Source organism: Ptychodera flava, chromosome 11, assembly GCF_041260155.1.
Source record: "Ptychodera flava strain L36383 chromosome 11, AS_Pfla_20210202, whole genome shotgun sequence".
Taxonomy (NCBI): Eukaryota; Metazoa; Hemichordata; class Enteropneusta; family Ptychoderidae; genus Ptychodera; species Ptychodera flava.
In genome coordinates, this window is record NC_091938.1 from 26,715,430 (window position 1) to 26,787,412 (window position 71,983).

General features: G+C 36.5%; 1 protein-coding gene across 1 annotated transcript; it reads left to right on the forward strand.

Annotated features, from left to right (window-relative positions):
* The first annotated feature begins 504 nt into the window (after positions 1-504).
* Positions 505-30,432, forward strand: LOC139143089 (polycystin-1-like protein 2). Its single transcript, XM_070713253.1, has 20 exons — positions 505-749; positions 8,738-8,961; positions 9,823-10,018; positions 10,338-10,586; positions 11,377-11,625; positions 13,486-13,539; positions 14,171-14,475; positions 14,990-15,151; positions 15,624-15,659; positions 16,035-16,175; positions 16,585-16,678; positions 16,791-16,873; positions 17,463-17,705; positions 21,412-21,826; positions 22,593-22,705; positions 25,362-25,592; positions 27,147-27,320; positions 27,850-28,010; positions 28,321-28,990; positions 29,357-30,432. Exons 1-20 carry the CDS (start codon positions 683-685, stop codon positions 29,480-29,482), a joined length of 3,993 nt encoding a protein of 1,330 aa, XP_070569354.1. The 5' UTR covers positions 505-682; the 3' UTR covers positions 29,483-30,432.
* The last annotated feature ends 41,551 nt before the right edge of the window (positions 30,433-71,983 follow it).

Here is a 71,983-nt window from a genome sequence, read left to right on the forward strand (position 1 = left end):
TCAAACGTTTTATCATAAAAGCATTTATTTTCACAGAAATTCAATATTCTCAATTTGTGTATGCCTTTCGTTTGATCGTTAGTTTTGACGTATATGGGCTTGGGAGGAAGTTGATGGCATTGAACTCCCGAAGAAAAACGAATTAAGCCTGTGATGTTGTCCTGGTAGTTCAAGGCCGAGAGTTTACTTGATTCCCAAACAATTTTTTAGCTCCTAAAATATAATGAACACTGACAAAGTGATCAAACAGCCAAATGGCTGATTTTGTTGAGCACCATGCGTGTAAAAGGTTAATAAAAATCATGAAGAGCAATTCTCTTCTTACCGAAATGGTACTTATGTTTGTAGAATCATTTTTGGACAAAAAATGTGATTACTTATTATTGTATTCTGCATTCCGATCAAATTGTGGAGTTCTAGGGAGTTAAAAAGATAACAAAGTACGTCATGAAAAGCATTTGTTTTCTCCTGGATACCAAAATGATTTGCTGTCTAATTGAGGACATCTTCAGTGTTTGAAGAATTGACGTTGATGAACGGATATTAATAGGCAGCATTGAAAAGAGCGATTTGTTTGGCAAGCATGGGCATTTTGACTTTGTAGGCTCTGAGCACGCTGGACAGTTTAGAGAGAGCTATCTTTTACTATGGTCCGTTGATAATATTGTAAGAGGTGTCCGCGATGGACGTAAATGTTGCAAGTGTGCTTTGCTGGATGATTGCGTGTTATTCTACATTTGTTATCTCAGGTAAGATTCTTGTTTTATAAACAAAAATCCCTTTTTTCGAATACTTTTACAGATGACATAAATTACCCCTTTTGGCCAGTTGTTATTTTCTTATCTGTTACTTTTTTTGTGAACACTAAATATTATCCTTTTATCCAATGTTCATTGAAAGAACCAATGCCTTGAAAGTTTACTGAAATTTTACAATGTTTGACAGGACGCTTGCAATGAAATATATCCATTTCCAATGTATCAATGTACTGTCACGCACGTTTATGTAATGCAGCCACATATTAAATGTTTTTCGCTTCTCGCACAGCAAATTTTAAAGACTACATAAAAGTTCTTCAGCTCCACAAGATAGATGTTTTCTATATTCCATTTTAGCTGTGTATAAAAGTTTTATCGGCAACATAAGGTGGCTATGTAGATTACCTCCTACTGAAATATCGTGGAGTGCAGGCTTTTTAGCGATGCAAATTTTCTGAATAATTTATTTAGATTGTTTATACTTTAATAAATACCCAAAAATGTCTGGGTTAGACCCATTAAGTCGCAGTTTGTGGGTAAATATGAAACGGAGAAGTTTGAACTAAGAGTCTAACATTTATTCTGTTTTACTTCTTAAGATCCATTTCCCTCTTTTTATAGTCTTTTGGGCTTGATATTTCGCGTTTTTTAGTGTTAAATACTGGTCAAATCCGTTTGAGAAGAAACTGCTTTTTACAGTTGCCTATCGCTGATCTGTAAAAATTCAAAGCTAAAGTCAGAGTTAACTTTACTGATTGTAATTACAACTGATAAATTGTCCACTCACGCGTTTGAAAACCAACGAACACGACCTCACATTACCGTAAGTAGGTAGAACTGGGATATGTCCTATCACAGCAATCTATCTTGCCATTTGAACGTTGTATATGACCATATCTTTCTTACTTGGAAAACAAACTGTACGCTAGTGGTCCTGTGAAACTCTGACTTACGTCGCTGTGAATGCTCGTTTATTCGACTGATGGAGTTTGGAGAATTAACTCTTTAGTTACATGTACATTATGTTTCAGGGTTTCTTTTATCACCTCTGCACTGGAGCAGTAATGGCCTCCCCATGTTTGAACTATTGCAGGAGGGTTTATGCATCTACTTACCAATTTATGGCTTAATTAATTGATCGAAGTATTCGGTTTACCAATGCGGCGTGTTGTTGCCGTCATCATGAGATAAATTTACATGTGTAACCTGTGTGTTTGGGCCATGGACTTGATTAGTTTCAATGAACTATTTCCATGGTCCTCACCAGGGTCGCTTATACATTGTAATCATTAGCACTGCTGTATCATTGTACAAACTTCACTGTGTTGTGTAATCTTTCCCCTGTTGAAATAAAATGAAATAATTTACTACCCGCAACTATCGAACTATATGATATTAGGGCATCGCAGGTTTGTTTTCACAGTGACTGCCGCTATAAGCACACATATAGTAACTAATCCACTTTTTTTGATGATTTGACTGAAAAACTTGATCATTGCTGTCATTTTGATCTTCATAAGTACTCTTTCGGGTAGTAGGAAGATACATAGCTATATCCACACGATAGATTTCTGCACACCTGAAGATAATGTGGTATTACTTTCACCAAGTGTTTTTACCAACCCGTTTTCAAGTTTATCGCCTAAGTTTGGACTATCTTGTCACGATTTCTTTACATCATCTCTCGCTGGTCAAGCAAATTAACAATCCAAGGTAAGAACAAAACGGGATAAGGTAAAATGCGCATCGGGGCAGTATATACTGACCGATATTCAATTCGTCCGAAGTTCATGTGAAAAGTCACAAAATGCTCATTTGCCAATGCACACCATAATGATTGTAAAGATGCAACGGTGACAGAGATAAAGTTTTTACGCAAAAAGAGAGAGAGAAAAAAAATTGAGTCGTACAACTGTATAAACCATTTAATCAGTACCTATTTCAAACATTTCAATATGTTAAGTACCTTTTTCAGCCAACTTAAATATTTTTGCTGTCAACTTACAACTTTCAAGCATAGCAATTAATAAAGAACGAGAAATGATTGTGTTCTTTTTCAGTAAATTGAATCACCACTTTAATTTACCATCTAATTGTCGATAAAAAATGAAACAACAATTGCTGAAACCAATTACCCCTTTTAATCAACATAATCAACTGTACGCTTTTCATGATTTTCTTCCTACAACAATGACATGACAAAACTGTTCAAATTAAATTTATTTTTATAATACGGTACCAATGGGTGTGGGGCAATTATTTATAGAGACATATATATTTTCCTAGATTTTTCTGACAAAGCGATAGAAAGGAGGGCGGATGTTTTTTCCCTAGGGAATCATACACCAATAATTTTCTGTCAGTGAATGCTTATAAAATGTATATATAGCGGAGGGAAACAAATAACTGAACATTTTAATGATGTATTTTATTGACTTCGTGATGTCACAAAAATGCAGTTGCTGATGAGGTATAAGTAGCTGTAACTTTTGATATTTTCAGTTATTGTTACAGTATGTTTTGTTCTGTATCAAGTTTCCATCCAGCTTCAATTTTATCTGTGGTAGTGGTCAGACAAGGACAGTTGAAAATGGATAAAATGTTTAACAGTTTGAAATGTGACCGGTACTCACTTAATAAACATACTCTTTGGATATACTCTAATCGACATTGATGATCTTAAAGCCCCAATAGCTGCGAATTTTATGTATTATTTTCATGATTTTATTTTCAAACCAAAGTTAATTCTTGTAAATGTTCTAACTGAATGACGTGAATAGAAATATAACTGCTCGCTGATTTGGATCATACCTACACGTTTTAAAAGGCTGAATAATAAACGGGTGCCGCACTCATAAAATGGTGCCCTCACAGAAACGTACAAAAACAGTATTTCCTGCATATACACGTCGTGATCAAATCAGAAACATGCATGATGCCATTTATTTGAATGCACAACACACGATGGCCAATATTCTCTTTTTGTTTTCTTTGTCACATGATTAGATTTTTAAATTGGCGGGAAATCCAAAATGATGTTAAAACGTTTTAATTTGCATGCCACTTTCGACACTTATGACAGTGTTGTATACTTTTTCAGTCTTTAATGGATCTTATTCAAAGAAACTCTTGGAAAACTGATTATATTAAGAGATCGGTTTATTACACATTTAAAGCTATTGGGGCTTTAATTTAATTGCCACATTACATTAAGAGGTAGAGAAAACAAAGGGATGCGCTCCTGTTAAATTTATTTATATTTGTATAAAACCATAAATTTAAAAACAAACAGTTGATGCAATCTATAAGTATTCTCCAACTTTCATTGATTAAAAGTCTCTTAAAGCCAGACTCAGTGTTTAGGTGTATCATTTTAATTTTGACTTCATATTTGACAGTTTTATAAGTGATTCTAAACGCTTTACAAGAATAACTGAAAACGCTGTTCTCTAATTTTATTTGGTGTTTAATTAGGAGGCTCTTTTACACACTGAATCTGAAACGCATTGATTCAAGTGATACGATTATTGCACTGCAGTAATTCTTCTTCCCTGAGCTCGTGCAAGTTACATTTATGTACACAAACACTATCATAGAATTCGTGTTTGCTTGGAAAGGGGCTGAATATATTTCTGTGAAATCAAAGAACGGAAGATATTCAAAAGTATTTGCCGCAATTTTATCTGCAAAGGTCCCCTTTGTTTTTACTGATAAGTTGAATACTAGATCATAATTGTTCGTCATAGCAACATGGACACACATGCCCAGCATTGGATACAATCAGTGGTTTCGGGTACTATATTAAGCTAGTACACACCTAAAAAATTGAAGGTTTTAATTTTTTACTCATACTTTCCGTGAAGAAACATTCAACAATTCCCTTCCGAGATCAAGAATAAAGATCGGGGGGAGTTGAGCAAAACTTGGTGCTGAAGAAACTCAATATTTACCGAGGTTTGAAATTCAAAATGGTTGTCATTCCTGTGTTAACACTATGGGGGAAATAAATTGTTCGATTTTCAGAAAAGTGAGCCAACTAAAACCTTATTTGCTCGATAATGAGCTTCAGAATGAACCTCTACAAGCGTTATGCAAAAAATGTATAAAGTTTGAGAATGAAATCATCCATATTTTCAAAACAAAGACTAATGAAATTCGGCCGTTGTTTCGTCTGCTACTCAGTGTATGATAGGGCTTTCACAATTTTGGCACCTCGCTTATGGAATTCTCTGCCATCACATATTCGAGCGGTTTAATCATTGGATGTTTATAAAAGTAAACTGTAAATATACCTTTTCAAGTCTTTTTATCCGTAATTTTTTGTAGTGTTTATGATGAGTTTTATAACATTTTGCTTTTTACCTTTAAGTTTTCTTTTTTACTGTGAGTTTAAAACAATTTTATATTTCTTCCTTCTTTTTGTTGATGCTAAGTGTAAAGCGCATTGACATTATTTTTAATGTAATGCGCTATATAAGTAATAAAGATTAAGATTAAGGTTAAGATTAAGGTTACTCCACCCTAACGTAATGAGGCAGCGAACAGAACAAATCTTGCTCATAAATAATGCATCCATCTTTGGACAAGGCTGCAAAGAAATAAAATAAACAAAAACTTGGTGACAAATTTATTCTTAGAACCCCTACAGGACATTACTGCCTATGTGCAGTTTCATGTAGAAAATCTGTCATTATGTGGTCAGTTGAAACACAATAGTTAGCTTAATCGAACCTTCTTTACACGATGTAAATGTAAGCCTTTCTGGGCAATTGATTTAATATTTAAGCAATAATGCACCCCCTCCCGGCCCATAATGGACGAAAGCAAACTTTGCACGACATAATGTACGAGGCGAAGCCGAGTACCTTAAGGAGTGCAAAGTTTGCTTGAGTCCATTATGGGCCGGGAAGGGGGTGCATTATTGCTATTAGTTTATAGTTTTGGCAATGCCAGTGAATTTGTAGTTGTAGAAAACGAATAAAAAAGGAAATTTTAACTGAGTTTGAAGCCAGTGAGCGTCCTGACTCTGTACACACCACATGCACTCCACACTGCACTGCACTGAACACGCACGTTCAGCACAAAAAATGACCAACACTTCCACGGTTCAATTTTGAATTGAAAGACGATGTATTTTCGAAGGAAATGAAAAGGACCTGCATCCCTACCGTCTATATCAAACTTGAAACATCACCTTTAAATATCATGCCATTCAAAAAGCCGACATGGTGAAATGCCAGAGATGAAGAAAACGGAATGTTCATGCATCAACATCAGCATGATCAGCGAGCCTGCATGCCATGGTATCAGCTGATCAATACGATCATTATTATGTCGCTAGTAGTACAGCATTCATTACAAACGATATCAACAGTTCAACATTGTTATTCAAATGTTTATATTTCAATAATAATTGTGTCTATAAATTTAATTTTCGATGGCTTCTTGAGAAGAGCTATTTTATTTCGGCGAACGAGAAAACTTGACGTAAACGGGTGCTTGAAAGGTACACTTGACAAACATGCTGGAGGGTTTCCGTACCGTCGCGATATCGAGAACAAGGCAAGGTAAAACCACAAGACAAGGAGAAAAAAACGATGAATGAAAGATGTCTCTGATTACAGTCAGTGCATCAGAATTAGGTGGCCGAGATGTTAGATCAACGGAGAGTCCACGGTCGTCATGATTGCTGGTAGTAGCTGACCTTGGACAGAGACTTTGAATGGCTCCGTAGTAATTTCCGTAGACACTTCCGGTCAAGGTTGATGACAGCAACTTCAAGCTGCCGTTGTTGGCCCGTTTACGGCTGGTTCGAGTAGCCTTTCACTTGCATAGTTTACATGGCCACTGACATACATAATATGCCATGTGTCAAACCAAGTATCGTCTTGGAGTTTGCAAACGTACTGAGTTCTGTTTCACCTATACGGCAACGAAGCAAACCATGTTAACAAACGTATCGGACGGGGCCGGGGACTGCATGCTGAGCGCCAGCCCGACAGACGACAAGTGCATGCGTGAGGACTAAAAAAATGTGATAAATCGTACAGTAAGACATTATTATCAATATTGTGCACCATTATCAAGACTTGTAGTTTTGTGTATTACATGGTTTATCCGATACTTTCCCTCCTTTGAAATGCGCAGTCCTTTTTACATTTTCAAAAGAAAAACTTGCTCGCTGTGGGGCCGCAATGCTGAATAATGGAATACATTATCAGTAATAATGTATGGATATGACGTCACAAAATTCACTGGTATTGACAAAGCTATAATATAATGGAAGATAATCTTAAAGAGGCACTCCCACTCGGTAACATTTCTAAAACACATTTTTTAAATGCCAACGGTCAATATTTGACGTGGCGACTCCGCGCGGATCGCGAGATATCGATAAAAACATGTCATTTCCCGAGCGTATTTTTCACATCCCGAAGTTTTACGATCGTTTCTGGTTATGACCCGAAATCCCCCGAAAGTGTGTTGTTGTGCTGATTGACGATTTTCTAAGGAGTCCAAAAAAGTTCGAATGACGCAATTAATTTACCTCCTACTGCGATGACTTTATATACATCATTATCAAATGCCTTTACCCCTGGTAATTCTTTTTTAAAACTTCTCCTTAGTTTTGTCGTTTTCATTATTCTCTATCAGTTGTATTAAATTTTTAAACAATACCACATAGATATCAGTTTTTACGTGTAAAATATTAGTTGCCTCTGATGACTACATTTTGTCGTCTGCCACAGTTACGCGTGGTTCGATACATAGCGGCCGCCGCGTGTGGTATGCGCGCATACCACGCGGCGGCCACTATGCACACTGAGTATCAACCGCGCCTATCTGTGCTAGTCACCTATGCGAATTCTGGTGGAATAAGCAAACTTTGTTTTTCGTTTTTTTGCCGAGTCAGTAGGACTCGGCTTTCTCCGACTACATGGGACATGACCGCTCACCGACGCGAGCGGTACTGCTGTGGCGTACAGCAGCGTCAGCGTAGACTCGTCCTCCATAGCTTAGTTGACAATGGCCCCAGTGCCGAACGTTCTATGTTCGGAAGCTGAATTCAGGTGGGCCACCAGAATTCAAACTATAACTTTTTTGAGGACATGTTTTTATCGATATCTCGCGATCCGCGCGCAGCCGCCACGTCAAATATCGACCGTTGGCATTAAAATAATGTGTTATAAAAATGTTACCAAGTGGGAGTGCCTCTTTAAGCAAATACATAGTTTTATACGCTGTATGATGAAGATGTAATAATCACAGCAAAGATGCATTTTCTGACGGATGTTTACGATTTTTATAGTCCAAATCGTAATTCAAGGACGTGATATATCGATTGGACGAAAGGCTATGTATAAATATGTGCTTTAAAAATACATCCTAAACTTCGAATTTATTATCATTTAATTCTGATTGACGAAATACTGAATTTATCAAGTAAACTCATTTCCACGATAAATATATTTTATCTCGCATTAATATTCAAGATATATTAATTATAGGGTTAAACGTGCAGTTTTACCCGATTTAAGGAGTGTAAAACATACTTTGTGAATAGTCATGTATTACAGATGAAATAAAACAGATTAAAACTTCATCAAAATTTACTGACACCGTCATATCATGTATTATATCATACCAGTACATTGATGGCGCAAATGCAGCGATCTGATTGGTCGAGACGTGAAAAGAACCATGGTATATTCACGATATACCATGGTTGGCACACGCGCAAACTCTAGTCAAGTTGACGTTTCAAACTAGAATTTCAATATACTGTTATGATATAATAGCAATAAAACACCCCAAGCGATGTTATACGACTTCATATATTCACGAGCTATCGCTCGTGCATAAATGTCATGAACTGGTCAAAATCTCGTTGTATACCATCGCTGGAGGTGTTTTATTGCTAAAATATAACTCAGTCAAACATTAAAAATTATTTAACATTTGTTTTTTTTGACATGAAGAAGATGTAGAGCCTACCACTCCTTGTCCAGATGGTTGGGTACACGATGGAATTGCTCAAGTGTGCTACTTCTTCCATGATCAGCAAATGACACAACCGGAGGCGAAACAGTTTTGTGCATCTATGAACTCCAATGTCGTCGAATTACCCAACCCAATTAAGGCACTTGGTTTTAATCAATTACGACCAACATTTAATGCAGAGCAATGGATAGGTCTAGAGAGAGTATGTCAAGAAAAAATTAATTTTCTTATCCTATCCTTCCTTCCGACAAAAGCACTTTAGGATGTATGTATGTATGTATGTATGTATGTATGTATGTATGTATGTATGTATGTATGTATGTATGTATGTATGTATGTATGTATGTATGTGTATGTATGTGTGTGTGTGTGTGTGTGTGTGTGTGTGTGTGTGTGTGTGTGTGTGTGTATGTATGTGTGTGTGTATGTATGTATGTATGTATATATGTATGTATGTATGTATGTAGTAGGTAGGTAGGTAGGTAGGTAGGTAAATACACACTAACAGGGGTTTGTGTTGAACCGTTTGCAATAGACGAACTTGACATTTGTCTAAATTGAAGTGTTGTCGACATTGTTAGGCGTAACTATCAACTAAATGATGGTATTAGTCACTTACAAAGAAATCTACCCTGCGAAAGTTGAATCATTGTCTAGCAGAAGGATAGACGTCGTAAAACGACACCACCACAAAGAGCCCGCTAAATGTCGTCGTCCCAGACCTATCACTTGCTTTTAGGTGCAGTTGTTTTGACTATGTCTGACCCCTGCAAGACAATGCTTCAACTTTTGCAGAGTTGATCAATTGGTTTTGCCGCCTAGCTGATGATTACACCTGAAAGTGTTAGTTATACCTCAATTGAGACAATATGTCTAGTTTGCGTAATGCCAACCGTTCCAAGCAAACCACTGTATATATATGCACAGATTTCATATAGGATAATGACAGATGCTGTTACTGTTTTCGGAATGTCTTCAACGTTGTTTTTTGCTGAAAAAAATCTTCAGCATCTTGCAAGCAAGGTCATAGTCAGAATCAAGGTTGATTGTTTTCTTTTAACAGGAAGTTGGCACAGATCAATTTAGATGGATTTCTGGAAATTTGCTTGGGTCCGACATGCATGCTAACTGGGCTACCAATCAGCCACGTTTGAAAACATTTTACTGTGTTTTGGTTGGTTATTTAAATAAATGGGAAAACGTGGACTGTAATACCGATTCATGGAGCCTTCTAAGTGCAGCATGCGAAATATATTTAGGTCAGTATGAGCCTTTTTTTTCTTTTAGTGCACTGTTTCGGAATATAAATCACATATCAACAAGCACTTCAGATTCTTCCACGATAAAGTTATATGCGGTTAATCATGGCTAATACAAGTCATAAAACCTCATTAATGATATAGCACGATGATTTTAACATTAATTGATGAAGAAAGTCTGCACGCATGTAACGTCGCCTCAAACTTTCGACTTGACGATGTGCTTTTTCCCTATATTGCTCTTGCAACATGAAACTTGTGTTGACCGTTGATGAATATGTAAATCAGATGTTGCTAAAGACATTAACGCTATTAACAGATAACTCACCACCAGTGTTGACCAATTGTCCTGCGGACAGAGAGGAGATTGATGACGTTGGAAATAATCTCGTCCGAGTGTCATGGACATTGCCAACTGCAACAGATGACAACACGGACGACGTGGCTGTCAGGTGCCAGCCTTCATCAGGAACGAATTTCACAGTCGGCGAGACTGTAGTGACTTGCAGCGCAATGGACAATAGTGGCAATGAAGGAAGCTGCTCGTTTAAGATAACTGTAACACAAGGTGACTTTTGATAAATTATTGCGTCAGAATTACTTTGAGAGGGTTACCAATTGGAAAACATGTCTGTCCATCATAACATGACCTTTAAACTGTGTAGATCTGAAATATGAAAAGAAAGGTGGCCCATGATGATCGACTTGGACGCAAAACACCATTATAAACAAGATGGACTCAAACTTCTTACAGGTTTAATTAAAAGTAATTTAAAAAAATCAGTATCGATTACCATAAATCGTCAACATGTTCTGTATATAAGGTCCCAGACCGGCATGAATTTTGGAAAAACAGTAAATTTTGTCTTGCAATAACGTACTCTATCTTCGGAAATAAGAATGCCATTAAAATCATGTTTGCCGAGTAAAATAAAATCAAGCAAAAATAAACAAACAAACAAACAGATAGACAGACACGAAATGTTTATGACCATCGTGTGTCAATTTCTTTTTTAATTCTTGTGTATATCAAACTGTTAATGGGAACCAGAATTTTTTCATATAACTTGGTTTCGATTTCGTCATTCATGTAGATGTAAATAAGAAATATTGTGCGGTACTTTCACAATTTGTCGAAAATGTTGCTCGGCCAATCGTGGGATCCGGTTAACATGGACAAAGGGTGAGCGACAGCTCATTTAGTCTGCAATTTTTCCTAATATCATTATTATATTCAATGCATTGACAGAGAGTAAACATCGATGCACTTGGCTTTCTTTTTAGTTACGCTCGTTACATTATAAAACCAAGGACAGACATGAAACACAGGCGCCATTATTAATCCCTATGTTTAACAGATAACACGCCACCACTTCTCAGTAACTGTCCAGAAGACCGTGAGGACATTGGTGAATTTACTGGTGACTACGTCCAGGTGTTCTGGACAATGCCAACGGCATCAGATGACTACTCCGGTGACGTGCCTGTGAAATGCCGACCGTCTCCAGGCTCGTATATTTCAGTGGGCTCAAACCAAATTACGTGTGACGCAGTGGACGATAGCGGTAATCAAGCAAGCTGCTCATTTCGGATCAAAGTCACGCGAGGTACACCTTAAAAAACCCTAGCGTATTACTTACTTGAATTTTGTGATTTGTTCCTTTCAAATAAACACAGAGAGCTTTACAATCTTTAAATAATTCTGGCATTCCAAATCTTGCAGGCCCGTTTAACTCTGCGGATGATTATTTCTATTGTAACATTGTGGATATTCCTGAAAAACACAGTATTTGTTGAAAAGTAAAGCGAAAACTAGAAAGGAGGAAAATGAAACGTAGTTAGGCAACTGAGCGAGTCCATCCCAGACTCACTTAAAGTTTGGCCTGTAAACAGTGCAACCTGTTCCATGTAGTATGGAAAGAAATGAAGAGAAAAGGGAATGATATCGATGACAATATTCTCTTAATGCCAATATTCTCTCTTTCACTTGACAAATTCTATTAATCTGAGGTCTTTTTAGGTTCCGTATGTCATTCATTTCATAAATTTTTCCTCTATTGCTTTAATTTGTTTTTGTTGCGTGATCAATTATCTGGCCGCAAATTTCTTCAATCACATTCTTGAACAAAATCAACAACATATTAATTAACCGTGGATTTGTAGGCCTTATGAATTTGGTTCCGTCCGTTCTTGCCGAGCCACATCTTTACATATACGGACCGATTTATGATTGACTAAAATTTGATTAGAATTTGATAATTTGATTCAAATTTGGCATGAAGACAATACAATAGAATAAAATACAACAGAATATGTATATAACAGATGAAAACGCATATATATATATATATATATATATATATATATATATATATATATATATGCGTTTTAATTTGTTATATACATATTCTGTTGTATTTTATTCTATTGTATCGTCTTCATGCCAAATAAAATACAACAGAATATGTATATAACAAATTAAAACGCTTATATATATATATATATATATATATATATATATATATATATATATATATATATATATATATATATATATATATATATATATATGCGTTTTAATTTGTTTTGCAACACAGTCCCGTATGGGAGATTGCTGGCCACTTATTTTAATTCTCTTCTGTCTTGAGCCAGTATTCTAACATGCCTAGATCTACTTCAATCAAACGTAGAAGGACATATTACCATGACATTCAGGTGCACGTCAAATCTTCATGCAATAAACATTATACATTAGTTGCGGGACAAACACGTGTATCATTCCAGATAAACTAGTATCTTTCCTGGTACGCTTGTCTTTCCGGAGCCATTACCCAGACATGGCAAGATCGATTTCATTCAATCTTGTCACAAGGACACAGTAATGTGACATACAGCCGCATGTCAACATGTTCCGCAAAAAACATATACGTATGCCTCATGGTATTTTTGTTCAAATCTTGTTGAGAGTTAAAAATTAAGATCTTAAATGATTCTCCTTTGGTGAACGTCATGCTGTAAAATATATTAAGGTTCCTTCTCCAAAATATTAAGCACATTAAAAGTGCTTCAATATTGCATGTGCTTTCCTGTGACATCTTAATGAGCCAGTGCAAAGCAAGAATGGTGTATTCTATCAACGACGTTGCTGTACATTTTATAACCGCTCTTCGCAAGCAGACTAATATACGCGACGGTCATTGTTCTAGTCCCCACACATACTCGTTGCCGAACGAGAGACCACTTAAACGTGTACTTTTCAAAATTATAATCACATGACATTAGCTAAGGACTAAAAGAACCTTCTGCAAATTTGCAGTCAATGAATAATAGAGCATCTATTATTGATATTGAGCTACACACATTTTCATTTTGACACAACAATGAAAATCTTTATACCAGTGTTTGTTCCTCACCCTTATTGTACACTAGGCGATTTTTCACTGTTTGTTATTTCTCTACGGCAACAGTATGTCCGAAACAACCTCCAAACGGCGGCTACTGTCACGTGACCACTAGCATCGGTAAGTCATTCATCGAGTTTCATGTTGTTCCTCCGATTTTTTTAATGTGTATTGCGAAATCTATATGACAGATAAAGTAGCGTCCACACAGAGAATTTTGACGCTTCCCTATGTTTAATAGTGACTGGTGAACCATCTGCACTTTGTATGGATACAATATAATGGTACAGTAACTGTGCATTACATCGCACTAATGAACCCATGTTCCATGTCCTAAAGTAACGCCTTCGTCTGCATGCTTTGAAGCAGGCATAATAACTTCACTCTGTCATTTTGAAGTTCATTCGTATTGTTGTGACTGTTACACAAACATAGCTATGAAATGCCAAAGCTAACCAAACATGAGATGATTAGACAAAACATGAATTTTAGAAGAAGAAATATGCGAAAACAAAAATCTGAGTTATGTTAAGAATATTGATTGTCACTGACAAATTTCCCAGTTTGTTTTGCAACAATAACGATCAGAGAAAAGGAATAAAACTATTGCAAAGTCACACTTTATGAGGCTCGTAGAATTAACAACAAGTGTCACAAAACATAGGTCCGAAATCGTGATTGTAAGAAACATATATTCCCTAAAATATCGAAGTGCAAGGCTTGCACACTGAAATCTTGCTCTTGTTCATAGGTTCATCTCTGTTGGAAGAATTTTTAGTCTCCTGCTATGACTGGAAAGACGAAGGTGACGTGACCGCGCAGTGTTTAGAATCGAGAAAAGATGCGAACAACAATGCCGTCGGTCTGACATACGAACTAAGAATACGTGATACCACATCCGACGAGGTCGGTCGGTTAGTTTACACAAGTAACGAATCGTCATTTCCAAAGTTACTTTTACCAGCTGGAAAACAGGAAACAAATTTTACAGTAGAGTTACTTCTGAATGTCGTTGATATTTATGGGCAGAACTCGACATACAGTATCAATCGAAAGGTGAGATAGCGTAATTGAAAAAGAGCACAATTATTGAATGAGAGAGAGAGAGAGAGAGAGAGAGAGAGAGAGAGAGAGAGAGAGAGGAAATGAGGAATTGTTCATTTCAATCGAACTTTGTCGATGCCCTTTTTTGTGTCGTCAATATGATAAATCAAACGATTTTGGTGATTGTACACATTTAATTCCTTCGATTCGATTGCGTAACGTGAAATGGTCAAAATTACGAGAATAGATGTAAGCTAAATCTTAAAGTTAGTATATTAAATCAATATCGAGGGAAATCAGCATACAAAATTAGAGTTGCTGATACCCAAACGACTCCATCATCAGTATGGTGGCCATGTTTGCTAAACGTTATCGTTGAATGTTAAGAACATCCTTTAAAGTAAAAATACCGTGCATGACTTCCGAATCATTCTATCGGACAAGGAACAGTCAAATCGATATAACATAACATATGTCTAAGAGGCGCTGATGTTAATGTGTTTGTCGGTTTGCCTTCCTGGTTAAGATCAATGGGCCAGCAACGGCATCAAAAAGTACTCAAAGTCTAGCGGAATTCCTTATTAGCCTTATGAAGGAAATCAAGACCGTTGATGTTACCTCTGAAGACTACAGAAAAGCATGCAATACTCTGTATGTAATTGCGGATATTTTGAACTCATTAACACAGGCGAGTAAATCATTGTTTACTTAATGTCGAACCCCATTTTTGAAGTTTGAAAAATTCGTGAATGATCCTACATGTTTACCGTTCTTTTTTCCTAACAAATGGTCTACGCATTTGAAAGCTGTTCCGTTTTGTCTATTATGTTCAAGAAACTATAGTCTCATATACTGTATAGTCAATGCATCTAAATGCCGGATAAGTTATGCTTTTAACTGGAAAAAGTGGGTATAGTATAACCACAGTGAAAAGCAAATTTAGTGACAAGATCATGTAAAATTACAAAATGAACATGTGAAGCAGTGTTCAAGGTCATAAAATGCAAGTCTATTTGATTTGCTTTTCGGAACCGAAACTTATACTCCCTGACAATAGACATCTTGATTGTTGTTTTAAACTTGGTTTAAAGTTACGACAACAAGTTTTGCGCATTTCGGAATACAGTATTAACATATACTTCTTTTTTTAAATTGTAAAGGACCAAACTTCTTCAGTATTGGAACTTATACAGGAGGTAGGTTTAAGTGATCAGAAACATTCAATGCGACAAAGTGTCTTCTGCAAAACGAAAAGTGTGCGAACCGTTTTAACCTTAATGTGATAAATCTGAACTTTGAAAATGAAAACATTGTAAACGATCAGATAACTAATAATTTGAACAAACATTTGGATGAAAATGAAGGACACCTGGCCAATGTCTCTCACTCCGAGAGTCTCCAATCTGTTCTTTTTTCTAGTCCATTGTTTCTCATAAAAAATAGGATAATTCCCAGTTTTTTTAAAAAAAACCATTTCAGCACACTTGGAAAAAAGAGAACTGCACTATGTATGTGCAAAGCACATCTCTTGTCATCGAATCTTTCTGAGACCATGGTGTATTTGTTTTCAGGCACGATCGCTTCTGATGGACACACTACGTTTATTATTCGACAACACTGTGTGTGGTTCATCGTGCATTGAGCAAACTGCCCAGACAACGCGTTCTGTATCGTCCTTTAAGTTTCCTGACGAGCTGCTGCCCGAGACCCAGGTATGGTGTTGCTTTAATTACCTTTTAGGAGGAGTACAAGACAAATTTGGTAGCTCTAATAAAGCGCTTTAAACTTTCAATATCAGCGTAGTACTTTCTACAGAATATTTATTCTATAACGTAACCATGTAAATTTGAAGTCTCTTATTTGGCCTAATTACGGTGACATCGAAAATGTATGTCTTTTTGTTCAACGTCGCGTAAGTGCGACAAAATAGTATTAATTACTTGAAAACAACACTACACTTAAATCGTTTTCTTTACACGTGGAAAATGAAAGCATTGCGCTATGCTTTGTCTATGAACTCTATAGCCGCCACAGCTTTTTGCGACGTTTCGATATACAGATGGAGGCAGGGTATTGCCAAATTTGAAAATGAGCTTACAATATCTCATGCACTTAACTTAGGTTACTGGAGCAGTTATTATCGATAACTTGGTTAGAAGTTTCACTTCAGAAAATGGCAACCTCAGTTCAGTTCAGACCATCAAAGTTACAACAGGTACGTGTGTTATCCTTTCTATATATTACGTTTTCGTATTTTTAGAGTCTAGTACCGTAGTGTTTATTTATTGGAATGTTATTCTGATCGTGCCTGCCTATCTGATTTACAGATTTATTTAAATCATCCACCAACATCATCGGAGCAAACCATCTAGCAAGTGAGCAAAGCTATTCTAACGGATGCAGCGAATCTGTAAGTAAAGTGGTCATTGTTGGCATTCAATCATCCGAAGAATAGCCCGAATATACTCGTTCACAACAGCGTTTACCTGATTAAGAGGGGTAGCCACTATCTTCTGTCTGTATTACAAACAACAAATTCAAATTGTTTAAAAATAAATCCCCAATGCCAAAAGATTTCGTGTGTCGATGAATTGGACTGCGCCATATCCTCATTCATCTATGCAAAGATTATTAATATTTATTGTGTAAATATACAAATCTGGTAAAGGTCACCGAGTGCATCAATTAATTACGTTATTTTCACATCGGAGACGTGCACAAAAGATTGCATTTTAAGGATCTTGATCGTGACATAAGCCTATGCATATTCACTTGTATACAGTCACTATGTTTACAGAAGAATTGACTTTCACTAGAATATTTTGGAAGTGACTGTTTTTATCCGTTGGATGGGAGATATTTTATTTGGATTAATGAAGCAGTAAATTTGATTGCATTAGTACTATGGAAACAATATAATTCTAGCACATACACCAAGATAAAAATCATTTGCGTGATATGGACCGCTCCCACAACATCTTATTTACATGTTGTTAAAGGATTCTCGCCTGATGTCACTTCTGACTACTGCCATAAACAAATCACTGGATCAAGGCGTTTCGGCGCTTGAAGCACCGGCTGAAGGAAGTGTAGGGCTAGACTTTACCTCGCAATTGATACAGGCAAACATCGGCAAGTATGGAGAAGGCGCCACTGGAGGATTTGACTTGAGATCCAAAGCTGGAGGGTTTTACATACCACCAAGTAGATCCAATGGAACTTGGCTTAACATCTCAAGCAAGGTAGGGTAAACGCAAATGGAGAAGAATTTCTAAGGGTAATACTTGAGAAATCGCAAGTATGGAATATCCCGAATGATTAAACTGTTGCATGAAAAACCTGACAATGAATTTCATGAGTCTTAATGGCACTGCCCGCAAACACACCATAGCCTAGGTTGTGGCCAGGTTAGTTCACCAAAGACGCAATTACGTGACTTCAGGAAATGTGTTTCTCTCGAGCGTTGCATTTATCACTCAAGTCCAGGTTTGCACACTTTCAATGAATTTAACCAGATACTTGATTGGATCTGTTGATATATGCTCAGCTGTGTTTGTCCACATTTCAGAGAAAGAAAAGCTTAATAATTTCAAGGAAATTGTTAGGTTAGGTTGTAATGCCAGACATTGATGGGTAAATGTGACTTCAGAACTATTGTAACATAGCAGTCTACCCTTCTAAATGTTCTTAATCTGTATAGGTTTAGGTGGTGTGTAACAATGGCTACTATTTTTTATCACTGATTTGTTTATGCTTTGGGGTACATTTTCTTCTCCGCAGGACTGCTCGTGTGGTGCGTTTTATCCCTGACACTGGTATTTTGTAAAATCGCTTATTCTTTTGTGTGTTCTGTACAGCGCACTGTGACGTATGTGTAGTGCGTTTTTTTTCAAGAATTTTTAATAATAATTAATATAAGTATTATATAGAAATAATAACGCGAATAATAATAGGTTCAATTCCCGTGAAAATTTCACAAGTAGGGTATTTTGGGTCGAAAAGACCAAATATGATATCGATTTCACTGCCCAATGTTTCCATGGTAACCATTTTAGGGGTTGAAAATATCAATTTTTCTAATATCCCATGAAAAGTTACTTTGATTGATATGAAAATTATCTAGTAGGGGAATTCGGGTCAGAGAACACAAAAACCAGACTTATTTTAATGTTTCGAGTTGCCATGGTAACTATTTTGGCATTGAAATGTTCCTTTTCCCCTTATTTCTATTTAAAATGTACTCGGACATAAATCCCGGTATTTGGGAATAACCTCATTATTATACACCTTTTTTAATCCAATTTTACCTCGAAAAAATCAAAATTAAAGCTTTTGGGGATGAGCGTCCCACACTGCACTGTGCGATCGCGAGCAAACTGAGAACGCGTTAAGCGCGTCCGCTAGGCGCACAGAACGAAATTTCAACACCGCGCAGCGCAGTGTACGTGTGAGAAATTGTAGGCCGGCAGCATAATTTCACCCGAATTCACAGGCTTTTGATTCACCACTACTAACGTTGTGAAGTATTAATATTTAGAAGTATTTCCCCGCATTGACATAATGGTGTTTTGAGGTCAAAGGTCAAATAGCGTCCAATAACACCAAAAGTTATTATACTCCGCGCAAAGGTATTGGACTCTGCGTCCTCTGATACCGAAATTTACTGTACGAAGAAAACTCCAAAGATTGCAGACGCAGGTGTATATAATGATAAAGATAATGTATATTGGGGCCATTCTGGTCAAAATTATGTTTTCCGTTAATTTTAGTGTGTTAACATTAATTTTATATAGACCAGAAATAATTTTTCAAGCATTTTTAATTTTGTTTCATGCAGTCATCTCAAATAAGTGTTATGTAGTATATTACTAACTTCGCATTCATCGAATTAAGTTTATGCCTTCAAATTAATTTTATGTGATAAAATTAATTCTACTAGTATCTCAAATTAATTTTGTGACCCCAATTCCCCTTAGCACTCAAGATTCACTGGTACTTATTTATTTTATGGATTGACAATTAATAATTTCTTTGTCCCATTCCAGGAAGAGTAATGAAGACAAATTATTTCCGATTGTTTAACTATAGTAAAATTATGACCATGTAGTGGTGCATTATTTAAGTGTGACCTGGCGTGACCCCATAAACTCTATGACTAGCTAGATCCCTTTCCATGGTAGCAACTTCTTAATTTTTAACATGGTGCCTGTATACCTTTAAACACTTTTTAAAAACCCAGCAGGCCAAGATAAGGGGGAAATTTTACAAGATATCACGTTTAATACTGCCCTACTTGACATAGTATAGGGCTCTCACTTGTGCGAACGTCGTAGGAAACACTTATTGCAACAATTTACCCTAAATATAAAGAATCGGCTGTCAATTAAACTGTGGTTGCTAACCAACCGGAGGTAAACAGTGAGACTAAACGTGCCCATACGAGCGCAATAGACTAATCGTTTTGGCGCGTGCCAATATTATAGAAAACCGCAAAGACTAGTCGTTTTGGCGGGTGCCGGCTAATCGGCTAACAAAAAACAGGAAACCGCAAAACCGCAAAAAGTGATAAGAAATGTAAATAGCTATGGAATAGTTTCTATAAAAATCTCTACATATGTATATCAACCTGAGGAATAAGATTTTGACCTGTAGCACGATGCTCAATGGAATAGCCAGTATTATTGTGAAAGGCGTTAGTCATATCAAACTACTGACGTGCTACAAAATAATAAATCTTTCCACCTTTCAGCTTGGTGAAAAACGCATTTATTGATTCGCCAAAGGCCTGTGGATTCGCTTATTTTTGCACAAGTTCTACATGGACATAGGAAAAAGTTCGACTCACCCTCTGGATTGTTGAGCATACAACTGACTGTTTCAGTGAATCCGACATGATGAGAGTTCTCGAATCAAAAACTGTACTGTAGCCGTGCTCGAATACAAATGTCTTCCCATAAAATTACGTCATTGTTATACAAGAGTTAGCCTTCCAAAGTCTGTCACCATGTTTTTTCAAAGTTTTGAGTAGAGGGCGGCATTCCATCTGAATAATTGAAAGACGTGAAACGCAAACATTTCCATCGCATATGTTCCGGCAATATATACAGTAGAAATACTGTTACGCTGCAGTTACGTAAGCTTATAAACTTATACTCCACAAAATGGCCACAGGCGGCGTTAAGTTTCTGAAAGGATTTCCTAAACGTTCTACTTGGTACCTTAGACACTCACATGTGATATCCTGAAAAGTATTCTCTGCAGTAATTCCAGTTTCTGTTGACATTCCATCATTTTTAAGGCTAACGACACGATAGCACGAGATCGGAGACGTTCTAAATGTCACGCCACGCACTCTCAATTGCACATGCTCTGGGAATCGCGTCGTCCCTCTGAAGGGCGCGCGCGTGTTCCAACAGAGAAGAACGCGAAGAACGCCAGACTACACTGGTTAGATTTATATAATGAACTTTTAATGTTATTCCTAATGTATGGAAAATATTCGTTCGGTGGTCGCAGCATAGCAATTTCACTGCAGAGAGAGAGAGAGAGAGAGAGAGAGAGAGAGAGAGAGAGAGAGAGAGAGAGAGAGAGAGAGAGAGTGTGTTAATTTATAGGCCTATTGGAAATCTTTTTCATAGGAGAGAGAGAGAGAGAGAGAGAGAGAGAGAGAGAGAGAGAGAGAGAGAGAGAGAGAGAGAGAGAGAGAGAGAGAGTTAATTTATATTGGAAATCTTTTTCATAGTCGTGACTTTTGATGGAAGAAAACTGCGCTTCACTTACATCAATGGGAAGTCACCCCTATTGACAAAATTAAAATACATAACACCTCTTTATCAGAATTCCCACACAGCCTCAATGAACTATTATTAGATTTCTATATAATACTTATAGCCCCTAAACTTGTAATAATAATAATAATAATAATGATTATAATAATATTTTTTCCAGTTTATTGGTTCATTGGTAAATCAGCGAAAATGCCATTCACCAGAGAAGCTAATGTCATCCCCCGTTGTGAACCTTGAAATTATTGATGAAGATGGCCAACAGGTTCAGGCCAGTAACGTATACACAATCAATATCACCAAAGCGTATAAGGACTCAAATCACATGGCACGCTTACGAGTAGTAACTGGGGACACTATTGAGTTCACCATCAACTTGACAGACACGTTTCAAGTACTTCGAATGTCTATCGACTCAAATGTCAGTGATGTGCGGTATGATGTTTACCAACGCGCCAATATCAAACCCAATAACACTCATTACGACCACAATTGGACCGTCTCGGGTGTTCCTCCGCATACGTTGACAGTCAATGCCAGATCGCACGAGCAATCTCACCACTTTCAAATAGATATTGGTAAGAGGGTATTCTTGAATTTGCATTCTTCATAATCCTTAACAAGCCAAAGAAATTGCTGTTACGCTCGTAGCCAGTCAATATGTGTTTTAAATCACACCTCATTCACAGTCATCCAAAAGAACGTACCATAAACAAAACTTGCAGCATATCATATGTAACAGATGCATTTAATTCTTAATTCAAACTTCAAACCATGTTACATGCAATCTAAACATTCCAATAAAAAAACTTGGAAAAACAAATTTAACAGCAAACAGAGTTGACCATCATACGCAGTAAGGCACACAACTCTTCGCGTTAGAATAGTTCGGCAAAAACAAAGTTTTTCCCCAAGAGGTTCGCAGTACTTCTGCAAAACGTTCAATGCACCTTTGATTATCGGTTTGCTCCGTTCCGAGTCCTTGTTTGAAACCAGAGTATACAGTCCTTGCGCAAATGACGTTTTTGAAGTTAGCGGGCATCAGTTGTCGAACTTATGTTGCCCTTGCAGGCGACAGTTCCGACACCTGATGCCTGATAACGTCGTAGCACAAAGAGAACGCATCCCACGTGACTATCATTTGACGAATCAAAACACAGACTGCGGATGAGGTGTGTTATTCAGTGAATGTTTGGTTGCTCTGCGTACATTAAAGGATATTGAGACAGTAGCATGGAACAGCATAAACAAAATAGTATGTTAAAGAACATATAGTCTAAGTTTCATAAGACGTTTTCAGAGTCCAGTTTCACACTATGTCATTCATGTTTTTTATACTGTCAGGAGGTTACACCGGAAGCAAGGTCAGCTCTCACCATATGACGTTGGCGTTATCATACATATCTTGTCTGTACTGGAATGAAATGAACAAGAAGTGGCAGACTGATGGCTGCTCGGTAAAGTCAAAATTGTATTCAATTCCTTCTCTATCCTCTGAAAATAACGTCTATGAATGTTAATGTAAACGACACTGTGTGAAACCCGAATATTTATGTTCCATGTGCTTATGTTCATTTTTCCTACATATATATATATATATATATATATATATATATATATATGAATATATATATATATATATATATAAATAAATAAACAGATTACTTCAAGTACAAAGTAATGAAATCTATTACTTAAGTTTCATGCATCTTGCAATCCTCAGATAGAGTGAAAGGATTACTAGCTCGACACTCTTACATATATGATCGGGACGAACCATTCTATTTGTAGGTAGTGTTAAAATTCGATAAATAATATTTGTTTGGTGGCGACATTTTGAAACCAACTCAGAGCGTTTGTTTAACAGTGTAGATTTGTCAGCATTGATGATATGCAGCTTTTCTGATATGCAAAGATTACATCGCTTGTTCATGTTAGAGTAGCTCAATGCTTTATCAATGATTGACCATGAAATGTCAAAGTCTTGTCCCTTATTTCTTAAGTTCCATACATATTTTGATAACTCGGTGTCGTTTTTGTATCTCTCGTTGCGGAACGACTTCATGTGATTAGTGTAGCGCGTCTTGAAGGTGTTATCAGTGAGGCCGATGTAAACCCTCTCTCCGTTGCCCTCCGTTGATACGTTGGCCTTGTACACCACGCCTTTGACTTGACAGTTACCCTTCAAGGGGCATGCTGACTTAACCCTGCAATTGCAATCAGTTGGTTGGTCCTTACGCTGTTCTCCGGAGATTACCCTCTTATTGTGCGATTTGATTATACTTGCCATATTCCTCATACAGCTATAACTCACTTTAATTGTGTTTCTGTTGAAGATCTTGTGAAGTTTAGACCCCTTTGGAAAATATTTATCGACAAGTTGGAGAAATTTCCTGCCGATGTTTGTTTCCACGTTCTTGCTGAAAGGGGGGTTGAACCACGTGATATGACGCTTCCTGTTATTGCTTCTCCTCGCTGATTGGTTGGTCCTGGTGAATTCAATTTGCTCGGTGTAGCCGCTTGCCTTTAGCGCTGTATTGTATCGCCCTTTATATTTATCAAAGATGTCCTTATCACTAGATATTGTTGAGATGCGTTTGCTTATTGCGTCAGGTATGTGATTAATAATGGTTGGCGGGTGATTAGACTGCTTATGGACATACATTGTTTGGTCGTTCGGTTTACGTTACGGGTAGAACTTGCCGTCGTTGAGATTAAATGTCACATCCAAGAAGTTTGTAATCTTCTGGTTTGTCTCGATCGTGATTTTCAGGCCAATGTCACGAAATATCTTCGTGATTTCCTTTCTGATCTTATCCGCCTTGCTGGCCGTGATATTTTTGAGTACACCAAGCCCGTCATCCCGGTATAAGCCGATATGATTCTTATCATACTTTTTGGCGAGTGTGTTAAGTATATACAGACCCACCAGCTCGCATATTTCAGCACCATCGAAGCTGCCCATCGCCACATCGAATAAATCCTTATTCTCTCTTTTAATCCAGGGTGTTATGTCGTCAAAAAGGAGGGTCTTTCTCGAGTGCATTATGATTTCCCTTTGGAAAATATTTATCGACAAGTTGGAGAAATTTCCTGCCGATGTTTGTTTCCACGTTCTTGCTGAAAGGGGGGTGAACCACGTGATATGACGCTTCCTGTTATTGCTTCTCCTCCCGCTGATTGGTTGGTCCTGGTGAAGGGGTCTAAACTTCACAAGATCTTCAACAGAAACACAATTAAAGTGAGTTATAGCTGTATGAGGAATATGGCAAGTATAATCAAATCGCACAATAAGAGGGTAATCTCCGGAGAACAGCGTAAGGACCAACCAACTGATTGCAATTGCAGGGTTAAGTCAGCATGCCCCTTGAAGGGTAACTGTCAAGTCAAAGGCGTGGTGTACAAGGCCAACGTATCAACGGAGGGCAACGGAGAGAGGGTTTACATCGGCCTCACTGATAACACCTTCAAGACGCGCTACACTAATCACATGAAGTCGTTCCGCAACGAGAGATACAAAAACGACACCGAGTTATCAAAATATGTATGGAACTTAAGAAATAAGGGACAAGACTTTGACATTTCATGGTCAATCATTTATAAAGCATTGAGCTACTCTAACATGAACAAGCGATGTAATCTTTGTATATCAGAAAAGCTGCATATTATCAATGCTGACAAATCTACACTGTTAAACAAACGCTCTGAGTTGGTTTCAAAATGTCGCCACCAAAACAAATATTATTTATCGAATTTTAACACTACCTACAAATAGAATGGTTCGTCCCGATCATATATGTAAGAGTGTCGAGCTAGTAATCCTTTCACTCTATCTGAGGATTGCAAGATGCATGAAACTTAAGTAATAGATTTCATTACTTTGTACTTGAAGTAATCTGTTTATTTATAACGCTCTGCTTTTTGCATTGAGCACTGTAATTTCCCTCGAGGACATCTGTATACTTCAGTATATATATATATATATATATATATATATATATATATATATATATATATATATATATATATGAATATATATGAATATATGATATATATCTGATCGGACATATTTTTTGTTTGCTAATATCACACAAATCTATTTTTCTCTTTTAGCCTGATCTTCACCTAACAACTGACAATTATGTGATCTGTCAGTGTAACCATTTGACGTCATTCACGGCAGCTGACTTTGTAGTCCCTGTAAATGAGATAGACTTTGGTGGCGTCTTCAGAGCGGATATCAAAGACAATACAGTCGTCTTAGGAACAGTCATAACGCTATTCATACTTTATATTGTCGTAGTTATTTTGATGCGAAAGAAAGACAAACAAGACTTAGAAAAAGTAAGTGGAGAATCACACATGATGATCTGTGCATTGAATTTTTTAATTAATTTGTCGAATATGTTGTTTACGTTTTGCATTTACAGTTATTACAAGTTGACTAAGCTCGACATTGTACATGCATCATAGTTTCGTCGCTTTCAGTTTTGAGGCAAAGGTAATGTCATTTCTATAATTTCGGTAAAGACATGCGATCTGGCGGTTTCCTTGTGCCTTTAAGGTCGCTCGCTATTCCATGATTTTTCATCTGGATTCTATATCCACCGTTATCTCTCACGTGTCATGCTGAATTGCGCTTCAAACAGTGGTGGCGCTCTCAGAAAGGCATGCACGATTAGAAAACCACTTGTAACTTCGCATAGCCAAGAAAATGAAATAATCTTCTCTCTATTCCATCGTCCATCTTCTGAAAGTGATCGTTCCCACCCATTTCACCGTTGTTTCCAGCTGATATAATGTTGACGAGACCTCTACATTGTGCTCTATGATACTTATATGATGATGATAAAATCGGTTTCAGCTGCCTGGAGATAAATGTCGATGAAAACTGATTCTAATAATTGATACATTGTCGCAATTTAGGTGGCGTTACACAGAACAGTTGTCTTTTCTCAAAATCACTTGTCACAAAGATTCATTCAATTTACATTACCTTGTTGGTTTGAGAATGACAAGCAGTCGCTAGTTAGAAAAGAAAGAAGTTCAAATCACCAGATTTCTTGGTTCCTTTTTCTCCCGTTTTCAACATCAATATAACAAATAGTTCATCTCTGGCTTTTCGAAATTTTATGACATCATACATTATATTAATACTATACAGAAGGACGACAATATTCTCCCCGTTTTAAACATTTAGAAAAAGTAGCTGCACTCTGGCTGGGTCTCAAATTTTGGCACTTTTGTACATTATATTATAAATACTGTATAAAACACGACAATTTTCTCCCGTTTTCAATAAGTACGTAAAAATCGCTCCACTTTGACTGGGTTTAATTGAAGTACATTTTTACATTATATTCCTTAAATACCATATAACAAAACGGCAATTTTGTTTGGTAATAACATCCCTACAATTTGAATAACAGTCACTTAAATTTTGATTATCATGACCTTAGTCTTTTTAATTTTTTGAATGTCTGTCTTTCAATTCCTACCATTTGAAGACGTGAAAAGATGATTCAAAAGGAAGATAATTGTTTTACTACTTAATCATAGAGTAGCATTAAGTTTGTCATCTAGTTTATTTTTGTCATTTTGAGGTCTTCTAGCCAAAACACATACCCTTTCAACCTTCAAATAAACTATTACTACCATTCTGCTTTTTCAAAAAATTTAGTATAAGGGGTTTTCATGTTATCTTTTATATGGAATACTACTTTGTAAAAACATACGTTGGTTGTGTGCAAAGCCACCGTTGGTAATAGAGCCTCAAGGCTATTTGATGTGTGCGTAAAGAAAGTGTGAAAGTGATAGAATGTATCGAAGGCAATTGTCCACCGGTGGCGCTGAAACAGTAGGGATCACTACTTTAATAAAATTTTAATATTTTGACAGTGGATTTCGGCTCCTCAGATTTACAACACGTGCAATGAAAAATTCCTGTATCGAATAACGGTATACACTGGACTCAGACCAGGTTCTGGCACTTCCGGCACTGTTGCGGTAGTAATGTTTGGTGAAAATGGAAGGAGTAGGACCATTCAGCTTGTGGATGAGAAGAAACTCTTGGTAATGCATAGCTGCCTGCCCTTATACCTACCTACCTACCTACCTACCTACCACTTACCCCCGCCCACCCACCACCAGCTCGTCTACGTGCCTGCCTGTCTGTCTGCCTGGTTACCTACCTACCTACCTACCAAACGACTGACTGACGAACCAACTAACCAGCCGACAGTCTTAATGATAGACCTATCAAGCAAGCGAGCAACCTTCATATCTACCTACCTGACTATTTATCGACAAAATTACTGTCACAAAAAAGATAGATACAGCCATCCATCCATCCATCCATACATAACGTGTTTGAAGTTATAACATTTGTATTACTTTTGAGCTTATGCGTTGGTTTTGCTGTTAAAGTCGGATCAATCTTCTTACGTCATGAGAAAGTAGATAGAATCGCATGTGTTAGCTTCTTTGATACATGTCTTTATCGCCTGATGCTTTTTGAATTTTCTGATAGATAATTATCACAATATTTTGATTGTTAGTTTATTAGCGTCGAAGTTTTAAAATGATTTTTTCTTTATTTCAGTGCTTAAAATTCGGTAGTGTATGCAGCTTTCTTGTTTCAACCATAGATCATCTCGGCTCTCTTATAAAAATGGAGGTCGAGCTGCGCATGTCTGAAAGAAGAAAGGACGATAGTTGGTTTCTGGATAGAATTGAAGTTGTAGACATTTTGACGAATAAGAGGTAATTTATCTCACCATAATGCGTATTTTGTTTACAGTCATTGAAGTCTTACTGCAAATATATGTTGTAAGTATAATCAGATTTCAATAGGAAATCTAATAGATTATCTTCGATATAAATTGATTAATACAACAATTTTCCAAAATTAGTTGCAGAGTGACATTTTCTTAAGATCTTGCTTATGTATATGATGTCGATAAATACAAATTGCTCAAGAGAGTATGTAATACCATTTTCTAGCGTCCGTCTCGAACTGTATGTATGCCTTGACATGCAGTATGATAGTATTTTACTGATTTCGTTTCACCAGATTCGACTTTGTATATTATGGTTGGATCACTCGAACAATGAACGACGGGAAGATATGTTGTCGGACGCTGAGCGTTTCTGACGAAACCCAGATGACGCGATTTGTTCACCTGCTGTCAAGTAATATTCGAGTTCAGGTATTTGACGAGTACCTGTGGGGGTCGGTTGTGACCCGGCAAACGCCGAGCCATTTCACCAGAGTACAACGCCTGTCCTGCTGTGTAGCCATGCTGTGTCTTGTGATGATATCGAATGCAATGTTCTACGACACGAAGGATAGCGTGCAGGCGACCAAGACAGTGGACTTGGGTTTTCACAGTTTATCATTGGGTAGCATTTACGTCGCTCTCATCAGCAGCTTAATCGTCGTGCCGGTATCTGTCACCATGGTAACACTTTTCAAGAAAGCAAGAGAAGTCGTACAGGTTTCTCCTTCAAATGAATGTTCAGCCGTCAAAAAGAAAACGGAGAAGAAAGTTGACAACTGGAATATCAACAAATTTGGCTGTTTCAGGCTCATCGCTTGGCTATTAGTTTTTGTGTCATCATTCCTGTCAACTTTCTTCGTTGTGTTGTACAGCCTTGAATGGGGACCAGACAGATCAAAGCAATGGCTGATAATAGAGCTGACGTCGTTTTTCTTTTCGGTGTGTGTTGTTGACCCATCAAAAGTAAGTGCATGTGCCATAATAACATATGCGATTTTCATAATGTGTAGTTTTCTTCCACATTATATCTTTTCAAATCTTAACTTAAGATATTGGCAGTTTTATTTTCGTAAAATATCGACCTAAACCCCATTCCCAAATCTCACTCTTAACTCCTTTAGGGTTGGATTTTGTCTTCTTTTAAAATTGAAGGTCCCTAACCAAGCTTATTTTGGGTAAATGGCCCTAAAGGAAATTGCCATTTTGATAACCATATAGATTCTATCCTAAACAGCTCGTAACAGAAACAGAACTTAGAAAATCCTTTGTTGAACTTGAAAGCCATACTTTGCAAATTTATTTTGGCTTTTCTTTTTCTTTTTTACTTAGGCAATTATATTGGCCTTGCTGTTTTCGATCTTCTTCAAGCTCAGAAAGAAACCCTTCAAAGCTGAATCTGACGATGCATACAGACAAGGGTCTTCAAGCTCGACAGGAAAGAAGGGGACATTTTAAAAAATTTGTTTCGATGGAACCATCCTCATGTGGGAGCCCTAAGGAGTGGAAAGACGACAAGTATGCGGAATCAACCGACCTCTTAAAATACTAGTAATGCGTGATGCTGAATTAATTAAATCGTAGACAACCAGTGATCGCACTTTGCATTGAACCGATGTGATTATCTTAAAAATCCATGGAATCTGTTTTGAAATTGTATGTTTACAAGTTAATTTTGTCTTATTCAACATTTTAAGCAGAATGAAAAACACCGACCGTTGATGCTAAGCTTCAATGCTTGAAGTAAAAAATAACATTACAATATAAGGTATTTTTTGTGTAGGATTGTCTCAGGAAGCAAGATAGCTGATTAGTAAAGAACCTAGTTAAGGTGTTAATAGGTCAGCACAATGACATGCAAATGAACCCTCACTTCAAAAATTGTACATGTATGTACCAAGCCGGTAAGAACCTACCAGCCTCGTCTTGCATTTCAAGAACATCAATGAGTAAGTGCTAATGGAGATCAATACAAAGCAACAACCATCAAATTAACGTTCAAGGATAGCTTGTTGAAATTCCTGTACATAAACTGTGTTTCAACGCAGTTGGATATTGATTATTTTCTACATCATGAAGAGCAAAAAAAAATTCTGCCAGACTGTATATGTCATAAGTGTACCTAATAAGCTATCATTTTAAGTCATCATCGAATGTAATAATTCCGTTAGAACATTTTACATTTGTGTTTCTCATTGACCTATGACCGCCATTTCTTTCTTTTATGACTTTTATTTCTGAAAAGTATATCGATTATCAAAACCCGATAATATTATGCTTTGGGAAAATATTGTGTGTACCACTTGGTGGTTGTATTAGTACGAAGTGCGAATACATAATATTCTAAACTATCATAATTGTTTTTATCAATATTTGGTAAAATACACATATCAATAAATTGAGATTGTAAAATAGTGTGTTCCATCGTTTTATTTGTATGGTTCTTTGTATCTATATACTTAATATGTAAACGCTGCTTTATATTGCTATTTTGAGGTAATAAATTCAACGGAGATGTAGAATGTCTTGCGATGTAAACTTTTAAAAGAACTGTCTTTACGATTTATGCCACATCACTTTGGCACGAGCTCTTCAGGTATCCAGCGGAAAATGACATTCCAATATTTCAATATTTAAACTCATGATTACTCCGTGTACCTGGAACATTAAACCGTGATAAGAAACAATCAATGGACATGTTACTCAAGGGGAATACGAAAATTAAACACACCCTCAACCAATAGAATTTGTAATTTTAAATATCAAGTGTTAAAAGGTCAACAAACAACACATTAGTTAATTGCCAAAATGCAATTCTGAAATTAATAAACACATACTGTACCTACCGGTATTATATGTAGGACAAAACATTACTAGGAACATTCTGGTTGCGGAACGAACATGTGCGGAGCAGCTGGAAAGAGGATGTTATGGAATTCTTCATGAATTTTGCTGAGGGCTTAATGATGGATACGCGTTTTTCACAGTTCCTTTGCTTTTGTTAAAAATATTACTAACGCTAAAGGGTTTTATACCGAGAAAGACATTATCAGTATGCTTGATTTCATCATTGACAACATATTTGTTGAATTTGGAGGACACATATACCAACAGTGTATAGGAATTCCCATGGGCACTAACTGTGCTCCCTTACTTGCCGACTTATTTCTGTTCTTATACGAGGCAGAATTTATCCAGAACCTTATCAAGCAGAAAAAGGTACCTGTAGCTCGTACTTTCAACCTTACATTTAGATACATAGACGATGTTATTTCATTGAATAGCTCTGAATTCAGTAAATATCTCGCTATGATTTATCCTCCAGAATTGGAGATTAAAGAAACTACAGAAACGGCCTCTTCTGCTTCATATCTGGACATTTTACTTGAATTTGACTCAAATGGTCACCTTTCTACTAGGCTATATGACAAGAGAGATGATTTCAACTTTAGTATAATCAATTTCCCACACCTCATCAGTAATATTCCACTCTCACCTGCTTATGGGGTATACATTTCCCAGCTTATTCGATATGCAAGAGCATGCAGTTCATATGGTGATTTTGTAGAGAGACATGGCCATCTCTCTTACAAACTGTTAAATCAAGGTTACACCAGAGCAAGACTTGTCTCTACATTCAACCGCTTTTTTGGGCAGGTATCGCAAGCTGGTAGATAAATACAATATCTCTCTTCGACAAATGATCACTGATGGCATCGGTGACATGGGGCCTTAGTTAGTGACCACTACCTATCTGACTTACAGATTGATATATGGAGGGTGCCACACGTGGGGCAGGATGCGCTTACTATTTTCGAAACACCAGACATCACTTCTTGGTCTTTTGGCCAGAGGTCCATATATCTTTCTTTCATGAATTTGACTTTGTTTGTGTACTGTCTATTTACTGTCTGTTCTGTGCTGTTTTGTGTCTATGTTTACAACTATTGTCTTACAAATTTTGACCTAGTGTTATTGGATTATGGATTGGTATGATTGCGATTATTTTCCCATCGCTATATACATGTACTTCTCACGAAATATATTTTCCTTCGAAGTTGAAATCATAGGTACATATAAGAAGTACCCTGTTCACACATATTTGCTGTTCACTGATTTGCCGTTGGACGCGAGAAAAACTGTTCATCGAAATGAGTGAAATGAAAGCACGAAACATATCGATACGAACAAGACTTGCACAATACTTTCGACTCGTGTTTCTTACATTAAACGCTGACCCGAGTGCCCTGTTTGCGTTGTCATGACCAGGAGAAATTACACGATTACGGGCAAGCCAATCGGACTTTCAGTGTTGTGTTCAGGATAATTACTGTGCATCTAATGGTGCCATCTTATGTTAGCTTTCCTACAAAGAATATTCATTCATTCATTCATTTATTCATTCATTCATTCATTCAAAGCTCAAGGTAGAATGCGCCTCGGGGACAGATATCTGGACTCGTAATCATTTACGGTTCTTTCCGGATCTATTACTTGTGGGGGGGGGGGGCTCATTGCAAAGCTCTTGGAGTGAGACAAGTAATCACCGTTTTACGTTTTCGAAAATCGAAAATTTTATTTTATAGAATTAACAAAGGTAATATGTCCATTTTGAATTTCACATATTATAAATGTGAGGCAGTTTGTTTCCGCGTTGCAAAAGTTTGCAAAGTGACCCTTGACTTTGATTAATGATTTGGTAAGAGTATTTTGAAACATTTATATGTTTGAAAATTTCAATGAGGAATCAGAGTATGTTATTTTCGTCACGCTTTCTACCATAAAGGCATTTCTAAGAATGAAAAGCCACTGTATCAGTGGAGAATATATGTATACTAAGTCTATATACACTGGCAACTTTGTCGGAGATGGACAAAATCGTCGCAGATAAAAATCATTGGTTCTACATATTAATCTCACAGAACACAAATCCTGAAACCAATTCCGCATAATGCTTGTGTACGCCTTGCGAAGTATGTATCTTACACCTCCAGACCCTTACGATATAAAACAAACTTGTATCGTACTGCAAACAAAGTGTTTTGTACGTACCTTTAATTAGCATGAACAGAAAACATCCTGTCAGATGATTATTTCATTTCACTTTTCCAAACAATGGTGACTAAATTTAACAGCAAAATGAATTGGCATTATTGATTGCCCCATTTTTTATATGTACATATTTTGTAAAAGTTCCGTTTAATTGTTCGTTTCATTAATGAGGTAGTCGCGTCGTTGTATTGAAACATACATATGGCTAATTAATTAAAGCGAAGATCAAAGATCAAGTTCTAATGGCTTTTCTTTATATCGTGCAAATTGAAAGCAGATTATTGCCTCGATATAATGCTCGATTAATCATACCAATAGTCGCATTCAGAAGATTACAGAACAAAGTCATTGTAAAGTTTGAGTGTTGTTTGTTTTCAGCTATTAATTCTTTCCTTTCTTTTTAACCGCAAATGTGAAAGGGCATTTGTTTTGACCTACCTGTATTCAGTTTAACCTGACTGAGATCACTTAAAGCGTTTGCATAGTTTGGACAACAGGCAATTTCATCAAATTGCTTCTTAGTATATAAGTAATCTATCCATGTTACTTTTGAATACAAAAGTCACGATTGCCATTCACTTAGTAGATATTAAAATGGCTAAAAGCATTTACACAAAGATGGAAGTAAGGTACGGTATAAACTTAAAATTTAATTAACAATCTTTACATTTATCACAATTGTGTAGAATATGTACTTCTAATTGGATAAGAGCTCACTCCGACTTGGTTATATTATAGTTCATGTTCTAAAACGCGCCTCTCGACTAGAACAAAGCCAATTGCTCGACAAAATTGATTAAACACATGGAGATAATGAAACAAACAACTTGAAAATATTGAATATTTGCTTTACAAAACTGCCAATTGGAACATTTGCCTGCCGCTTGCAATCTAAAAATCGTCATTTTTGTTGTTTGGTCCACTTCCACCTCAATGCTCCGTCCCATACACTAACTTACTAGTCATATTTCGATTGAGTTTAACATTTCGAGAAGATAGGAACAACGTCGTTTGGTGTAAATTTAATCTCGATAACATAAACATTGAATTGCGGGGCCAATAAAGCAATTAACTCGGCACTATGTATAAGTGTCTGTAGAAGGGAAGGATCGTTTATTTCACTCCAGGTTCTACTCACGCTAGAAAGGAAGACCATATGCCAAACATCTGTCAGTGAACAAACAAAAGTCAACTCCTGCATAATTTTCAAATATTCAAAAGTCACCCCAAAAAGTTTTCATGTTCTGACTGTTTGAGATATAGCTAGCAAATATAGTTTTAATGTGTTTAAATGCATAATCAGTAGCGTTTATGTCGTGAGTGGTAAAATGCCTGTAAGTTCAATTGTATAGAATTATTAACTGCCACCCACTTGATGTTGGCGTTTTGTCTCTACCAAGATCAGAGTCTCTGTCTTGTCTTCCTAACAAATTACAAATTAGGCAGCCTTTTCAGACTGGCTCCATTGTCTTGTTTTTCTACATAATGATTAAAGTAGTAGCTCACATAGTTTGTCAGTGTTGTCAACGCATTTTGTCTGGATTATGTCATGTACATTTGTGCCAACAAATTTGTGTTCTTTGATGTTTCACAACTTTATTGATCAACACGAAATATGTTAATATTTTCTTTGGATTTGTATTCACTTTCAACGTTCCTTTATTTCTGTAGCTGAGACTACATGTAAATTTGTGCTAATATAATGTGCTGTATTGTCTACAGTTGAAAGTTTTCTTCTAGAACCTACGGTGTAATAAACGACCCATTCTACCTACACAGACACAGATAGTTCCTATTTAATTACTTCAGAGGCACTTCAATACAAATGTCTATGTTATCTTGATGAAATGTGTACCAAACGATATTGTTCCTATCTTCTTGAAATGTTACACTGTTACGAAATCTGTATTATTTTTGAATAAACATTTTGCTTTTCTCTTGTTGAATAATATAAGAAGATCAAAATGTAACTATGCAGTCTATCAGTACAAATTTCCGATCTTTGTCCCGTTTACCGTGTAGTCCGTCAGCACATAATAGCAACACAGTTTATTTTGTCAGGTTGTAATTAAAAATGTTCTACCATATGCGACTTTGCAGCCAAATGTATTCGGTTTTCTTTTCCTTACGCCGTCATGCCGTATTGATGAAGATTAATTGAGCTACAGCAAACCTTGTCATTTTCTTGCTTTAACAAGAAGTAAAACTTCAAATGGCAAATATCGAACGAAACAACGATTAATTGAAACAGCTAAGGAAGTAATGAAAATATCCTTACAACACTGTTATGGAGAAAAATTAATCTCTTTGCTTGGTCATTATCATGAAATAAAAAGACCCAGGCGAGAAATGTGCTGTAATATACCACATTAAAATTATGATTGAAAACAATCCAATTCGTAAAATGACTGTTCTCGTCATTCAGTGGTAAGGATATTTTAATTCTGTATGATGGACCGATACTGGTTTATCCTACATGGGCACCTTGCGCAAATATACATAGCAATATCATAAAATTTTTATTTTGCATCTGCTTGATTCACACCACACCATGCCATCTAATCCCCTGTCACGAGTCACTTAGTGGACAGCGGTACAGAGGAGAGTTGATAGCAGCCAGCGACAGAGGCGAAAGCTCGACACGTTACTTGTAGATGGAATCGTCCAGAAACAAGGTGTCATTAAAACCAGTTGTCTGGGAGCAAAGATTGTGTTATTATAAACAATTGATCACCGATCTCCTCAATTCTTTGAGCTCTAAAATCTTACAATTCAATAATTGTTTCTATGATTATTATACAATAAACACAAAGCATTTACAACTGCAAAAATGGAGTGCTCTTAGAATGTCAGCTCTGTAGTCTGTAACAGGGGTGGTAAAGTCAGTGACCTTGAGCAAAGGTATAAATTGGCCAAGTCCCTTTTGATTATTGTTATAGCTCAAAATCACTCTCCATACCCCAACCCGAACCATAAACTACCCCTACCAGTTAATCATAGACACATAGAAGTTGACAGACGGAAGTTAAGTTTCCGGATAATGATGGATGGAATTTGAAAGTTGACGAATGGAAGTTGCTGCCACACTGGTTTTCAACTTGAGTAGCTCCTCTGTATATAAAACTGAGGAGCTAAAAATCTGAACTGGTGAGCTACAGTTTCACACAATGTATGACAATTAAGAATACGGGCATTAAATCAGATGTGGCCACAAAAAATATGCAAATTACAATTTAGTAATAATAATAATAATAAAGAAATAAACAATAATCTGCTGATAAATTACATTTTTTCTGGCAGTGATACAGCCAATCTTCATATTTGTCTGGGACATCCGATCTCTTCTTCCATAATCTGTAAGACAAAAGCATACTTACTGGTGAGTTGATGTTTTGCTATGAACAGGAATTAAACAATACTGCAGAAATCAATCAGGTCTCACATTTTATAAAAAAAGATAGAGTCAAGAAAGGAGCACAACAAGTTAATTCAACCTTCCCGCGTAAAACATTCAGTAGTTATTCAGTGTATGTGTTCCATTGGTTTGGTCACATCAACACCAAGGCCAAAGCGTTACCTGTTAAGAAATGGACTGGCTCACTTCTCACCAGAAACTGAAAGGCTTGGTGAATTTAACAGGAACTTTGATATGTCCAATTCATGCAAGAAAATTATTTTCCATCAAACAGATGAACATTCCAAATTTGGTAGGAAGGCCAAATTTTGTTGTGAGTGAACAAAGTCTACGAATACAATATTAATCAAAACCATACTCCCCTAATAAATCACATTTATCCTTCAGCACTGTTGAAGTCGTCCTTTCCTGGCATTCATCTATGGCGTGGACATCGGATCTCTTCTTGGTAATCTGCAAAATACACAAAATCTGAGCTGGTGAGCTAAAGTTTCACATATTGTATGACAATTACCCTAAGAATAATTAAGAAAATAAGTCATTATAGTCATTATAAGTATCTGGTATATATTGAATGAATAAATTCAAACCACTTTGAATGATATCTCTGCAGATAATTATGCTAAACGTAACAGAATATCATCGGTAATTACTAAATGAAAGATGTTATTTGCGCCCTGAGTCGAACCCCACACCAGGAGAAAAACGCGATAAAGTTGAGTAGGATCATTTGGCACATCACAGCAACGCACTATAAGACGAACCGCAGCGGAGCGAATAGCCACTTACTTCCTCATTAAATTAATGGCAATATTTCTACTCGCGTTTAACTGAGACCACATCTACGAAAGTCACCAACAATACGTGCCTGAGCAGCATGGTTAGAAACTAGGGTCCTGTTTGGTTTGCAGCCATATGTGTTCAAAGGATATACCTACATCTCTTCATGAATTGGGATCCATGCTGACCATGTTTCACAGGAAAGATTCGCCATATTGAAATCAAGCGGGCTACTATAAAGTTGGCATCAGAATTGGATTGAGCTTGAATCAGGCAGAGTCGATCCGTCGAATCTGATTTCAATACATCCAAAAGCTATAAGCTATTTTCGGCATTACAGAGGCCCAAAGATCATTGACGTGTTCCTTATTGCCATGTCGCTTTCAAAAATGATGCGTCAATTCGGTATTTCACTCCACGTTATTATGCAGCTTGATCAACAAGCTCAGTCTGTCACGGTTTTAATCATACATACAAGCGCCCTCAACAGGTCCACCGCAAGGCGCACTGCCCAGCACAGTGTCATGTGTGTCCGTCGTGTGTGTCCTGTCCTATTTCTGCCGCTTGCCGCGTTTTGCCCGCCAAAGTTGAGCTAAGCGTAGCAAGTAATAGAAATAAGGTTAGAAAGTAAACTAGTGTTAGGGTGACCGGACGATTTTTAAAACTGAAATTTTTTACCAAAATCTTGAAGACACCTATTGAAAGTGTTGGTACAAAGTCCAAATCTGGAAAAAAATAATTTGGCTAATTAGCATGATCACAATTTGGCAGCTCTGGAAAATCAAAGTTTCCAAAATCTTTCCCTGAGAATATTGTAATGAGGAATAATGAGACATTGTGATCAAAAATCGGATCAAATATTGTTAAAATGGCTTAAAGATGACTAACTGTACAATAATGAGGCTGGTGAAAAGTGCATTGATAGTTTCCAAATTATTTCTGTGAGAATATTGTATGGGTTGATAAGTCTCAGTGAAAGAAAATGGAAGGTTGTCCTCACGCTGACCTTTGTGTTTACAGTATCGTGGATACAAGCCATTGTTTCTGGTCAGAGACAGGTGCGCACGGGTGAAAAAGCACGTTGTTCAAGTACAGCACTATTGCGAACCTTACTTCCTTCTTTGGGAAAACCGTGGGCGCTAATTTGCGCTGCATATCTGAGCCTGTTTAGAGCAGAGAACCAGTAGAAAAATGTCTAAGGTACAATTTGCCCGCATGGCCATTTCTTCCCTTCTTGGAAAACGATGCAAAAAGTCATACAGGTTTCAAAGTAAAAATTTCGTCAGCAGTTTCTCGGAAGAAAAAAGACCTTTTCAGGAATTTTTTGCACTCATCTTGACTTCCTAGTCTTCACAATATTCACTGTGAAATTCAAGTGTTTCCATTCACGCGATCTCTCATAGTGACCGTTCGCGCGCGAGTAGATGACTTCCAAGATGGCGTCCCCTCTGACGTTTGTTGACAAAATGTGTTCATAAACTTCGAGATTTTCACGTCATTACCTTGTTCATAGACATAAATGTGCACAACTGTTGCATACTTAAGGTGAATTTGTACAATTTATCACTACCTGGGTCCCCTTTTAAGCCTTCGATTTCGAGCATTCACTCTCAGAAAACTTGTGTCAGCCCCATTGTAGGGAATAGGAGGGCCTCTCGTCCGGTCACCCTACTAGTGTAGCCGAGGAGATAGACGGACTGGCTCCTGGTCAGAGAGCCTCGCTCGCATGGAAGAATGTTAAGGGCGCGTCACCGCTGATCTGTCTCAGTGCGTAAGGCCGCGTTATTAAATGGTAAGGAGGGGAGTGGAGGAATTTAGGGGGGATGCGAAAATTGTTGGGGTAGTCGAGGAGGGGGGACTTGAAAGTTTTGCTCTGCTGATAGGGGGGAACTGAAAAAAATTTTGACCCCCAACATTTTGATGTCGTCCAATTGTTCTAATGTTAGTAATAATTAAACAAAATCTAGAACCATTTTGCCACATTTTATGTCATTAATCTTGAAAAAAAATCTATAAATGTATGAATGCCATTAAATTTTCGTAAAACAAATTGGCCTTGTAATGGGGCAGGAGCCGCAACTGTTGATAATTTTTCAATATTTCTATGCAATGTATTAAACACAGTTTCTTGGTGTCTCTCTACAGCATGCTGAAAAAAACAATATTCAGTTTGTCAACAAAGCACATTTGTCTAAATATTGGTGATAATTGAATGGTACAAATGCACGGTACACGTAGGCAGTGTTGGCAAGCTGAATAATGGACAGCTCAACATTCTGTAGGGAGTAGAACAAGAACTCAATTGTATAAACTGAACAAAAATACTATCAAAATAAAAAGTTAATACAACTACTGCTCTGCTACTACATACTGGCAGTACGTGACAATGATACATGTAGCTCTGACTCTGATGTAGTTTAAGAAGTGTTTCGGTCATAGGACACTCAATTGACAGTGAAACGTACATCTACTTCAGTGTACACAAGATCCAGCCAGAGCGCAACACATAGAAGACTAGGCGACTGACAGTTACCATGGATTTTTGAATTCTTGCATATGAGAACAATCAAATATTAGAGAAAAAAGATGGGGTCGACATACTTGATCTCATACAAATGTACGATGAAAAGTCAGTTTTTCTAAAATCACTTAAAATCAATATATAAAGCCATTCATTTCAAGTTCATGCAGTGAATGATATTTTCACATCTCATCGTACAATAACACAAAAGTAAAACTTTGAACAGTAAAGACTCTAATTTAAGTGAAAAATGTGTGACTAAATGGAATTATTTATTTTTTATCAAATTTTTCATTATTACACCGAAATTTCCGAGATTAAAACATTAATTTCATGGAATATTTTAACCTTCCAGTATTGTCAATTTTGTAAAACATTTATAAGTGGCATCTAAGTTGTACATGTCTTGTAAGCCTACTTTTTGAATTTTTTGGTAGGTCACTGTGCTCATTTTTTCACAATTTTGTAAAACGTAGCCAGGAATACACAATTTTCATACTCTCTCATGATTGTCATTTTGTGTGCTTTTCAGCTGATGCAATTGACCATGCCAGAGTTGGATAAATCCAAAAGTCCACTGATGCATTTAAAAAAGAATCAATTTGAGAACTTGCCCTAGGTACATGGCTCTACAATCTGCTGATAAGAGGTAGTGTTGAACATCTGCGTGCAGAACGACACATTACAGATTTATTTTTACTCTGCGTGCATAAATATGCGGCTATATGGTAATTTGGGGGGGGGGCTTGAAAATTATTGAGAGTATTGAGGGGGGACTTGAAAATTTCTGAGGGTACTGAGGGGGATCTGAAAAAAAATAAGATTTCAATCGCGATTCCCCCAGCCCCTTCACCATTTTTTGAACGCAGCCTAAGCTTAGTGAACGTGGCGAGGGGCTGTGAGTCTAAATACCGAGAGGGGTGGGGATAGGGTGAGAATGTGTCTGTATATCTTCGTATATGAGAGAAGTGACCACAGAGCGGCTCAGATCGACCAGTTCAACACAAAAAAGCTAAAAGCGGACAAACAAAATAAGCTTACAGAGATGAGAATAAAAAGAGACAAGTCTCTGTCTCACCGTGGCACACATACAATGGGGAAAATTGTTACTGGAATTTTACCATGATAAAGTAAAGACGGAAAATGCCAAAAAAAGTTCATGTTCGGATGCCGGCACCTGGAATGGTAATTGATGTTGGTCCTACTTAATTACAACACACAGGAAGTCTGACTTTCCTGAAACAAAACTCAGGCCTCTGGAGAAATTTATAGAAAATTATTACAAGTTAGATTTTCAACAAGTGTATTTACACAATAACGGAAATAATTTTGCAAATTATTGTCTGGTTGGACGTTTTAAAATAAAGTTACAATAAACAATTTTCTCGGTCCCTGTAGGGTTCAGTTTAGACAGGTTTTACTGTAAGTAAACAATTAGAACGATTCTAGATGAACCAAATTATCGAGTATATCTAATAGGTCGTCGGGCAGGTGTATGGTCGAAGAGGCACTCTAAAATATGATGCATGGACGTAAAAATATTTCAGAAAGTGAATAGATCGGTCAACGGTTCCGGGTCTTTACTTTATTTACACCGTCATGCAATCATGTGATATGCAGGCAGCTTCTGGTTTCACCCGTGAATGCTTTCCGCTACAAATTACAGTGTTTGCACTCTCACCCACATGCTTGGCGCCCGCTACGATGAAGATCAGCAGCCGAAAAACAGACTTGGTTCAAGTCTGTAATTTGTGAATGTTGGAGTTGGATGAACGCAATGATTTATGTAGTATTTTCATATGATACTTATGAGTGGGGTGAACGCGATGAGTTGGGTGTACGCGATATAGGAGAGTTTCGTCCGGACAGAGAAACTAACTCACTGCAGAGTCAAAGGTAACGCGTTCGATCGATGTCGCCAGGAAAACCTGATATTGGCTGTCAGATAACAATTTGTATGAAATAGGAGAGACGCAAGAGTAACTATCGCAAATCGTTTTATTTTTTAAAATTCACCGACTTTAAGCGAGTCTAGCATGCAAGACACTCGACGCCGAAGAACTCTCAAAATTAACGTTTCCTGTAAGAGTGGTTTCGCTATATAGGCTAATAACACTTCAGATCTAAATTTTTAATGGTGCCACCCTCGACTTTATTGTTTAATTTGGTAGGTGTATGGTTGAAAGTCAATTTATCATACATTATCTATCATCATTCTAAAATGGCGTGGATTGAAAGCCTGACACTCAAAAAGTGATTAAAACATGATTAGCAACATTAAAGAGCCTCTTATTAAAAATGTCAGCACTTTACAGTGAAACACAATAGTCATTTGTTTAATATCATTTAAAAAACGTAATGTGAACATTTCAGAAAATTTGACCCAGCCAGGTTGGAGTTACATTCTTTGGAAATATTGATTTTCGGAGAAAAGAGAAATGTTGAAATCGGGTGATTTGCATACTATGGGCATCAATTAACACTTCTATATCACTTACGACTGCTTTACAAGCAAATTTTTTATCTTGGGTCAACAAAAGTACATAAAATTGAATAAATATTTGCAAAAAAGTGATTTTGGAGCAAAATATTGAGTGTAGCGCCCGTTAATAAAGGGACTTGTTATGCATGATGTTGAATTCATTAAATTGTAGAAAACTACTGATCGCACTTTACATTGAACTGGTGTGATTCTCCTTGCCATAATATTTCTGGAATCTCTGTTGGAATTCAAGTTCATTTGTCGTATTCAACCTTTTAGCGGAATTAGAAATACTGACCGTAGACTCTAAGCTGTCTATGCTGGAGGTAAAAAAAATAGCACGACAATATAGGGTATTTCTGTGTAGGGTTTGTATCAGGAGAAGACCCCAGTCAAGGTTTTAATAGATCTGCACAATTGCATGCAGATGAACCTTCACTTCGAAAAAATGTACATGTATGTACCAAGCCGGCCCGAACCAACCAGCCTCGTTTTGTAGTACAAGAACATCAATGAGTAAGTCTACATGGGAATCAATACTAAGCAACAATCATCAGATGAACAGTCAAGAGTAGCTTCTTTATTCCTGTACATACAGTATGTTTCAACGCAGTTCGATATTGATTAGTTTCTACATCATGAAGAGCAAAGAAAATCTGCCAGACTATAATGAGTGTATCTATCAGCTATCATTTTAACCCATTATTAGATGTAATAATTCCATTAGATCATTTTACATTTGTGTTTCTCATCGATCTATGACCGCCATTTCTTTCTTTTTATGTGTATTACTGTCTGAAAAGTATGTCGATTATCTTAAGTGGATAATATTATGGGGATAATATTCTACGTGCCACTTGATGGCTGTATTCATAAGAAGTGCTAATACATAATATTCTAAACGACAACTTTTTTAATCAATATTTGGTAAAATGCACATATTTATAAATTGAGCTAGTAAAAATGTGTTCCATCTATTTATGTGTACATATATAGTTCTTTATATCTCTATACTGAATATGTAAACGCTGTTTTATGTTGCTATTTTGAGGTAATAAATTCAACGGAGATGTAGAATGTCTTGCGATGTAAATTTTAAAAAGAACTGTTCTTACGATTTATGAAACATTAACATAATTTTAACACGAGCTCTTCAGATATCCAGCGGAAATTGATCTTTGAATATTGAAATATTTAAACTCGTGATTACTCCGTGTACGTGGAACATAAAAACGTGATAAGAAACAATCAATGGACATGTTACTCAATACGAAAAGTAAACACACTCTCACCCAATAGAATTTGTGATTTAAAATACCAAATGTTAAGAAATCAACAAACCACACATTAGTTAATTGCCAAAATACAATTCTGAAATTAATAATCACATACTTTACCTACCGGTATTATATATGTAGGACAACACATTACTCCAAACATTCTGGTGCGGCGGAACGAACATATGCGGAGCAGCTAGAAAGAGGATGTCATCAAATTCTTCATGAATTTTGCTAAGGGCTTAATGATGGATGCGCACTTTGCACAGTCCCTTTGTTTGGTATTGGTATACTACACTCTTTGTGTATATTCAGGTAGGGTTTCAAATTTCAAACACTAGTTACAAAGCTATTTAATTGGAAGCATGTACATTATAATGACGCTGTTGATATAAAATGTTCCGAGCCTTTTAGTCCTCAACAGCTATTAGGAACCCGTCTAAACTTCTTCATTATAAAACACTCAGTCTGGGCGGTTTAATGCTCTATAACGGGTTTATGAACTTTCATTTTATCCATTTCAAATTATTAGTTATATGACCTTTGAAGTACAGCCAGCCAATGAAATATTTTATCATGAATTGTCGAACAAAAACGTTCAAAATTTCGCGGGAATGATATTGGCAGAGAAGACGACGAAAGTCATCATTGTTTATCTACTCGATAAGTACAGTGTGGAAACGACTGTTGTCGGTGTGCCTGTAAGATACTTATTGTTTACAAACTAAAGTTGAGCCATTACAAAGCATAATGTTACGGCTGGATTTGTTGGTAACGCACTGCAGTGCAAATACCTATGGTGCGCACGACGCAAGTAAACTTTGTTATATGTACATGATATCTAGAAGTACGCTTTATTTTAGGTTAGCTCTCATTGATATATACATGTACTTCTCACGAAAGATATTTCCTTTTGAAGTGAGTCATAGGTACATGTAAATACTGCTAGTTTTCAATCGGGTTCGAACCCACAACATACGGCATCAGTCGCCTAGCGGAGAGTAAGTAGAAACCTGTTCACACACTTTTTCTGTTAACTAATAGTCGTCGGACTCAGAAAAACTGTTGATAGAAATGAGTGAAATCAAAGCCCGAAACATAACAATACAAACAAAACTTGCAGAATACTTTCAACTTGTGCCTCTTACAGTAAACACTGTCACGAGTACCTTGTGTACGTAGTTATGACCAGAAGAAAATTACTCTATTACGACAGAATTCAATCGCACTTCAGTTTCCTGTTCAAGCTAATCGCTGTACATCTAATGGTGCCATCTTATGTTCGATTTCCTACTTAGCACATTCATTCATTGATTCATTTATTTCTTCACACATTTATTCATTTCTTCATTCACTCATTCATTCATTCATCCATCCATTCATTCACTCATTCATTCATTCATTCATTCATTCATCCATCCATTCATTCATTCATTCGTTCAAAGCTAAAATAGAATGCCCCTCAAGGACATATTGGGACTCACAAACATTAACTGTTCTGTCCTGATCTATCTCCTGTGGGGGCTCATGGCAAAGCTCTTGGAGAAAGACTAGTAGTGACCGACTTAGGTTTCCAAAAAATCGAACATTTAATTTTACCCTATGGAATTAATAAGTGATTTGGTAAGAGTATGTTTGAAACACATTTATGTTTGAAAATTTTGATAAGGAAGTCAAATATTATTTTCGTCGCACTCACTGCGATAAAGCATTTTGAGTATGAAAAGCCGCGGTATCAGTGACAAATATATGTTTACTAAGTCTACAGACACTGGCGAATTCGTCGGAGATGGACAAAATCGTCGCAGATAAAAATCATTGGTTTTACATATTAATCTCACGGAACACGAATGCCGACACCAATGACGCATCGTTTACGCCTTGCGAAGTATATATCTTACACCCCAAGAACCGTACGATATAAAACAAACTTTTATCATTGTATGAACAAAGTGTTTTGCACGTACGTTTAATTAGCATTAACAGCAAACATCCTGTTATATGATTATTTCATTTCACTTTTCCAAACAATGCTGGCTAAATTCAACAGCAAAATGAATTGGCATTATTGACTTCCACATTTTCGATATGTACATATATTGTAAAAGTTCCGTTTAATTGTTCGTTTCATTAAATGAGCTAGTCGCGTCGCTCTATTGAAACATACATACGGCTAATTAATTAAAGCGAAGATCAAAGACCAAGTACTAATGGCTTTTCCTTATATCGTGCAAATTGAAAGTAGATTTCTATATAGTGCCCACTTAATTATAGTATGTAAATGTTTGAATATGGCCGCATTCAAAAGATGACAGAACAATGTTATTATTATTGATCGAAATTTCTATTGATTTCTTCCTTTCTTTTTTTACCGCAATTGTGTAAGGGCATTTTATTGACCTACCTATGTTCAGTAACCAGAGTGAGATCACGCAAAGTGTTTGCATAATTGAACAACAGGCAATTTCATCAAACCGCTTCTTAGTACATGTGTTATCGAGTTATTGCAGTTTTATTTTTGAATACATAAGTCGCGATTACCATTCAGTTAGTAGATATTAAAAATAGCTAAAAGCATTTACACAGAGATGGAAGTAATATACGGTATAAACTTGTCATTTAACCATCTTTATATTTTATCACAATTGTGTCGAATATGTAGTTCTGATTAGACAAGAGCTCACTCCGACTTTGCTCATACAATAGAAATGTTTATGTTCTAAAACGCGCCGATGTTCTATCACAAAGTCAAGTGCCAAAAAAGTGATTAAACGCATGGAGATAATGAAGCAAAAAACATGAAAGTATTGAATGTTTGCTTTACAAACTGATAATTGAAACATTTGTCCGGCGCTTGCCATTTAAAAATCTTCACTTTTGTTGTTTAGTCCACTTCAATTGCAATGCTCCGTCTCGTATACTCAATTACCACAGATTTCGATTGAGTGTTAACATTTCAAAAAGATAGGAACAACTTTGTTTGGTGTAAATTTAATCTCGAAAACATAAACATTGAATTGCGGAGCCACTTAAGTAGTTACCTATTTGATAGTATAAGTGTCAGAAGAAGCAGGGGGTGTGGCGTTTCTCACACCCGGTTCTACTCACTCCGGAAAGGAAGACTATTTACCAAACTTCTATCAGTGGACAACAAAGTCAACTCCTGTATTATATTCAAATGTTAAAAATCCCCAAAGGTTTCCATTTCTGACAGTTTGTGATGTAGCTAGTAAATATAATATTTATGTGACTGTTTAAATGCAAAATCAGCAATGTTTACGGTGTAATGTCTTTAAGTTCCCTTCAAAGAATTATTAAGTGACTCCCCTACGTAATGTTGGCGTTTTGTCTCCATTAAGATCAAAGTCTCTGTCATGTCTTTCTAACAAATTAGGCAGTCTTTCCGGATTGGCTCCTTTGTCTTGTTTTGCTAAATACTGATTAAATGATTAGCTCACATAATTTGTCAGGATTATCAACGCACTTTGTCTGGATTTTGCCATGCACATTTGTGTCACATATTTTCTGTGTTCTTTGATGTTTCGCAACTTTATTGATCAACATGAAATATGTTCATATTTTCGTTGGATTTGTATTTCAACGTTCATTTATTGTAGCTGAAACTACATCTAAAATTTGCCATTATAATGTACTGTATTGTCTACAGTTGAAAGTTTATTTCCAGAATCTGTGGTGTAATAAAGACTCTATTCTACGTACACAGACACAGATAATGCCTAGTTAATTCTTCAGTGGCACTTCAATCCAACCTTTATGTTATCTTTATGACATTGACACCAGGCGACATCGTCATCGTTCCTCTCTTCTTGAAATGTCACACTGTTACGAAATCTGTATTTTTGAATAAACATTTTGCTTTCTCTCTTTTGGAATATTACACGAAGATCAAAATATAATTATGCAGTTTATCATTTTTCTATGTCCTGCACTGTACATTTGTCCCATGTTTATCAATATGCATGGACATTATCAACTATTTTCGGTACACCGAGGTCAATTTAATAATAGTGTATCGTTTATCACACAGGAAACGCTTGTCCAAAGTGTATGCGACCGATTAAAAGAAATAAATAGTTTTAAGTGGCTTAAGATTTGTAACGGCTGGCTCTCATAACGAGTCTTCATTTCTAAATCATGCATATTACGTAATGATCCAAGAAAATTTATGGAAACAGCGAGCAAATTTAACTGTGAAATGCTTGTCTCGTTAAACAGCAACGTGTACGACTGATACGCATGACTTAAAGATCAGAGGGCAATTACAAAACCAATTGTTTTGCAATGATGAGGAAGCATTGTTGAGATATCTTCCGATTTTGACGTTAGCTCAGAAAACGAATTCCGTTCTCTAAGATTAAAACTATTTTCCCTCCTCGCAACGAATGTTTAAGAGTGTGAAACGTTGGTGTCAGGTATATGCAGTACAATACATATCTTTGGCTGTAGTTTTGAACAATGGTCGCGCGTAATCACGCAACATCGACAAGTAAAGTACATTATGATAGTTAATCTACCCTTTAAAGGGACAAAGTCGGCCATCTTTCATGAATTTTGTTTGATACGAGATACAACTTATATTGTTCGACATGTTAAAAGATACTGAATGAATGACCATGCACCTATTCGACCCCGGGTTTAGACAAATTTAATATAACCATGGCGAAAATGAATTAATGGTCATGACCATTAATTCATTTTCGTGATGGTTTCATGTATCGTGCCTAAAACCGGGGTCGAATATATGCATGGTCACCCATTCATTCGGTATCTTTCAACATGTCAAACAATATAAGTGGTATCTCGTATCAAACAAAATTCATGAAAATTGGCCAACTTTGTCCCTTTAACGTCAAAAGTTTGTTTCCCGTTTATCGAGTAGTCAATCAGCACGTAATAGCAACACTTTTTATTTTGTCAGATTGTAATTAAAAATGTTCTTTCCATGTACGAGTTTGCAACCTAATGTATTCGGTTTTCGAACGACACAACGATTAATTAAAACAGCTAAGGAAGTAATGAAAATATCCTTACTACTGAATGACGCGAACAGTCATTTTACGAATTGGATTATTTTCAATCATAATTTTAATGTAGTATATTACAGCACATTTCTCGTCTAGGTCTTTTTATTTCATGATAATGACAAGCGAAGAGAATCATTTTTCTCTACAAAAGTGTTAATTGTATAATAACACGATTGGAACGAATTTGGGATAATTGGATGGTGAATTAATGTCGGTTTAATCTGCAAATGTAATCTCATCTGCTTTTCTTTTTATATTACACACTTGTTTTTATAAATAACTTGCGATATTGCAACATTTAAGCTATATGGCACCTTACATTTTGAGAAATTTGCAAAATATGAAAATCCAATTTAGTTCCAATCGTGTTTAATTATCATAGAAACAATGAGATGTGTACAGAAATCGGATTGTAAGATTTTAGAGCTCAAAGAATTTAGGAGATTAGTGATCAATAATTTATAATAACGTAATCTTTGCTCCCAGACAACTTGTTTGTGTACCACTGGTTTTAACGCCACTTCGTTTCAGGACGATCCCATCTACGAGTATCGTGTCTAGCTCATGCCTCTGTCGCTGGCTACTATCAATTCTCCTCTGTATCACTGTCCACTAAGTGACTCGTGAGAGGGGATTAGATGGCATGGTGAGGTGTGAATCAAGCGGATGCAAGATAAAAATGTTATAATGTGGCTATGTATATTTACGCAGGATGTTCATGTAGGATAAATCAATATCAGACCATCATTTAGTTAGCTCTGGTAAAGAAGTATTTTTCCCTTTCAAAAATGCCATGCGGTGTCCAATACAAATACGACTGCAACGTTCACTAATCGAATCGAACTTTAAAGGCCCAACCCTGTCAACGAACATTTTCACCTTTTAACCACGACAATTTTACACGAGTCCTTGAAACTAGTTAAAATAAAACAAGACTGGTTACAAGTTGTCTGGGTATTGCACCGGTATCAGTTTTGTAACTATCATATTAACGATAAATTTGAACTTAATATCATGACAATTACTGAAGTTCAACCACTAAGCCTGGGTCAAATCCATGTGAAGTGATGTACTAATTAGATCTTTATTCAACGCAAATGAGCATTGACATTCTTTCAAGCAATGACATGTGCATTTTTGTTTAATGTGTTCTGCACTATTTGTTGAAAATTACGCAAACTGTTTAACACTTGTGAATTACGATCCTCTTTTTGTCGACAAGCTGTACCTTGCCCGAATGATTGGGTGTACGATGACGACGCAATGACATGTTACCTGTTCCATAATAAATCGATGAAGCAACCAGAAGCAAAACAGTTCTGTGAATCAATCGGCTCCAGGCTCATCGTGACCTCAACATCAACTAAGTTTGAAAGTTTCCATCAGCTTAGGCCACCGGGCGTATTTCACTGGATCGGTCTAGAAAGGGTTTGTATTAAAACTATTTGTAAATATCCTGGTATCAAAAGTCTGTCTGTCTGTCTGTCTGTCTGTCTGTCTGTCTGTCTGTCTGTCTGTCTGTCTGTCTGTCTCAGTATGTGTGTCTGTCTATGTGTAATAGATTGATGATGAATGTGTTGTTTTTGGTCTATATTTGTGTATACTTATATCTCAACGTAGTATGCGCCTTGAAACAGGAAGACTTAAACGTTTCCTCAAACTTTCTTGAATAAAACTTTTAACTATTTTCTTATCAAATCAACAATAAAAATCGGGAGTCACCGTACGAAGTTTGGAACTAGCGAAATAAATTACCCAAGATTTTGCTATATATGAAATTCAAAAAGGCCGCCATTCCTTTGTTAAGTCTATTTCGAATAAATAAGACGGTGAAAGATTTTCTCATCCAAAAGAATTGTAGAAAGTTGTGAATCCGACTATCTGTCCCCGAGAAGCGTTCTATCCTACAGGTTAACATTTTGAATGGAATATTTTCAAGCAAGAGAGTGAAAGTCTTCGTAAGTCTGTATGATGATGGTTTCGAGTAATGACGCTTGACGTTAATTCTTTATAGACGACAAGTAAGAATAATACAAAACTTGATGATAAAGGGAGACCAATCCATTAACTTTTCTCGATAGGTAAATCGTACAGAGCAATTCAAATGGATCACAGGAGAGACTCTGGGAAATGAAAAGAATTGGAACCAAGGAGAACCGAACTATGTTCATGAGGGTTGTGTAGGTGTTATCAGCGGTAGCGGTGCATGGTTCGACATCTCATGCAATTCTGATTTATACGATATCTTCGCTGTGTGTGAAATTTATGCAGGTAAGCATCCAAGACATGCAGTTGCAATCATTAAGATCGACATCTTTCCAATAAGGATTAACGTATCTTGCCACCCCTTCTAAAAACGCATATTAGGTATGATATTGGAAGACCTGCCATACAGGAATACACAGCTGTTGGTTAAGAGTCAAATGGACCCTCAATAGTATAGCAAGACATTTGGAAAAATAGACGATATACCTTGACACAATGTTAAGCGACTGTGTAAAAAACTCGGGTAGTTCCTTAAAATCAGGTATACGCAAGTCGCATTCTTGTTCGAAAATTCATGTCATGCATTTTCATCTCTTGCCAATAAGTAGACTACAAAACCACATTAAAGATCGTAACTTAAGCATTTCCAAGTGGAATTTTCTTAACAACTAATTTTTATGACTAACAGATGTAACGCGACCGGTGATATACAACTGTCCTTCAGATTGGCAACAAGTTGGCAACTTTCAGAACGACCAAGTGCAGTTGTCATGGCAACTGCCTACAGCAACAGACGACCACACCGTAAATGTCTTTGTGATTTGCCAGCCTTCTCCAGGGTCTTATTTCCCGGTCGGCACTACAATGGTCACGTGTACAGCAGTGGACGACCGTGGAAATGAAGAGGTCTGCTCATTTAACGTTACAACTATAAAAGGTAAATTTAAAGAGGGATAATTTCTTGCTCAATTAAGGCAGAACGCGCCTCGGGAATAGATAGCCGGACTCTCAAATTTATACAATTCTTTTCTGATCTACCACTTGTGGGGGCTCATTTCAAAACTCTTGAAGAAAAAAAAAACTTTTCCGGCTTAGTTTTTGGAAAATCAAAAATATAATTTTACCCCATTGAGTTAACTCACAAATAGCGGCCATTTTGAATTTCAAATATTGCAAAATGTCTAGCAATTTGTTTCGATAGTTCAAACTTGGCACGGTGACCCCCGATTTTTTGTTGTTGATTCGGTAAGAAAATGTATGAAAGTTTCATTTAGGAAAGTTTGAGCAAAAGTTTAAGTCTTTCACTTTTGAGGCGCATACTACCTCTACCATAGTTTTGTTCAACATATAAGGCTGTAGCTTGGACTTATCAGTTGGCGATTCCCTTTCTTTTCTGCATAACGTCACGAAATCTATAAAACCTCAAGGGTAAATACCTAAGAAGGAAATTATTCAACAGTTAATTTGCGTGATCAACAGATGACACACCGCCAGTGCTGGCCAATTGTCCCGTAGACAGGGAGGAGATTGGAGAGTTCAAGGACAACCAAGTACAGTTTCAATGGGAAGTACCAACGGCAAGTGATGATTACACAGAACACATGGCTGTAAGTTGTCAGCCTTCATCGGGCACACATTTTGCAGTCGGCACTACCATGGTCGTATGTTCCGCAGTGGACGATAGCGGCAATGAAGGGAACTGCTCATTTGGGATCACTGTTAAACAAGGTAATTGTAGAATAAATGAGGACAGTAACAATATGAAAGCATCTCTACATTGTTTGTTCAACATTTTCTGACTTAGCTTTCAACACATAAAACTAATTGTTTACTTGAAGCCATATTTATCATTTAGCTTTCGGTGCATTATGATATGGAAAAAGACGGAAAGTCCTCGCAAGTTGGAAATGAAAATCAATAACATAACACATCTGCAACAAAGTCACATTGACGTCATATATATCATAGTTGGCAGGAACCTTTAGTTTAAGTGATAGCAACCAAACTCGACGGATCATGATATGACGGAGCATTGCATGGCGTAACCGAATAAGTTTAGTAGAATAGTTGACAAGGGCAGCATGAACATACCTTTTGGTCACGATCAAATCTGATTAGGGTTCAGCTTCTATTGTTTCCCATTCCTTGCTCTTCGTTGGCACAAGGGATGGTTAATTCATAGTTAACTGTTGTATATTTCCTTTTGTACCATAGTCTGCGAGAATCGAGCCCCGTATGGTGGTTACTGTGAAGTGACTGGTAGTGTCGGTAAGTTACTAATTACAACGTTTGATGTAACTTTACAGACGTATACATATATTGATTTCCGCTGATCATCCAAGATGAATGCAAAAGTAAAATGTCGACTATTTCAAGTGTGTGTACAGCAGTACTGTGGTAGCCATTGCAGATTTTTTAAGTACCGAACGCACGTCTTTCACAGGTCTCATACTTACATATCGATACCTTATCTTTTTATTCCAACTAGGTTCATCCCTGTTGGATGAAATTGTAGTTTCCTGTTTCGAATGGAACGACGAAGGAAATGTAACATTACAGTGTTCAGAATCGCAAAGAGATGAGAACAACAATGCCGTCGGGTTGACCTACGAACTTAGAACACGTGACTTCACTCCCGATGCAACCAGTCAGTTGGCTTATGTCAGCCACAATTCCTCATTTCCAAAGTTACTACTATCAGCTGGTGAACAAAAAGCAAATTTTACGAAGGAGATAATTCTGAGAATTGTTGATATCTACGGAGACTTTGCATTGTACACTGTGTACCTACAGGTAACGAAGTTTATCAGGCAACGTCTCTTTTGGAGAGAGAGAGAGAGAGAGAGAGAGAGAGAGAGAGAGAGAGAGAGAGAGACTGTATCTTCACTTGTTGTTCTTTTGATTAATTATCCCTTACTCAGCCTATTGCGAAAGGGTCACTCACACTTTTTTTTATTTCTTAACAGAAAGCCTTTGTGCTGGTCACCACTGTTTTGTTAATTTGTTCGGGTGACTAAGAGTGTTGTCTTAATTTCATCAGATTTTTTGAAAGAAAAACTTAGACACTAAATGATGTTATTGATAACAGGCTTCTTCAAGTTAAACAATTTGAAACAAAACCGTTTTGTTTCGGCAATCTCTATACTCATTCTCTGCAAGTACACTACATCCTCTTGCGAACGAAATTTCTATTTTCCTCAGAATGTCGAAGTAATTCTACAACGTGAGGGATGATTTTATCGTATTATGCGAATGAAAGTAGTATTCATTGTGGTATTTGTGGCTTATTAATGAACTTTTAATCTTTTTTAAGAACATTGGGCAAGCAATCGCATCACAAAGAATACAACAGCTTCCGGAAGTTGTCACCAGCCTCCAGGGGGTAGTCACGGCTCTGGATGTATCTGCTGAAGAAACTAGTACTGTGCTAAACACAGTACATGTAATTGCAGATGTTTTAAACACATTTTCTAAGGTCAGTTTCTTATGACTTAAGTTCCTTAACGTGATCTCTCAACATACTCAGACTTTCCCGTATCATGACCACAAAATGCGCTAAATATTCACACTGGAAATATTGAATGATTATTTGAAGTGTGTCATGACTATCCTACTTCGTGGCCATGTATCATTCCACGTCAATAACATGAACTCCGTGGCGAACTTCATTGCCGATATTTAACTTCTGCTTCGGACCAGATATTGATCAGGAAAATTTAGCGACATGATCCAAGTGGCCTATGTTCACTTTTTTATTTGGAAAATTCGACCGTTTTAAGTTTTGTGAGTCTGTCACCAACGGCGTACAAATTTATCCGAAATCGTGACAACGACGCTGTCGTCTGCAATGCCTCTGCACTGCGACCTGCTTACTTTGTACATCCGGTCCGTGTGCTACTCATCGTGCCATTAGATGATTAATACCCTGCACGCTGAGCGAAAGGCAGTTTATTATCCAATTAGAGATCGTATAATGATATATCGTTTTCGTATACCCTCATTTAAACACAGTGTTTGGCGATTTCTGAGACTGTGGGATCGAATTTTTCAACACCATCAATCTCGCACTTCCATCGGCCGGGAATGTGAACACACCTGTTTACAGAGCAAGACCAAACAAAATAAGAGTGTATTGTTCACGCGCGTGCGGTTAGCAATTTTACATACTGCCTTACCCTTATTAGACGCTAGGTAAAAGCAAACTTTCCTCTACTCTGGTTTTTTCACTTAAAATAAATAAATAAATAAATAAATAAATAAATAAATAAATAAATAAATAAATACATACATATTGCTTTCGCACCAGGAATTCGAAACTGTAGAAAAGTCAAACCCGGAATATTTTCAAACTTATCCAGTGTCAGGTGCATTTTATGAGATCATTTTAGATTGTGTAAATATAAATGGCATATACCTGTACATATTTGCTGTCAACAGGAACAAACGGAAAGAGTCATGGTTATCATACAAAAGGTAATTTTGAAGCAATCTACATCATTCTACAGTCTACTGTGAAAAATTTTACATCCATATTGTTCATCAATGTCGATAATAAAGCAAACAAATAGTCAGAAACAATGATATGTGGTCTATCAAACATCGTCTGTTTTTTATGAAGAATATACAAATGCATATACGTGTCCTTAGCACATTGTTCTTCACAGGTCTCTGTCAGAGTGTCTGTCTGACTGTCTGACTCCCTGTCTGTCTTTCTCCCTTTCTTTCTTTCTTTCTCTGTTTACCCTCTGTCATTCTCTCTCACTTTCTGGCTCACAAACAGATAAACACAAAAGCAGTACAGATGGTGTAAGTAGCACAATCGGTGCTGCCACCCGATGTCTGAAAATGTATAACAGGGGAAAATATGAAAATAAGTTTATCATAGCATATCACTGTCTAAAGCATCGTTCGATAAATATGATAATATTCATTGTACATTATTGTAAACAGTTTCATAATCTTTTCTCTTTTTACAGACAAGATTGTCGCTAATGAATGCGTTAGTGTCATCATATAATGACGCACCATGCAAAGCTATGCTTATTGAGCAAGCTTCCAGACTATTCTCAGTGTTTCGTCATTTAACGAACCCGGCGAACTTCTGCCAGAGAGTCAGGTATGATGATTTTGGCTACGAAAAAGTTTTTGTTTTTCAGACTATCTATCTATCTATCTATCTATCTATCTATCTATCTATCTATCTATCTATCTATCTATCTATCTATCTATCTATCTATCTATCTATCTTGGCAACATCAATCTAATTTGGTATTTCCTTACAGATGGCTGGTGCAGAATTAATTGATGTTTTGGCTTGGGATTTTAATCCAGATACTGGTAATAGCATTCCATCAACGGTAATAAAGGTCTCTACTGGTGGGTATCCACTTTTTCAAAAACTATTATAAACACAGTTGAAGTTGCAATATCTTTAAATGTTTGTGGTTTGAAATGTGATACATCTAATCTTACTATGAATTTATGTATCCAAATTGAAGTGGCAGCATTGAAAATTTGGCTAAGCAGTGTATGAGTAATTCGTGATATCAAAATTAGACAGTGTTTCGAAACCATTTTTATTTGTTGCAGTGTTCGAAAGTTCAAATTTTGCATGCTAAAAATAAATAAACTTTTATTTAAAGGATCAAAAAGTAACAGCGGTGACACTTTACTACTTCTTCAACATCTAATCTTAATTTTAGATTTATTCAAATCATCTTCCAATATCCTTGAAGCAAATCTTCACACAATGAAAGAAAAACGTCGCAGTGCATGCACCGAGACTGTAAGTACATCACTGACCAAGCATGTTCATGTTAAAGGAGCGGATTCACGCATTAAACAAAAAAGTTGGACATCTTCCTGTTCAAGCAGTGCATTAATTTATTCCGTGTGGTTGCGATAAATTTAAACGAAAACGAATTATAGCAAGGGCAACATCATGATTTGTTGGCTGTCCTAGGGATGATGCTCAAGACGGTTATGTGAGCACCAATCGAAGGGCAGGCAACTAATCATGATCATTCCCTATCTGTAATGTGTTATTAATTTTATCTCACCGATCAAAAAACCTTTATTTCCAATCTATTTTTACAATTTCATAATCTCAGTCTGTACTCTAGTATCAAACAAGATTGTTCCCTACTGAACCTCACCACCTGAAGCTAATGTACAGCTTTAAATTATGCCTACAAACAGAGAGTGCTGTTTGTAGTTTTTGTCTGTTATGTAATGAATTACGCTCACTGTTTTGAAGCCAAGAAGACACCAAGCAATGCTCGCGAAAAATCGATACAAAGAGAAACAAAGTGATGTGTGCAAGAACGCAGTAGTGGGTTAAATCAGTGCAAGCGACAGGGCTGTTAACAACCAATCCATGTTTTATCACTTTAGTTCTACATCACTCAGCCTCAACTAGCCAGGGTAATTTGATAACATAGGTTTTATAATAGTCGAAATTTTAATTAAGTTCTTGGTCTCATTAAAGTCTTGGAAACAATATAATGAACGATGACCATGTCGATGACGCAAACTATTCAATATAGGTGTTGTCAAATATATCTTGCCTGAGTTCTGATGTACAACCTATTTTTTGTTTCTATATATACATTGTATAAGGAATCACGCTTGATGTCATTGTTGATTGGTGCCATTGACATCTCTATGGATAAAGCCGCCTCTGTACTCAAGTTGCCAGGTGAAGGGAGTGTGAAAGTCGAATACATGTCAAATTTGATACAAGCCAATGTTGCTAAGTCTAGAGAGAGTGTTGGACGTGGCCTTGATGAGCTTTCCAAGGCTGGAGGGATTCACATTCCTCATGGTCAATCCAGTGGTTCTATGGTTAACATTTCAACCAAGGTATGACAGATATATAGAATCTCATAACAAGAACACGTCCACCTCACAGATGCTAGGTCGAAGGCACTAGAAGCAGTGGAACATCAGACTAAATAACAAAACACACCACGCAAAGGAATTGCCTCTTTTAAGTTGACAAAACTTTAGAGGTGACTCCGTAGACAATATCCACAATTATTTTATAAAACATTGACTATCTTCATGTATAGCTGGATAGGACTAGTACTAAAGTATTGTACCTTCGTGAACCTATGATCTGTAACGAACATACACCTACATGAAGCTTGTCATAACGATATAAATGAACGCGATAATTACATATTGCACTACTCTTTACACAATTAAAAAATTAACCTGCCTCTTACTCTATTTATAGACATTAAAACATAATTTTATAAATGCGCAGTGAATAAATTATGTCTTTCAGTTCATCGGTTCATTGGTAAATCCCCAACAATGCCTTTCTCCCAACTCACTGAAATTATTACCCGTCGTAGTTCTTGAGATGCATGACGAGGATGGCGAGGAATTTCAGGCGAGCGACCTCTACATGATCAATATCAGCAAAGTGAATACCAACCCGAGTCACGTCACTCGCCTTCGAGTAGCCACCGACGGCACCGTCGATTTCTCAATCAACGTGACCAGTCCAGGTCAAGTGATGAAGATTACCATCAATTCAAATGCAAGTGATATGCAATATGATGTTTACCAACGCGCCGATAGCAAACCAAACAGTACCCACTACGATAATTATTGGAATTTATGCAGCGGTTCTGGACATATCCTCGCTGTTAATGTTTCAGGCGATGAACAATCTCATCATTTCAAGATTGATAGTGGTAAGAACGTCTTTCTTTCTGCGTGTTGATTTCATACACGACTCTTGAAGTAAATTAAGAATGGGTTATTTGTAAACGTGGAAGATTGTAAACTCTCACACTATCAGTGGATGATTTAGACAGATAAGACAAAACCTTGATTTATGTTGGGCATTTCTAAAAAAAACCGACAAAACACCCCGCGAAAATTGATATACATTATACAAAATTAGCTGAATTATTTATACCTAACATTTTAAGTAAAGACCCAGCATGGCATTTGCGTCTCTTCTTTCACTTTCGCCGATATGAATCACAGGTAATCTATTGCATGCAACTGTACTTGCTTATTGATGGAACAAAGCGTAATGATACTGAAACGGCTATGGAGAATTAATTCAATATTATATGAGCGAACCTATAGTTACATATTAATATTATATAGGGCTTAGCCCTTTTGTCGCTCCAGGGGTTAATATTGGCAATGTTATTTGTATTGATTCATGATAAAATAGAATTAACTGTTACTTCATACACATTTGTATGACAACTATGTCCAGTTTCCCTCTGATGAAAGTAGTTCACGTACGTACACGACGTCAAACCCTGCAGCAGTGCAGGTAGCTGTGATATCGCAGCGGTACTTGTTTTGTGGCGTATATCGAACGCGATCGGGTCATTGGGGTCATCGCAACAGTCCCTGTGGCGATGACCCTAATGACCCGAGCGCGTTCGATACACGCCACAAGTACCGCTGCGATATCACAGCTACAGTGCAGGTAAAGATTTTCTGTAGTGTGTAAAAATATTGGACAAAAATTCGCAATTTTCACCATGATAACAGCCTATTGTGTTAAACAAGGGACGTATTATGCCATATTATCATTGCAATGGTAACCGCACTGCCCACCTTCCACTTTGCAAGCTTAATACTATACTGTTCCGTCAAAACTGGCAATTTTTGAATCTAGTTATTGACACAGGCGGCGCTTTTCTAAAATTTAATCCCAGCATTCTTTGCGTATGCCCCCACCCCGGTTCATATGCGCGACAGTTTTCTCCCTTTTTCTATTTTTATGCGTTATATTAACGATATTTTGTATCAGCGACAAGGTAGATAATATCACTTACTGGCTAATAAAAGATATATTTTATAAATGGCATATTATAAAGTAATAATTTGCACGTTTCGTATTTGTTTATTAACGAGAACTCAAAAAAAACATGGCGGCGCCCATGAAAGTAGGGTACACTTCCGGTTACTCGCATAATTATAAATATGCGCATGCGTAGTCAGTAAGCCGCTGGCGCGACTATTAGTGCAATAATGAAAGGCCCTTTTATTATTATTATCATTATTATTATTATTATTATACTTTATTTAACGAGGGTAGTCTGATTTACCAAATTAATTGTAATTTCCATCAGAGCCCTCTAAAATAAGTCCATTGTCGTTTATGTTTAATAACAGAACGATTTATTTCTTCAGCTATTGGCGAAATTACTTATTAGTTGTACACTGTCTTGACAATGATTAATGAAGTTTCTTGCCGAATTTGTAAAACAAACTTCCAATCCCTATTTTATTAAAAAACTCAAAACATGACGATATAAACTATCACGACCTCATTTCCTTGGTATCACTTGCTATACTTTCACACACAACGTTTAATACATTTCTGCATGGGCATAAACTAATTGCATAATTATGTTAGATACGCACATTAATGAAAGAAACTGACATAATTTTAACTCTTATTACAAATTAAGTTTTTTTTTACGTGTCTTTATATCATACCACGTCAAATATGTATGAAATTAAAGTACTGTTAGCTAAGCTGAACTTTTGTTAATCTATGATCCATACATTTTGTTTGACTCTTTTAACAGTTGGTACTGACAGCGAAGCTACTACCAACTATGTTGAACTGTCGTTGTCGTATATATCTTGTCTGTACTGGAACGAACGTAACCAGAAATGGCAAACAGACGGATGCTGGGTAGGAATCCATAACTACTGAGTATTGCTACTTCAGCCTTATTTTGAAATTTCGATTTAGGCTAGTTTGACTTTTGTGAAAATATAAGCTTGAAAATTACCCTCCAGCCTTATAATATATTATGTAAGTTTTTAAAATACTTTATTGCTAAATGACATAGATCCTATACACAAATGTTGTACCCGCAGTTCTTATACAATTATTTCATCCTTTTTTTACTTGAAGCCTGATCTAAACTTAACAACTGATAGTTACGTGATCTGTCTCTGCAATCATCTGACATCGTTTACGGCAGCCGACATTCCTGTGCCAGTTGTTGAGATAGACCTATGTGGCGCATTTCTACCTGATGTCAAAAACAATAACATTGCCATAGCTGCTCTCATCCAACTATTAATCACTCCTGTCTCTTTGGCTGTTTGGATGATAAGAATGCACCAACAAGGTTTTAGAAATGTAAGTGAAGAAAGAAATAGTAATTTATATATTAAATAATCTTGATTCGAAAAATACGACATCATACTTTAATACAATCTTAACTGCATGGTAGAAGATTTGGGCAATTAAGGACTGAATATGCAAATATTAGCTTAAAAAATTACAAGCTTTGACAGTGTTTAGTTGGTTCTTTGCATCTGATTAACAAGAAATCAATAAGGAAGATGTTTTAAAATATGTCTATCAGTTAAATAACATAAGTAACATTTACTTATAATAGACGATATTCAAACATTTGACAAACCTTAAAATATATGTCTAATGAATCAAAGAATAGGTAAAAGTCTCAGACATTACAAACACATTTTACATCAATGTCTTTAGGCGAATGTCGAAGAAATACAAAAACTAAGTTGGTTGAGAAGAATTTGTTTTGTCACATGCAAACATACATGCATGCACACCTACCTACCTACCTACCTACCTACCTACCTCGGTACGTGTGTATATGTACGCATTTACAGACACATACAAAAAACTGACCGACAAGCGGGAGATAAACATTTGTATAAAAACATAGGATAAGAACAAGATCGTCCTGGGTCAAAACTTTGTTAGCACTAAAACACTTTAGTGTTGACGAAGGGTTGAACACAACGTCCTTTTTATCCTCTGCATTTTACAAGTGCTTTATCTCCCGTTTGTCGATCAATACTTCATTGTATTCATTTTCACTTACTGCACTTTTATCCTTCTTTTGAGGTAGTTTGCAGTTTTACATATATAAAATGTTCACTTGTTATTTGTTGCATATAATTTACAGAGCTTGATGCCTGGTACCGTACAGACCTTTCTTCTTTCAACCTTCGAGAATCTTGGAGGGATAAGAGAGGTTGCGTTACGAAGGTCTGAAGGCAGTGTTCTGATACGTTGGTTTCTTGACAGCGTTAAGGTTGTATATCCTCTGATTAATATAAGGTAATTTGTTATCTTGTGGTTCATGTCATCCCAATAAATGGAAAATCAGCAATACAGAAAAACAACGATGAACAGTCAATCATCATGAGGCGTACGTTTGAAATTGCCTTGTACTGTTGTTTTGTTAAAAACTATTTCTATATCGAAATTAAAGATGTTTCACACATTCTTGCGTACGTGATTATTTTTTTCCGAATTCCAATGAATTTCACTTATCTGGTACTCACAGACCCAGTAAAGATAATTTTGTATTCTTATAGATTTATTGATTTCCTTCACCAGGGTTCAACGTTTATTAAGCTTCGCTGCCATTCTGTCTCTTGTGATGATATGTGCGTCAATTTTCTACGACACCGAGGATTGGTCACAAGCAACCATGATGATGAAGATTAGTTGTTAGCATTTTCCATTGAGTAATGTGTTTTGATAATAAGTAATGAGTTTTAGGAGTATCAATTTCATTATATATGTAGGTATAAATTAACTGTCACGATGTGACTTTAGTTTTTGAATCTCTCAAGGACAATCACGGACATATATTAGATGTGCAATTGTAAATACTCAGATATTTTGTGAGATTAGTAATCTTCAACGTGGCAAGTTATTTGTAAAATTTAAACTGATGGAGGATTGACAATAACTCAAAACTGCATTATCTTGATTGCCTCACTGACAAAAATGTATTTTATTTGCATTGTCTTTGAAATTTGTGAGTAGGTAAACAAGCATGAAAGACAAATTAATATTTAAGACTTATTGTTCACATATGTTATACTTTCCCATATAAATAAAAAAGTGTTCACACTTACGAAACAAAACGATATCTAATTCTCTTCAATGACCTACGTAATTACGCAAATATTCTACGACAAAATTAGTTACTTGAAAATTTTAACAAGGATAGTTTCATTGTATGAAAGTAATTGTTAAAGGTGGCGGGGAATGTTACTAAATAACATCGTACAATGAAAATGTCCCTCTTTTCCTCATGAAGCGACACTAATTTATGCAATATTTTCTCACTTTTACTGTAATCTCATTATTCTTAAATGTGAAAATTTTATTCTCGCATTTTTTTAAAAATCTAACGGTTTCTAGTGTTGTGTAAATGTACATTTTATGACAATTCTTTACAAAAAGAATTAACTCAACTGAACAAAAACCTAATCAGGCTTCAAACCAAAATGATTGGTCTGAATAGTTTCCACTTCAGTATGCAAGACATGCTTTGTGTACTTAGAACACTGTGGGGTTTGTAGGTATCAGTTGCCCAGACAAACACCAATTCAGTCTTAAGTCTGGACATCACTAGAACTTTTGGCATATTTGCAATAAGCAAAAGCCTACGACTTGCCTTAACGATAAATATTCAATAAACCATCATTATCAATAATCGTAATCATACCAATCCATAATCCAATAACTCTAGGTCAGAATTTGTAAGAAAATAGTTGTAAACATAGACACAAAACAGCACAGAACAGACAGTGAATAGACGGTACACAAACAAAGTCAAATTCATGAAAGAAAGATATATGGACCTCTGGCCAAAAGACCAAGAAGTGATGTCAGGTATTTCGAAAATAGTAAGCGCATCCTGCCCCATATGTGGCACCCGCCATATATCAATCTGTAAGTCAGATAGGTAGTGGTCACTAACTAAGGCCCCATGTCACCGATGCCATCAGTGATCATTTGTCGAAGAGAGATATTGTATTTATCTACCAGCTTGCGATACCTGCCGAAAAAACGTTTGAATGTAGAGACAGGTCTTGCTCTGGTGTAACCTTAATTAACAGTTTGTTAGAGAGATGGCGATGTCTCTCTACAAAATTACCATATGAACTGCATGCTCTTGCATATCGAATAAGCTGGGAAATGTATACTCCATAAGCAGGTGAGAGTGGAATATTACTGATGAGGTGTGGAAAATTGATTATACTAAAGTTGAAATCATCTCTCTTGTCATATAGCCTAGTAGAAAGGTGACCATTAGAGTCAAATTCAAGTAAAATGTCCAGATATGAAGCAGAAGAGGCCGTTTCTGTAGTTTCTTTAATCTCCAATTCTGGAGGATAAATCATAGCGAGATATTTACTGAATTCAGAGTTATTCAATGAAATAACAATTCTGCATAATGCAATATCAGCAATAGTACTGACCAGTCTGTACGGTTGTTTGTTCGGATCTGTCAAAGACAATCCCAATGCATAGGCATGCAATCTTCTCAAGTCCTTGATGGAAAGAGCAAATAATGAAGTACGAATGTGATCGAGACCTAAAGGCTTCTGTAATAAAAGAAGCATTTCATGAAATTTGTCATGGCAGTTGGAGGTAGATGTATTCAATTTAGGCCGATGGTAACGCCTATGATCATGACTACGTCTTCTATACGGAGAGAAGACTGAAATCAATCTTCAACCATTCGCAGAGTCTGCTGATTCTTGTTTCTACCACAAATCACCCAAGCCATAAGATATTTCATAATCCAAATAAATGAAAGGTTTGAGTAATTTAGCATCGTTATCTTTTGATGAGAATTGTTTTTATCACATACTCTCTTATGAAATAGATAACAGGTGTAAATGTTCACTGAAAACTTTATCTTAAGATCAACCAGGGGCATTTCAATTATGCAAGTTGCAAGCCGCATTTTCTTCAAGGGATAAAGAAATATATACCATAATATTAAGGGATGTGTTATGGATTTATAGATTTATGGAGGCATTAACTGAACAAGACTTATTTTCAGAATATCTGTTGAAATGCCACTTTGAATATTACCAAGGTGTACCAATGAAAGCGATTTCATTCACCAAAACGACAAGGCAAGATTAAGGAATATGTTTACATAATCTCGTATCTTACGTCTCCACAGTAACAGTAAGAGCAACAGAGAACGGGAACAGGAAATTGTGCATTGCTTCAGTTGACTTGGACAAACAACCGCCTCTGGCGATGCAACAGTGAATGAATAGTGTTATTTACGGTACTAACATGTGTTTAATCTTTCGAAAACGAACAATGTTTGACATGTTTCTTTGTTGCGTCCTCAAATTAATCATCTTTAATTATCTTAAGGCGTATCGATTTATTCATTTTGCGCCGACTTTGGCATCAAAATGAATTAATCAAATGTTTGTGAATAATTCCCCTGATACTATTGCACCCATGGCAAACATGTATTTCGGTGATAAATACATAGACAAAATGTAAGACGAATCAGAATAAAACAACCAAGCCATGATCTACATCATAGCCAGAAGTTTAATAGTGACAAACTTGATATAGCAAACCACAACAGCACAGGCTACAGCACTAATAAACATCAATCAAGTGCTGGTACAACAAAGTAGAATCCGTGGAAGACAACACAGAGAAGAAAATCTGTAAAGACAACAAAGAAGTAATGTCACGTGTTTCAAAAATGGTAAGCACATTCTGCCCCACATGTGACCACCGCCATATTATATCTCACTTTGTCAGTCGTAATCGGAAGTGGTATCAATCTATAGACTTATATCACCGATACCGCCAGTCATCATTTGTTTAAGTGATGCATCATACTTATCTGTCAATTCATGACACCTGCCAAAAAGTTTTTGCATGTAGAGACAAGAATAATTTTACGCCGACATCGCACGCACCAATTGCATGTGCATGTGTAGGCAAGTTGGTCGTTACTATGTTGTATAAAATTAACCCTTTGAGTGCTGTAATTTTTCCCACCAAAATTTTGGTGCAACATTTTCCCAATTGTTATTAATTTTCTGTTATTTTTTGAACCAAATGGACATCACATTTCATTGGCTGCAGTTTTTTTTCATCAAAATTTAGGCAAAAATCTGAAAAAAAATTGACTAGGGAATATGTTTTAAATGTGACAAAAATTGACATTGGCGCTCAAAGGGTTAAGTGAGTATACTTTTATCCAGCTAAATTTTATCGCCGATTGCATCATTGACCATTCATGTTGAGGTAGGATTGTGTTGCTCAGATAGTGTGTCATCCGTATGACTGTTTTTTCCGTTGAATGAGACGGGATTTGACACACAACGATTAAGCCCGTTCCTAGAGTGGGTACCGGTTAATCTTTGTGTTTTCTTAATGTAGCTCGTGAAGATAACAAGCAGTTGTGATAAATCGTTTCACATTACAAGAGACTAGGGAGTCTGAAACGTAAAGAAAGGAGTAGCGAATGGCATAACTCTTCTGACTTTGAAACAATGCTATCCTCACTAGAATTGTTGTTCCATATATGAGTACTTATACAATACATTCGATCATACGAGTCGGTTTTCCTTAAGCACATTACCTCTCTCTTTGCGTACCACAGGCATGCTGAGCACTCTTGAAGAGGTGAGCTCTTAATGCTGTCTGAGTAAATAAGGGTTTCTGCGATGGACGCATATCTTGCAGGTTTGCTCGTGAGGATTTTTGTATTTCATCACGCTCTTTCAAACTCGTGTACAATTGCCGTTTTACATGGTGAGTCTTGGTTTCTATGTATTTTAATACAAAACGTGTATTCGGTATTATGCTTTATCTTTACTTAAAACCAACGAAATTGTATGTAATCTATGAATTATTATGAGTCAGGTTAGCTGAGACGGAAGATTATATTTCATATTAAGGTCCATGTACATCATCCTGCCAATACAATTTCATAACAGTCATATATCACGTGTTATGCATAGTTTGATCTCGGAAATATTTAACCTTCCTAAAATGCCTTCTCTGCCGATAAGCTATTTTCTGCTGAAAAATATCAGATTTAATTTAACAATAATTAAGGTAAATTTTACTAAAATGACTGTTACAAGACTACCGAAGTTAATTTTTGCAGGCCCTTCATGTTTGCCATGCGTGATGGGTAGGGTAGTCTACAGTTTGTACTGTATCAAACACAGATTTCCTGATATATTTGTAGTCATCTTTATTCCGAACACATTATTGATCCCTTTCGTCATTGTCAATCACTAGCATGTGAATTTTGGAATTTTTTCTCATTTGCCTTCTATGACGAGAGTAGATTTTCAGCGGAAAATGATATAGCAAGATGTATTACGGTGCTAGGGCTTTCATTAAAAGCCGCCAGGCGGCAAAAATCGTCGCTTGAAAGCAGGAAGACCGACGATTGAAATTATACCCAGATCGCTTTTTTTACCCACTTTCGCACACGATAAGGCAATAATCTTCCTAAAATTGAAACGGAAACGTCACAAACCCGATGAACGATGCTAATAGATGACATACTCTATTCTCGGCAAGTTACTTCCTGGTTTTTCGAAAAACTCCCGGCTCAACTGGGGCTTTCATGTTAGTCCTCGATATATCCAATCATGAGATGTACAATCTACGTATTGTATTCTGTGATTTGTTCGTTTATATCCTCGACATATATCGGCTGCTCTGATTCGCTGAAATGTTTTACAAATTCACTTCCCTTTATGAACAGCGGTCTATAAGCGTAGTACATGTACATGTATAGCGTAGATAGTCAAATGAACCACCTCTGTTCCATAATGTTAAGTTTCATTCTTGACATTATTTTACCAACCTTTTTAACATATTCAAGTAAAGGAGGACTTTTTAAATTCAAAAATTCTTGGTAACTAGCGAGATCTAGGACAACCATGCCCGGACGTCTTTTTGCACATTAAGAAAAAAATCTAGAGTATGTTGACAAGTTTAAATCACAAAGATACAACACATGATATTGACAGGGAAAAATATGTGTTGTGCACACTTCTTTCATAGGTTTCAAATTGAGTCGAAATGCCAATTTTACTGACGGTCCCATTAAACTAATTGGATTTTTTGTGCAGGCCATTAATTATGTATTTTGTCTAGTTAGCTCCTATTGTGTTCTTAAATATATAAGCAATAAAATATTCATGAGTTCGAGAATCCTTTCAAACGGCAACTGTTATGTTGGATTTTAATTATCGGTAATTAGGAAGCAGCATTCATTTAAAAATGCAATGCAAAAGTGCGTTTGCATTTCCAGTTGTCAAAATATCTCCCGGCAGTATGATCTGATGTGTAAAATTGCTACGTGAATGAATTGAAGTAATCAAATTGATAGCTAGTATAAATGTTGTCTGCCATTCATATGGTCTTCGATCTTTAATGTCAAGATCCACTATTTTCACGCATGAGTTGTTATGCTGTACCTATAAGGACTAAAAAATTCACTTATAACTCGAAATAAACCTGAAATATCAATCAATATTTTACAAAAACAGGATTGGAACTAATTTGGGATAATTACATAGTGAAGTAATGTCGGTTTAATCTGCAAATGTAAGCTCGAATGCACTTGTTTTTATGAGTAATTGGTAATATTGCAACTTAAAACTATAGGGCACCTACCACTCTTGACAAATTGTAACAATAGAAAGATACCATTTTTCAAAATTAGTCCAAATCGTGTTCAAGCTATACGCTGGTTTTTGCATATTATTTTCATTGTACGATCTCCTGTTCCCCTATAGATATTTTATATAACAGTGTAATGTTGAATTTACGTATTGATATAAATGAAATTAATACTGGAATAAACTGAGGCAGTCGGCAGTTGTGTGCAAGCTTTTGTTCTATTTAAGTATAAGCAAAAACGTCTGAGTATATGAACAGAATATTGTATATCAAGGCAAAATATTACAAACATTGATAAATCGATATTATTATTTTGAGAGAATACTTGATAAAGATATGTCATATCCGTGCATGTAATTAATTTCTATGGCATGCAATGAAAGGTAATAGATTATAAAGGCGTGGCACATGAAACTGCTGCTGCGAAACTCAATTCTGGTAAGCTTATAAACAAATCTCAACAGCGTTTCAGACTTTGCAATTTGACCTTTATACTTAATTGGCCAGCAGGAATATAGTGAAGGGTATCTTCGGAGTCAGCGAACAGAATCATTAAATATATTGACAACTGTCAGGACATGCATTTAATATATGCAGTGCGTGCTATTTTGAATAGTAAGGTACTCGGTTTGTTCAGCCAAGAAATATGCTCTCAGAAGAATTATCTGTAATTATATAAAATATAAACACTTGGTTGACATTCGGACTTATTTAATACCTTTCAATTTACAGTCAGGGATGTAAGAAATGTTTGTTTGTTCACTTACTAAGAAAAGTGTTTTCACACAAAATATAACACTCCAAACTACCTCTTCATTGGCTTAAGTATGTGTAGTCCACGTTGACCACTAGTTATAGAACAGCACTATTTTTCAACTTTTATTCTCGCAATCTATTCATGAGTATGTGAGCATAGTTTCTGAATCTAAAAACGAAACAAGCATCGAACCTGTCCGAATAAGTGATGGAGGTTTGATGATTGAAATTTGCAAATTGTATGCACGGTCAATGAAAAGAAAGCTGATAAGAAGTGCTGACCCTCTTTGGGTTTAGAAGGAAAGTAAAGCGGTGCATCTTTTGATAACTATGCCGCGTTACTTCGCCATGGGAGCTGTGATGATAACATGTTGAAAATAATTTGACGTTTTCTCGTACCTTATTACATGGGTTTCCGGCATTGCAGTTTCAACTATACTAAACATCAGTAAAAGACGCACCATTCCCAGCAAAGTTGTGAGGGGGTGTCTTTCGACGAAAAGTATCTTCCATGCAGACCAAATCGACGAATTCGATAATTTTTTCATTTCAGCAGGTGGTTGTCCACTTGGATGGGTATATGATGAAGTCTCCGGAACGTGCTACTTATTCCACCACGAAGTCATGACGCAACCGAATTCAAAGTACTTCTGTGAATCTGTTAACTCAACGCTCGCTGTGTTCTCTACTAATACAACGACCGAGGTGTTAAGATTCAATGGAATGAAGCCGATTATTTATAAATTTTGGATTGGCCTAGAGAGGGTTCGTCAACCTATATATGACCCTGCTTTGCCGTTATGTTATGTTATGTTATGTTATGTTATGTTATGTTATGTTATGTTATGTTATGTTATGTTATGTTATGTTATGTTATGTTATGTTATGTTATGTTATGTTATGTTATGTTATGTTATGTCATGTCATGTTATGTTATGTTTTGTTATGTTATGCTATGTTATGCTACGCTATGTTATGTTATGCTATGTATGTATGTATGTATGTATGTATGTATGTATGTATGTATGTATGTATGTATGTATGTATGTATGTATGTATGTATGTATGTATGTATGTATGTATGTATGTATGTATGTATGTGTGTGTATGTATGTATGTATGTGTATATGTATGTGTGTATGTATGTTTGTGTATGAATGTATGTGTGTATGTAGTTGTATGTATGTATGTATGTAGGTATGTATGTATGATGTATGTATGTATGTATGTATGTATGTACGTATGTACGTATGTACGTATGTACGTATGTATGTATGTATGTATGTATGTATGTATGTATGTATGTATGTATGTATGTATGTATGTATGTATGTATGTATGTATGTATGTATGTATGTATGTACAGATGGATGGATGGATGAATGGATGGATGGATGGATGGATGGATGATGGAGGATGGAAGGATGGATGATGGATATGAGTTTGAAAGTATTGGTTGATTTCAGAGATACTGTAGATCTTGGTTGGATCCAGGGACGACACTCCTTTAACATACATATTTCGATGTTCAAACGATGTTTCAAAAGTGGTGTATATTGCCACATTAAATCCTAAAAAATATTAATTATTATTTGAAATTTACGAACCACTAGCGATATGGACAGACTGTACGAAAAAAATAAGCTATTGACGAAAGAAACGTCATACAACCAATGTAATGCAAATGTTAGTCAAAAGAAATTTACATTGACGGTCAATGCTAGTAAATTTCGAAGAAAAATATTGATCAGAACTCAATCTCATAGAATAGTGTACTGTGTTAAAGCGGTTTGCGTTGACGCGTTAGCTTTATTTAAATCGAGATGTTGCCAACACTGTCAGGTGCAATTAATAGCTAAGCGGTAATATGAGTCGATCATAAAGAAATCAAACTGCATAAATTGAAACAGAGTCTAGCAGGAGGTCAGACGTAGTCAAAACAACGCCACCACATATGTCCCCGCACTATCCAAGTCATATCACGTGATTTCAGGTGAAGGTGGTTTGACTACGTCGGACTCCCTACAGGACAATGTTTAAACTTTGGGAGAGTATATTTCTCTGTGATCTACTGGAAGTACTGTTGAGCTGATAATTACACCTGACTGTGTAGAAACACCTCAATTTAGACGATATGTCTACTTCGCGTAATGCCAATGCGTCAAAGCAAAGCACAGTATTAGTGATTTCTGTTGTTGCCAAGTTTACACGCATCAATGATACAGTCGACCGACTACCGGAAAATACCCGAGTCAGATCCATCTGCATATATTTTTGTTGTCATTGTTTTGCAACAGGTAGATGCAACGAGTCAGTTCCAATGGATTGATGGAGAGATGTTGGCAAGTGACACTAACTGGGGCCAAGGCCAGCCGGATTTAGGGAACGAATATTGTGTATTTGTTGGAGAGACCGGTAAATGGCATGACACTTCGTGCGGTTGGGATGACGCTGTACATCCCGCGTGTGAAACCTATGCAGGTCAGTATCTATAATTTGATTATTATATCGACGGTCACCACGAGTGTTATCAGTGAGTCCAATGTAGATAAAGGTCTACATCGGACTCACTGAGAACACCTTCAAGACACGCTTCGCTAATCACATGCAATCGTTCGGTAACGCAAGGTTTCGGCACTGCACAGAGCTCCCGGACAGAGCTATCAAAGTACGTGTGGTCCTTGGAAAAAACCCCAAAAAACAGGTTTTTGACATTTCGTGGTCAATTATTGACAGAGTATCAAGTTACTCTAACATAAGCAAGCGATGTAATCTTTGTATATCAGAAAAGCTGCACATTATCAATGCTGACAAATCTACGTTGTTAAACAAACGCTTGGAGTTGGTTTCAAAATGTCGCCACCAAAACAAATATTATTTATCAAATTTTAACACCACCTAAAAATAAAATAAAATGGTACGTCCCGATCATACATATATAAGAGTGTTAAACTAATAATCCTATCAATTATTCTATCTGATGATTGCAGAATGCATGAAACTGAAGTAACTGGTATCATTACTTTGTACTTTAAGTAATTTTGTGGTATTATTTTTGACGCTCTGCTTTAACATCGAGCACTGTAATTTCCCACGTGGATATCTGTATACTTTTATATATATATATATATATATATATATATTATATATATATATATATATATAT

What these genes read in the sequence shown, in the direction of transcription:
- LOC139143089 (XM_070713253.1), top strand. Translation starts at nt 683, where the DNA reads ATGGACGTAAATGTTGCAAGTGTGCTTTGCTGGATGATTGCGTGTTAT. An exon ending in AATGGATAGGTCTAGAGAGA is followed by an intron (nt 8,962 to 9,822) that starts GTATGTCAAGAA and finishes TTCTTTTAACAG; the next exon opens with GAAGTTGGCACAGATCAATT. An exon ending in TGGATGAGAAGAAACTCTTG is followed by an intron (nt 27,321 to 27,849) that starts GTAATGCATAGC and finishes TCTTTATTTCAG; the next exon opens with TGCTTAAAATTCGGTAGTGT.